Source organism: Apium graveolens, chromosome 5 (genome assembly GCF_009905375.1).
Source record: "Apium graveolens cultivar Ventura chromosome 5, ASM990537v1, whole genome shotgun sequence".
Lineage (NCBI taxonomy): Eukaryota > Viridiplantae > Streptophyta > Magnoliopsida > Apiales > Apiaceae > Apium > Apium graveolens.
In genome coordinates, this window is record NC_133651.1 from 307,863,706 (window position 1) to 307,935,794 (window position 72,089).

The following is a 72,089-nucleotide window of genomic DNA, read 5'->3' on the forward strand; positions in this document are numbered from 1 at the left end:
CACATACATTCATCATATGCGCATATATATGTAAAGTGCAATAAATAAACATGGTTGGTTATGGCTTCATCCTATGTGATTTTTATCAAGCTAATGACAAAGATCTAGGTCAATCTAAGGTGGAAAATAAATACAGGCTAACTATTACATGTCTTCTTTCTTATATTTCTTCCTTGGATGGTCTCCATGTGGGATTACCCTTGATCTTCAAATCTTCATGTCTTCATGTACATTACAAGAATGAAATATGAAAACTAATCTAATGAACTTACAAGAAGAACTCGAGTTACATTCGAGATTTAATAATTACAAGATTAAACGACATGCAAGCCGTATTTGAAAAACCAAAACCATTAACCTAAGGTCATAAGCCATAACCATCCACTATGCTCAATTAATACAAAATAACATGTTAAAACACATAATCTGATCTTAACATATCATACCCATCATGATCTAATCATAAAAACCAAGTATTGAAAAAATCAGAAAATTCAAAATTAAATATGATAACATTAAATCGCATATTACAGGGCCTAAACAACATCAAACGCCTTACAAATCAGTCGATGATAGCTTTATCTATCAGTTACGTTCAGATGATTGATTCCATATGAAATAGCGTATTCGTTCGCAAAAATCGGACACCAGACACAGATTTCAGCAAATCCACTGCATCCGATTCAGAATCGTATCAAATACGATTCTTATAATAAGAACAAATATAAAACATGTATATATCAGTATATATACAGATTATATAATCATCATATGATTATACAACTCTCATGAATATCATATAATCAAAACATATATACATATGCATATATAAACATAACAACATGTAAAATATACAAAATTGCATACATTACAATCATGGAATATTGTATACATATTATAATCATAAAACCAGTAAATACATAAACGAATTAAACACTTTTTTAAAGTAGCTCTGATGTCATTGTTGAGTTTCGAGCACATAAACGCAACGGAAACAGTAATTAAAACGTAAAAAATCCGAATTTTCGAAACCCACCGCAGGATGCATGCGAAAAATACATATTTAATTCGTAGATCAGATTCTTTATCTTAAGAAGTTTTAAAAATTGGTTGAATAATGGAGATCCATAGATTGTTCAATCACCACGCATCCCGCTCTCGCGATCTACGCTTTATCGGTATCCACACGAATGCTTGAACTCAAGGATTGAATGTGTACTAGTACAAACTTGTTTCTTCTTGCTCTCTCCATCTTCTCCCTTGGTGGCTAGGGTTTTAGTAAAAGTCTTTTGAACACCAAAAATCAGCTACACAAGAGATATTATATAGAGAGTAGAAAAATGAATTATAACTCTTAACTAATTAGGAGTTATTATCAATTTGAAATTTCTATTTGTATTATAATTAAGTCTCACTTAATTATGTAACAAATAAATTTCATAATTAATATTAGTAAATTCAAATATCAATATTTATCTAATTAATTAAGTCATACTTAATTATAAATAATTTGAATTACTTTAATATAATTTAAATCCAATTTAAATTAAATAATCCTTCAAGCATTCTTAGTGTGTGACCCTATAGGTTATTATTACGCTGACAACGAATTTTAAATCTAATTTAAAATCGTAAACAATGAGCGGCATCTAGTAATACATCATTGCTACCCAAGTAATAATAATTGAATCAGTGATCGATTAAACCTTTTGTGAATAATGTACAATGTAATATAATCCCTTTAACCAAATATTATAGATTAAACTAGAGGCATGTAATGTGTCATCCTCATCATAGTTTAATCCAAGTTTCCATGATCAATGAGTAGACTATCATATCAAATCAACATTTGAGCGTGGTCACGCATTTCATAGTCTAGCTCACACAAGAGGCCAATAATATCACTCCTAAAATAGGAGGGTTAAATCTCATCTAGATCATTCGTATTTCTCATACGATTCATAATATACCCAATGTCCACTTTTATCATTACCTGGTCAAGGATAACTTTTAATGGAATCAATGTATATTAATTCTCGTATAGAAATATAATGACTTCAGGTCTAAGGACCATTACATCATTATCACTGTGAGAATTACTTATGACACAACAGACATGTAGAATCTCACATTAGGTCTGTCCAGCACCATGTATATATACATCTGCCTGTTTTTTTTACTTTAGTATCATCATACATATGATCAATGAGATGTGATCATCAGTTAACAAACACACCAGTCTTAATGCATTATTATTGTCCCTTAATAATAATACTCGACTATGGACCTTTAAGAATATTGATATTATTCTCATAATCTCATTTCTAAGTCACGTACTTAGAGATATAGAATTGCATATCATATTCCAAGGACATTTATTAATCTAACATTTATATCGCAGTAAATTAAGAATTAATAAATTATAAATGAAATAATCGATATAACATAAACATTAATAATCCTAATGTCTTAAACTAAAACATCATAGTGTTGTCTCTAGGGCACAAACATTAACAGAAATACCTTCATTGATAAAGCTTTGCTCGATTTAGGAGCTAGTGTGAATCTTCTTCCTTTATCTATCTATCAAGCCTTGGGCTTAGGTGAACTTAAAAAGACCAGTATTACTTGTTAATTAGCTGATCTTTCTGTTAAAACTCCTAAGGGTATAGTTGAAGATGTGTTGATTAAGATCGGTGATTTATCTTCCCCATTGATTTGGTTGTTCTAGAAACCGAACCAGTCAAAAATCTCAAAAATAAAATTCCATCATTTTAGGAAGGCCTTTTCTTGCCACCTCTAATGCTTTGATTAACTATAGAAATGGTTTGATGAAACTCACATTTGGAAACATGTCAATAAATCTGAATATCTTTAATGTAGAAAATCATCCTAATAAGCTTTTTGAACAACCTATAGGAGTTAATTTGATAAATAAGGTCGTGTCTTGGTCGAATCTTGAGGATAGTGCAATTGAGTCTCTTCTTGAGGAAAATGTTTCGCGTGAGTATGAAAGCAATAGAGAACTTCATGAGTTATATAAGAATTTCACTTGTGATGAGATATTTGAGGAATTAAATGCCATTTGTTCTCATCATGAAACCCAACTTGAGGCTAGTTATTTTGATCATAAGACCGTTGTGAAGACTTCTGTTGGTGAGCCACCCACACTCGATCCTATTCTTTCATTTTCCACTCTTGAACAATCCTTGGTAGTTAATAATAAAACTCATCATGTTTTTATTTCTAGTAGAAAAGTTCATAAACAAGAATTTCAAGTCATTAATTTGCTTAAACAACATAAAGAAACGTCTAATTGGTCCATGAATAATGTTAGTACTATGAGTTTTATTTTGATGCATGATCTTATCTCTCTAGTGGATAATATTATTCTTATGAGTGAGTTTCACATGTATGTTGATTGTGTTTCGAAAGTAGTTTCTCCACGCTCTGGTATTGGTTAACAACGGCTTTTTGTGTGTGTCTCCAATAATAAAGTGTAGGTATGGGGGAGTAATTATGTATGTGTGAGTGAATGTGTGTGAATGTGTGTGTGTGTTATAGGTAATTGTGATTCTTCGTCATGCACTTATTAGGTATTCTCGTCCTTTTACTTTGTCATTTTTCTCTCATTTGCATTCATTGAGGACAATGCATGATTTAGGTATGGGGGAGGGGTTTAGTAGTACTTACATATATATAAAAAATCCAAAAAAATTGAAAAATGAAAAAAATACAAAAAAAATCAGAGATATTTTAGCTAAGTTCTCCAGTCCACTCTTGAACTTTAATAGTAGTTGGTGTTAGCAGTTTTTCAAAACTTATATATATAATGCCTTGAGATGATTTGAACGTAGTTGAGTAAGGTTGTCTTCATGAAACTTGTGTCGAACGAATTTTTTCTTAAGAGTCCAAGATGGCACATTTGCACAAGGTCTTTGTAGGAAAGATTGTTTAGGGAAGTTTTCGATATCTGAGACAGAGCCCACATGTTGAAACAATGTTGAATCAAATTTTTGCGAAAAAAGCAAAAAAAAAAAAAAAAAAGAGGTGCTTGAATAAACTACTTCAATACCCAATATTCCTCACAAATAAAAAAAAATTGAGATGATGAGCACAAGTAGTATAATTGACTAGTCTTGTTTTGTGGCCTTTGTTACTCGAGTAATTAAGTCCGTAGGGGTATTTTAAAACCTAATTCCCTAAGACCATCTGGTTTGGGAGTCATTGGCCTAAAGCTCGTTATATGGGTAGCATAGAAAGCCTAATAAAACAGACATTGCACAATCAATTATAAAAAAAGAAAAAGAAAAAAAATTTAAATTTTGGCTAGATACTTGTTTTGATAGAGATTGGGTCCGTTCAATATTGGTTGAAAAAAAGGAAATGTACTTACTCAATTGATTCTTCAGAGACCTATTTTCACGACACACCTTGGGATTTTTTGTAAACGTTCAGAGTCGATATAAGTGGATTGTTGATACCTATATCTTGGCTATAATTAAAAGAGTCTTAAAGGCATGTATTTTCCTAAAAATTATTGTGTTGACACCGATGAATGTTATTGTTAATAGAGTTTGGACACTTGCTAGAGTATTTCACAGATTTTATGGGTATATCTTCTATAAACCCTTAGGCGACAACACTCCTCTTATAGAGATCGTCTATGAGTTTAACGGGTTGGTAAACCTAAAATTTCCCGTCACGCCTACGAAAAGGAGCATAAGACACCTTGGGATTTTTTGTAAACGTTCAGAGTCGATATAAGTGGATTGTTGATATCTATATCTTGGCTATAATTAGAAGAGTCTTAAAGGCATGTATTTTCCTAAATATTCGTGTGTTGACACCGATGAATGTTATTGTTGATGGAGTTTGGACACTTGCTAGAGTATTTCACAGATTTTATAGGTATATCTTCTGTAAACCCTTAGGAGACAATAATCCTCTTGTAGAGATAGTCTATGAGTTTAACGGGTTGGTAAACCTAAAATTTCCCGTCACGCCTACGAAAAGGAGCATAGGACTTTTCTTAGTTAACATTTTTCTTTTAGATTTTTCTCGAGGATGAGCAAAAGATAGGTATGGGAGCATTTGATAGATCCATATTATTGCATATTATTAATACCTATTTTATGTCCGTTTTCGTAATTTTATTAATAAATAAATTATTTTACTTTGTTTTGTAGGAAAATAAATAAAATCAGAATTTGAGTTGGAAAAGGAGCAAATAAGGAAGGAAGTGGACTATTCTAGAAGTCAAGGGAATTGGAAGATAAATAGAATACTTACTGGAGAAGAAGAAGGATTTACTTTAAGAATCCTACTTGTATTCCAAGACCCAAACCCTCATATTTTCCCTATATATATGGGTCTCCCCTCTTATATTTTACACATCCAACACCCAACACACTCAAGACACCCAATTAGTTATTTGTTTTGTTCATCTTTTTATCATGTGTAGCTAAATTTGTTCCCTAGGATGAAAATGAAGTTAATTTAATTGCTTTGATATCTTCTCGTTCCTATTATTTGATTCTCATGATTTTTCTTGGTGCTTAATTGTTTAATTGACAGAGTGATTTTGATGTATTATTGTTACCGGAATTATATTTTATAGCATATGCTTGCTCCATGAAGTTTTGATGGGTTATTGTTAGATAACAAGTATCATAGTATATGCTTGTCTCGTTAATTAAAATTTATTAGTAAAGAAAATAGAATTGATTTTAGGGCGAGTTGATATTAATTGTGATTGATTAATGGATTCGGATTCCTAGGTTTTTCATATTATTTGATCTATTTGCTAATTAGGTTAATTCAAACTCCTCTCAAATCTTATTGTCTAGTTCGCTTGATTTAAATTGTTAGGGATTTGAAAATTCATAGTCTCTATGGATCGACCTGTATTTGCTACAATTAACCGTTGTGCACTTGCAGTTATTTTACACATCACACACACACACTTCACGTACACATACCAATCCAAACACATATACGAGTAACACTTAGCAGATTACATGTGGATACATCAGTCATACACGAACAAAATCCGAAAATGTTTTAAGAAAACATTTATCTTGATAAAATAGTGTTAAGTATTGAAAACATTAGTTATATTCCTTCTGATAAAATATTTGTTAAGCGAAAATAAGTGTACAAGATTTTTAACTTTTGAAAATTAATATTTAAATATAACTCAATTTAATTGGAGTCAATTACTATTTAAATAAATATTTAATCGATAAAATTAGTCAATTTACCCTCTTTAACCGATTAATTAAATCAAATAAGAATTATCTAAGTAAAATTTAACATCAATTAATTCAAGTTAGTTTGAGTAGATAAAGTTATTTTTTGAACATATTTTAATACTTAAACGAGATAGATTAATAAAATATAGAAGTGCACCTCTCTTTTTTTCGAAATCAATATATAATTTATTTTTAAAAAAATTGAGCAGCACTTCCTCTATTTTATTAGCTCTCAATCGATCTCAAATCGACACAAACAACAAACACCAACAACAACATTCATATTCCATTATTCAAGTCATGATAATAACTTTCATACTCCCTCCGTTCCACTCGATTATTTACATACTTTTTCCTAATGCTTGACACGCATTTTAAGGTTGCTATAAAGTATAGTTCTATTATTTATTTTTATAATTTTCTTTTTTTGTATAAAAATTTAAACATTATATTTTTATTTAAAAGAAAAAAATATTTAAAATTATTTAGGGAACCATGTTTTACAGGAGTATTAAAATGCATGCCGATCCTCCGTCCCCAAATATAAAGAATCCAGTGAGACGGAGGGAATACTTTCTTTTTCTATATATATAATCTTTATTATATAAAAATATACTCAATTCAAGTACATTCATGTATTCATCTCAATAACACGATAACGATTCATTTAATAAAAAACTACGATTCATTTAATAAAAAACTCGAGTAACTTGTTCAAAATATTAACTCAAAAATCTAAAAAACCGAAGTTCACAACATACACATCTATACTATTATATTAAAGACGAAACATTAAAAATTTGATTGTTGGTCCTTGGTCACTCAATTCAGAGCCGTCAGATCAAACTAATGAGAACCGTTAGATATAATCTTATAAAATTATTAAACAAGAAGTATAAGGTCTGAATCCTACCTGCAATATATTAAAATTATAATTTATAATATATAATTATAAAATAAACGTGGTGCATTGTAAAATTATTATACCAGGGGTATAAGGTTCGAATTCCAAAAACAATATATTATAATTATATTTTACAATATATAATGATAAAAACAATTGTACATCGTTATAAACTAGTCATTATTTAAACCCGAAACATACAATCGAGTATACACTTCACACTTACTCATTAGCCTCAATCCAACACGCATCATTGCATATATCGAATATAAGCAATATATAGAGCATAATTCATCTTATAAGTTATAGGAAAAAAATCAAACCCACAACACGTAGTGAAAATAACTGATTTAACGAAGCATTTTTTACACTATTCGGACTCAAAACCCGAAGGTACCCAAATCAGGTCTCCAATCGCGGGTTCCACCAATACACCTTGTTAAAATCATAAACCCAAGATAAATAATCAAAATCAAAATTGAATCAGAATTTCAGAAAAACAAGCCTGACCCGAAGTGGGTCTCATGGAATCGGATGATACATACAACCACACGCACACACAAGTAAGAATCAAAGACCACGAGGATAAAAGGGATTCAAATTGATTCTACGATCGAAGAAATCGAACAAAAACGATGCTAACGATGTTTGCCAAGAGTGAAATTGAATGAGGAGAGAGAGAGAATTAGGGATGTGAGAGATCTTCCTATTAAAACATATTTTTCTTAGTTTATTTTTATTGCAAAATTCATATAATTCGTTGTTATAAAATAAATAATCGGGGGAAACAGCAGTTAAGGAGAGATGAAATTTTATTTTTAAAATGTAGGGAATTAAATTATCTTTTTCCCCATATTTTTAACATACCTTTTGGCGTATAGATTATTTTTTACGAATTTTGTAAGTTACTTCTCAAAAATCAAAATAACGATTTTAGAATCATTTAAAAATACTATATCACTAAAATAAATTCAATTATTATTTTTATAAAGTCTCTTGGGATATTTTTAGAGATGATACAACAAATCTCATGATTTTATATTATCCCAAATATTTTTATAGGAATTTTTAAAAGCTTATATACCTATATTTTTACGAAATAAAATATTTAAATCATTAAAAAATGCATCGATCACATAGTCCAACACGTTCAAGCCACATATCACGTAATCACACATCTCACAATCGAAGCTTCATACTTCCACTTAATTTCCATATTAAATCTTAAATATTCTCATTTTTCCATTTTCGTTATATATACAAAAATCTGATATTATTTATCGTTCACACATTCACTTTATTCACTTAATCGTATCAATACATACAGGTCATTTAATCATGAACTCACATGATTACCCGTAAAAATTATAAATAACTCATTTCTCTTTTAATTCTCATTATTCATCATTTTTCAATTCTTTGCTCAATAACTCTAAATCAAATAATAAATTATAGCACATCATACAAAAATATAATATATATATATATATTTCTTTTCTAATTTTAAACAAAACAACATATTCACATAGAGCCGACAATTTCGTACACGATACGATAACACGAAACGAAAATGACATGAAAATAACGGGTTTGAGTTGACATTTTTGGTACACGAACACGAAAGTATAGAGAAGAATTTAGTGTCGATTTTGGGTTTACTCTTCGGTACACTACACGAAATGACAATATAAGAAATAAATAAATATATTTATATATATATATTTATCATAATTATATAAATACATATATCTTATGATAATATTTTATATATGATTTTTATAAAAATTAGATACAAAATAGATTCAAATTTAAATTACACAAGACTTGACTGTACTTGAGTTTGTATGACTTATTGACTTAAGACTCAACTACTAAAAACAAAATATTTTAAAATAAATTATATTTATCTTTATTTTTATTATTAAATTTAAATTACACGACACACGACACTAAACATACACGAAATAAAAGTACACGAACACGAAACGAAATGAATCCTTAACGATTTGGGTTTGGGTTAGGCATGCATGACACGCAACACGAAAGCCCACAACATGACACAAACGAATTGCCAGCTCTACATCCACATATAATATTCGAGAATACAAGTGGCAAAATTTCCGGATATTACATCAACACCCGGTCTGAAAAAGCGTATCTCGTATTCCCAATTTCAGAATGTAATTTAGCTTGAAAAAAAATAAAAAAATTAGGTCAAATGCTAGTTTGAGATAGCATGTTTCAAATATGAATCTCAAAAAATGTATCTTGATGATATTTTTAACCACGTATCTTAAATTTGGTATTTAGATCACTTCATACCCCCACTTTACAACGCTAAAAACAGAATATAAAATTAAAAGAAGTATTAAAATTAAGAAAAACTAGCTTACGGCCCGTGCGATGCACAGGTCTTTCTGAATATTTTTATTTTATATAATTTTATTAAAATTATATATAAATAATTAAATACTAAATACTAATTTTATTCATTGTGTATAATTTTAAGTTAAGTTCAAATAATATAAATAGTATATGATTGATGAGATCTTATTCATAAATAATTATGTAAATGTTTGTTATTTTTCAGATTCAAAATTGAAAATTTATATGTATCTTTATAAATAATAATTTAAATATTTGTTGTTAACAGGATTCGAACATGAGAACCTATATGTATCTCTACAAATAATAATATAAATGTTTGTTGTTGACGGGATTCGAACCTGAGAACTTGTGGAGTGTATTTTTTTAATATTTGGATCTAACGGCTCTGATTATATGATGAAGAAGATTCGACGGTTGTCATGAAAAGGGATAACCAAAATGAGGGTTAACCAAACTACAAATTATACCTCATTCTGGTTATTATAGTATAGTATAGATATATAGTATAGATACAGATTACTTTCAAAAAACAAGAGATAAGACTACTTGAATTATCTTATCGAGATGAGTATCTGATTTACTGGATATTGGGATTGAATGGTTATTTTATATACGTAAAGTATAGTTTGTAGGAGTTATAGGTTATAACTGATAACACGAACCCTTAAGATTAGTTAACACCATCTCACTACCATTCTTGTACATGTAATAATATAACCACAAACTCGATTATATCAACTCCTAGTCGTAGCAACTCTTGTTTTCATGCGGGCTTCGGAAAGTGTTTCTTCAGTTCATCCCCTGGCACGGAAGGAGGTTAGCCACCGTGATCCCGCCCTGCTTTCGTTATTCAATTTTTAATTGTAATGTTTAATGAATGTTTGTGTACATTGACTCATTCATGCATTAAGACCACATTTTGTTGGTAGTTAAAGATTGTCTTATTGTGCACGGTTGAAGAGTTTTCTTACAAGTGGTTGATCATTTACATATGTTGTTTTTCGATTAGAGTAGTGTTAAATGTACAAAATTTGGTTTTTCTAAAAAAAAATTACAAATAAATGACGTGACAAACGGGGTGCGATGCTTTAATTGGTGTTATGAATGTGAATACAGGGGTCTATTCCAATCAAAACTAACATGTCATTTTGTGAAAATATTATAATTTGTGATTCTAGCATTTTCCTTTCGATTATTATGTCATTTGGTGTCACATGACAAATTAGAAAACTAAAGCATGCATGAAGTCGTGTTGGTCAGAATAAAATTGTTCCCGAGTTGACTGGTTTTTTGTTAGTAAGTCTTGTATCAAACTTATTGAACGTTGATAAGTGACAGGAGGATCCGGTCCCGATCCACTAATACCGACGATGAACCATACCAAAAAGGAGAAGCTGGAGAAAGAGCTTACATGCATCAAGAAGGGAGATACTGTTAATCTATCTGACCTCATCTTTACCAAAGACATGGATTACCTAATTAAATGCAATGACGGCCAACGAGTACGCCTCTATACTTAATCACTACTGGATGTCATTTTACTTTTAGAAATTGTTGTGCTATTTGTCTTGCTGAAAGATAGTAATGTGGTACATGTCATTACTAAAGTTAATATCAAATAGGCCTCACAATTACTTCCTATGAGCCCGTATTCAGCTACCAAAGCTTGAGCGGAAATGCTTGTGATGGCTTATGGCAGGTCGTATTCAGCTACTAAAAATTGATTCCAAAGTTCATTCTTTTAGCTATGAGAGGAAAACAACTGATTTTAAAAGCCGGTTCTACAATTACAAACCAAATCAGAAACAGATTGAATATAATTCAAAACCAGAGTTTGTATTAAATTTTGTGTTTTGAATCTGAATATCTTTTCTTCGAGTAGGTACTTTTATGTAAAAAGTGTGAAACGTGTTCATGCCATTACAGCGGTATGAAGCTTCCTCAAGAAATTACGGTGACACTGATTTCTTCGTTCCCTAAAACTGTCTGTCAACTTCTCTATCATGGTTTTAGCTGAAGCCTTCTTCATTTTCTACGTAATTATTTTTGTACAATCCCGTCAAACATATAAGAAATTATGATGACATAAAGTTTCTCCTTTCCCTGGAGATGTCTGTCTTCTTGTCTATCATGGTTTTAACCGAAAGTTTATCCAATTTTTAAGTAATTATTTTCTTTGTCCTTGGTTAATGAAACATATACCAAGTAATCAGATACGAATCACCTTCCAGGCTGGCCTAACCTGCACATGATCATTACAATTATCTCACTAAGTACTCTCCTTCTGTTACTCAAAACTCTGTCATCAAACACTTCGTTACTTACTCAGTTTCACCAAATAAATTACTTAAAATTACAAATATTCAATCTTGCAAAATATTAGCTGATTGCACGTTTATATATATATATACATTGTAGGTAAAGTTCGAGCAATTACAAGGCAAAGTGGTGGTTATATATTTCATTGATAGGAAATTTTTATTACACTTCGATATGAAGAACATAACAGACCTCAAGAACATATACAATGAGCTACAGCCGGACAATGGTTTCGAGGTTGTTTTTGTCGATGTTAGTGATTTTGGCATTAATGGCGAAATATCACCTACTCTGTTTCGTCGAAGAAAATCCCAGAAGCAGTTTGAAGATGTACTTTCTTCCATGCCATGGACTGCCATCCCGTTATGAGATATAACATCGAGGAAATATCTGAAACAAAGATTTGGTCTCCAAGAATATAATTGCGGATTCTCCTGTGTCATTGATCCAGCAGGCGTGATCTTGCAGTTTGATGCTTATTCTATATTAAAAAAAAAATTGGACCTCTGGGTTATCCTTTCACTGATGAAAGGATAAATCAATTAAAATTCGAAGATGATGAAGCTGCTAAACATCCATCCTTGAAAGCACTACTGGCCTCCCCTTAACGTGATTTTCTCATCTCAAATAAAAGGGCAGAAGGTATGAGTTATACAATGGATGCCATGTTATAGTTATAATCATGACACTGTAACTGATGCATAATTTTTATTTGTTCATCCTACTCTTTGATGATAAGCATTTATTGTACACACGCTATAAAAATCATTTATGTTAATTTCCTTTTGTGGCATGTACCTATTCACACTCTCGAAAATAAGGTTATAGCCTTGTATTTTTATGAAGAGGGCTTTACTGATGAGAACATCACAATAGAACTTAAGAAGGTTTACGAAGAGTTGGCAAAATCTGATGAAAAATTTGAAGTTGTGCTCATTTACCTTTATGATGGGCCAAACACTTTTAATTTTAAAAATGAAGATATGTTCTGGAAAAAGTTTAAAGATTAATGCAGATGGTAATGGTCATGCCACATCAGCAGAGCACAAAGTGGCAGAGCATCAAGCTGCATTGGTTAAGCTGAAGCCACAACACAGGCTCTGAAAGTGTTTGTCCTAAATCTAATTATGTATGATGAGTTAGGAAGAATTTTCTTGTATTCCTATTTGATTTCATTGAAATTAATAAAAGACTTGTTTTGGTTTTATTATGGGCTTTATCTATTTAAAGTGTTTTAAATAAGATGCTCCATAGTTTAGAGTAAAGCTTCTAGAATTATAATGAGATTATAATAGTGAGATCTAAAAGATGATAACTCTAGACTTAAACAGTTCTCGATCATAGGATAACTAATCGGATGTTAGTGGATCCGCAAAGATTGTTACATACTATGCTTGTTCCCTTCAAGAGGATGTCTGTTCTCATAGGCATTTGTGTGGTGACACTATAGCTAGTATGTAGTTGCTTATTAGGGAATAAGTTCATTGAACATGACTCGATAAGTTGAACAACTAATGGAGATTACTCACGTGTCAATAGTTATTCATTGAGTGATAGTTGTACAACTGTCCTTAGACTTGAGATCGTTAAAGTTATCTTGTATATAATGAACTGTGCTTTGGTTTAGTCCTTAGTCTCAAGGACATCCATTAGGTCTATTCTGGGCATAGGGATTTGTGTATAGAGATAGTTAACGTCAATAGAGGATCTACCCCTTCCAGTATAGGAAGAGAATATCCTATGTTATTCTTAGTATGCGAGTTCTGGAATCTCTGACCAGAGTGTATGAAATTAGAAAGGAGTTTCTAATTTGCATTAATATGGACTTTGCATTATGAATAATAAATCATATGATTAAATTTGATAGGCCTGACACGAGATTCATGCCTTGTATTTAATCGGGATATTGTAAGGGTAAAAGAAATTCATTGTACGGTAACTAGTCACTAACAGGTTCTTGATATTCTAAGTAGTGAATTCATATTATCCGGATAGTCGCGATATGTTGAGAAGCATCACTCACGATGTAGAATAAATATAATTAATCTAGTTAATTATATTTAGTGAATTTTAGTATTCATATAAATAATTAAGAAAAGTTTATTATTATTTATTTCTACTACCGGCATAATATTGAACCTACAGGGTCACACCATAAAAGAGTATTTTCTTTGATGAAATAATGAGAGAGAGAATTATTTTCTAAATAGTTTAGAAAAAGAAATAATGATTAAAATAGTTTTAATTATTATTAAAGCATTTTATTAAGATAAAATGTTGAGCTAATAAATATATATATTTATTGATATATTATGAAAACCCTAGGAGAGCCCTATAAATAGAATGAGATTGCTCATTCTAAACACACACTTGGTTTTGTGAAAACCCTAAGAAGAACTAGCCTCCATCTTCTTCTTCTTTCTCTCTCTCTCTCCCAAAACTCCATTTTTATAAAAGCTTGGTTTTATAAAAAGTTTCATCGAAGAGGATCATTCTTGGTGGATACCGGTAGAGTGTTTCACATACTGAGGAGCAACTGCTAGTAACCATATTATAAAGCTTCGATTTTCAAGGTATGGTTATGATTCCTCCGTTTTCCTGATTTATACATTTTTCTATATATGCGATACATGGTTTTTACGGAATAATTGTTATATCACGCTTCCGCTCATCCATAAATTCGTTCAATGGCATCAGAGCTAGGTTTTGCATATAGAGATTCATATAAAAAAATCAGATTTTTTATGCATGTATGGATTTGTTATGAATTTTGCAAGTTTATTTAGATTTAATTATGATATAATTCGAAATATTTTTTGCATTGGATTTTGGCCACTGATTTGGGTTCTACAAGTTTTGTAGATCATCAAAGTATTGTTATTCATAATTTTGTGATATGTAGATTATTTGTTATGATTTTTTTAATTGTTTTAATTAAAATTCATAAAATAATTATGCATGTAAATAAATATGGATTTAATATTTGCTTCCATCCATTGGCTGACCTTGTAATTGTAATGCTGATAATAATAGTTATTATTAATACTACAATAAATGAATTCGTCAGTTTTTATTTTGGGACATAAATGCAATAACAGTTACAAAAGGGGCTCAATAATGATAATAATAATTGTTATTATTAATACTACAATAAATGAATTCAACAGTTTTTGTTTTGGGTAATAAAAGGAACAACAGTTTCAAATATTTTTTTATATAAAAGTTTTGAACTGTTTGTATTCCCGAAAGTGTTTTAAAGCATGTTTTAATTATTTTAATTGCTTTTAAATGCTATAATAAATTCATACATCATTATATCAATGTGTGACATGATATTACTTGCATGCTTACTTGTTTATTTATTTTTATATACGAGATATATGCCTATGTTTACCATGCGATGATAGATTTAGGTGAACTTAAATCAAAATAAGGCGTGCTCTAGAAAATCTAGAATAGGAATCGTTTCTTGCCTTAACAATAATATTATGAATACAATCATGAGATTCTTGTGGTTATGAAACATGTAATTAAATATGAATTTTTAATATCGAGAGAAAGGATGATTCTGTTAAAAGCAGATTTCGATCTGTAAGAAAGGGGTATTAAGTGACGACTCTTAACAATGCTCCCCCGATCTAGGAATCATCTGATTATCGATTATTGATTTGAAATATTTAATTTAAAAGGAACAATCTATTTATAATATGATTATGATTGTAATATAGTATAAACCCTCTAAAATTAAATAATATCAAGTAGTAATTGACCAATGACACAACGAGCTTGTGTCGGTCATAGCCTTCCAACATGGTAGAAAGTAGTTCTTATTTTTAAATCATTGTCATTTCGTGCTATAGCCGAGGGCTTTGATTTCGAAATAAGAAATACTTGTCTATTACATAAGAGATGTGTACATTGAATTAGAATCTAAAGGTCGTTATGTGCTACAGCCGTGGGCCGTTGGAGACTGATTCAATTGTACGAAATGTTGGGTTAGACTTGACTTAGAATTTTGAGTCTGTCGTGCTACAGTCGTGACTTAATTATTCAAGAGGCTAAAGTTTTATTAGGGAATAACATAAGATGTAATTGACAAGAGTTGTCGCCTATTGAACATCACATGATATTTCGTGCTACAGCCGAGATTGTGTGATGGAATGTAGGATCCCTATTCCCACTAGCATTATGAATGCTTAATTTTTCACTTAAGGGAGTTGTATAAATTAGATAAACTAGTGGGAGCCACTTATGAATAAAGACCCGATTCATATAGTGTTTTTGAAATGAAATTGAATATTTGCTAAGTGTTGTTATGTGTTCATCATTTACAAATTTACTATATACGTTATGTCTTCTGCACTATCACTGTGGAGCATACTAGATGCTCACAAGTTGACTGGTCCTAATTTTGCTGACTGGCTTCGAAACTTGAGAATTGTTCTCAGGGTTGAGAAGCTGGAATATGTGCTTGACTCACATAAGCCTACTGAACCTGCTAACGATGCACATAATGATGAACATGTTGTGTATCATAAGTGGATAGATGATGCAAATGTTGCTCAATGTATCATGCTAGCTCCCAAGAACATTGAGCTACAGAAGCAGCATGAGCATATGGATGCTCACACTATCCTTATGCATCTACAAGAGTTGTATGATATGGAAGGGAGGACAGCTCGATATGAGATATCGAAGGAGCTGTTCAGTTGTAGGATGTCTGAGGGATCATCTGTGAATGACCATGTACTTAAGATGATCAATTTGATTGAACATCTTGGACAACTTGGTTTTGCCATGGATGGGGAGCTGAGCCAAGACTTGGTCTTGCAATCACTTCCGGGTTCGTTTTTGCAGTTTGTTGTGAACTTTCACATGAATAAGCTGGATGTCAGCCTGGCTGAACTCCACAACATGTTGAAGACTGCAAAATCGAATTTTCCCATTAAGAAGATCTATGTTCTTCTAATTGGTGAAGGTTCCAATCCTAAGAAAAGGAAGAAGAACCCTTCCAAGAAAAAGAAAGTAGGTGAGAAAAAGCCGGTTCCACCAAAAGCTGAAGATACCAAGAACAAAGCTGTTTGCTTCAACTGTAACAAGGTGGGGCACTGGAAAAGGAACTGCAAGGTTTACCTTGCAGAATTGAAGAAGAAGAAGGGTAGTGAGACTACCGCTTCAGTTTCAGGTATGTTCATGATTGAAGTGAATATGTCATTAAATCAAATTTCTACTTGGGTATTAGATACCGCCTGCGGTTCTCACATTTGCAATTCATTGCAGGGACTAAGGAGAAGTAGGACTCTTGAGGAAGAGGAGGTGATTCTACGGATGGGAAATGGAGCAAGAGTTGTTGCTGAAGCTGTAGGATCATTTCATTTACATATGCCTACGGGCAAGACTATTGTTTTAAATAATTGTTATTTTGTTCCCTCGATTGTGAGGAATATTATTTGTATTTCCATGTTAGACTTGGCTGGATTTTTGTTTGTTATTCAGAATAATAAATGTTCAATTCTTAGAGATAACGTTCCTTATGGAAGTGGTATTTTAAATAATGGTCTGTATGTATGTGACGTAGAGCATAATTTACTACAAATTGAACATACTAATAAAAGAAAAAGGGATGGAAAATCTCACCTTTTGTGGCACTGCAGACTTGGTCATATTAGTGAAAATAGACTGCGGACATTGCATAAGGAAGGGTTACTTGACCCCTTTGATTTTGAATCATATCCTACATGTGAATCGTGTCTATTGGGAAAAATGGCCTAATCTCCATCTAGTGGACATGGAGAGAGGGCTGCAGATTTGCTAGGATTGGTACACACAGATATATGTGAACCAATGTCTACGCAAGCCATGGGTGGATTTTCATACTTCATTACTTTCATAGATGATCGATCTAGATTCGGATATGTGTATTTGATGAAACACAAGTCTGAAGCCTTTGAAAAGTTCAAAGAATAAGCATGAAGTGGAGAAACAAACCAAACATAGTATTATAACTCTTCGATCAGATCGAGGTGGTGAATACTTGAATGGAGAGTTTCTAGATTATCTCAAAGAAAATGGTATAGTCTCCCAGTGGACTCCTCCATATACTCCACAGTTGAATGGGGTATCTGAAAGGAGAAATTGAACTTTGTTAGACATGGTTCGGTCCATGATGAGCTATGCGGATCTTCCAGTATTCCTGTGGGGTTATGTATTGGATACCTCAGCATATTTACTGAATAAGGTGCCTTCCAAATCTGTTCCTCAAACTCCATATGAGATATGGAAAGAAAGGAAACCAAGTCTTAAACACGTTAAGATTTGGGGATGTCCAGCTTATGTCAAGAAAGTTGACCCTGATAAGCTGGAATCTCGATTCGTAAAATGTAGTTTTGTGGGATATCCTAAAGAGACTTTAAGGTATTACATTTATACCGATCATAGGGTCTTTGTCTCCAGACATGCTACCTTCTTGGAAAAGCAGTTTATCCTTGAAGGAAACAGTGGGAGCAAAATTGAACTTGATGAAGTTCAAGAAGCACAAACTACTACGGTTCAAGTGGAAACACATGTTCAGACTGAACAACTTTCTGTGGAACAGCCCATTCGTAGGTCAGGGAGAGTGTCTCTCCAACCTGAGAGGTATTATGGCCTTGTCATTGAAAATGACAATGAGTTGTCAATCATTGATGATGACGACCCTATGACCTATAATGAAGCTATGAGTAGTGTTGACTCGGAGAAATGGCAAAGTGCCATGAAATCCGAAATGGAATCTATGTATACCAACCAAGTATGGACTTTGGTTGAAGCACCTGAGGGTGTGAAGCCTATTGAGTACAAATGGGTATACAAGAGAAAGATTGGAGGAGATGGCCAGGTGGAGACCTATAAGGCCAGGCACGTGGAAAAAGGATTCAAACAAAGGCAAGGGATTGACTTTGATGAAAACTTTTCTCCTGTAGCCCTGTTAAAATCAATTCGGATTTTGCTTGCGATTGCTGCTTACTACGACTATGAGATCTGGAAAATGGGCGTGAAAACGGCCTTCCTCAATGGGAAACTTGAAGAGGAAGTGTATATGACACAGCCAGAGGGTTTTCTTTCCAAGGGAAATGAACACCTAGTGTGTAAGCTGCTACGAACCATATATGGTTTAAAGCAAGCTTCTCGTAGATGGAACATCCATTTTGATGAGACAATCAAAGAGTTTGGTTTTATCAAAAACATAAATGAACCATGTGTCTAAAAGAAGGTTAGTGGGAGCGCGGTAACATTTCTTGTATTGTATGTGGATGACATACTTCTTATAGGAAATGATATACCGATGCTGCAATCAGTCAAAGTGTGGCTATCGAAGAACTTCACTATGAAGGACTTGGGAGAAGCATCCTACATTCTCGGTATGAAGATCTATAGAGATAGATCTAGAATAATGATAGGTCTTACCCAGGGTACATACATCCAGAAAGTGCTTAAAAGGTTTAGCATGGAAAACTCCAAAAGAGGTCTCATACAGATGAGCCATGGAGTATCCCTTTCCGAAAAGATGTCTCCTAAGACACCTGAGGAAAGAGAGCGTATGATTAAGATTCCTTATGCTTCAGCAATAGGATCTATCATGTACGCGATGTTATGTACTAGGCCTGATGTTGCTTATTCAATTAGTGTGACGAGCAGATATCAGTCTGATCCAGGTGAAGACCAATGGAAAACAGTGAGGTACATCCTTAAGTACTTGCGAAGGACTAAGGATATTTTTCTTGTTTTTGGTGGTGGATCTGAGTTGAAAATAGAGGGTTATACTGACTCTAGTTTTTAATCAGAAAGTTATGATAGCAAATCCATGTCAGGGTACGTGTTTACTCTGAATGGTTGTGTGATTAGTTGGAAGAGTTCGAAACAGTCTACAACGGTTGACTCCACAGCGGAAGCAGAATATATAGCTGCAAGTGAGGCTGCAAAAGAAGCCGTTTGGATGAGGAAATTTGTTTCTGAGTTGGGAGTTGTTCCTAGCATTGAGGAGCCTATTGTGTTGTATTGTAATAACAACGCAGCAATAGCACAAGCCAAGGAACCTAGGTCTCATAAAAATTCCAAACATGTTTGCGACGCTTTCATTTGATTAGGGAAATCATTGAAAGAGGAGATGTCAAGATTGAGAGAGTTGACACACATAACAACGTAGCAGACCCACTCATAAATTCATTGTCTCAAATTCACTTTGATCGTCATAAAGAGAAGATGGGTATTAAATACCAATGTGATTGGCTTTAGTTCAAGTGGGAGATTGAAAGTGTTTGTCCTAAATCCAATCATGTATGATGAGTTAGGAAGAATTTTCTTGTATTCCTATTTGATTTCATTAAAATTAATAAAAGACTTGTTTTGGTTTTATTATAGGCTTTATCTATTTAAAGTGTTTTAAATAAGATGCTCCATAGTTTAGAGTAAAGCTTCTAGAATTATAATGAGATTATAATAGTGAGATCTAGAAGATGATAACTCTATACTTAAACAGTTCCTGATCATAGGATAACTAATCGGATGTTAGTGGATCCGCAAAGATTGGTACATACTATGCTTGCTCCCTTCAGGAGGATATCTGTTCTCATAGACATTTGTGTGGTGACATTATAGCTAGTATGTAGGTGCTTATTAGGGAATAAGTTCACTGAACATGACTCGATAAGTTGAACAACTAATGGAGATTACTCACGTGTCAATAGTTATTCATTGAGTGATAGTTGTACAAGTGTCCTTAGACTTGAGATCATTAAAGTTATCTTGTATATAATGAACTGTGCTTTGGTTTAGTCCTTAGTCTCAAGGACATCCATTAGGTCTATTCTGGGCATAGGGATTTGTGTATAGAGATAGTTAACGTCAATAGAGGATCTACCCCTTCCAGTATAGGAAGAGAATATCCTATGTTATTCTTAGTATGCGAGTTCTGGAATCTCTGGCCAGAGTGTATGAAATTAGAAAGGAGTTTCTAATTTGCATTAATATGAAGTTTACATTATGAATGAGAAATCATATGATCAAATTTGATAGGCCTGACACGAGATCCATGCCTTGTATTTAATCGGGATATTGTAAGGGTAGAAGGAATGTATTATACGGTAATTAGTCACTGACAGGTTCTTGGTATTCTAAGCAGTGAATTCATATTATCCGGATAGTCGCGATATGTTGAGAAGCATCACTCACGATGTAGAATAAATATAATTAATCTAGTTAATTATATTTAGTGAATTTTAGTATTCATATAAATAATTAATAAAAGTTTATTATTATTTATTTCTACTACCGGCATAATATTGAACCTACAGGGTCACACCATAAAAGAATATTTTCTTTGATGAAATAATGAGAGAGAGAATTATTTTCTAAATAGTTTAGAAAAAGAAATAATGATTAAAATAGTTTTAATTATTATTAAAGCATTTTATTAAGATAAAATGTGGGGCTAATATATATATATATATTGATATATTATGAAAACCCTAGGAGAGCTCTATAAATAGAATGAGATGGCTCATTCTAAACACACACTTGGTTTTGTAAAAACCCTAAGAAGAGCTAGCCTCCATCTTCTTCTCTCTCTCCCAAAACTCCATTTTTATAAAAGTTTGGTTTTATAAAAAAATTCATCGAAGAGGATCATTCTTGGTGGATACCGGTAGAGTGCTTCACACACTGAGGAGCAACTGCTAGCAACCATATTATAAAGCTTCAATTTTCAAGGTATGGTTATGATTCCTCCGTTTTTCTGATTTATACATTTTTCTATATATGCGATTCATGATTTTTACGGAATAATTGTTGTATCACGCTTCCGCTTATTCGTAAATTCCTTCAGGCTCAATATAGGACATGCCATAGAGTCACAAGTTGTGCAGGAGTTAGTTAAGGCTATTTGGAATTGAGTCATTTCTTAGCTACTTAGCCAGCTGTCATTCTGTTAGGATCTTTTGTCTATAAATATGTAAACCATGACTTGGTTCAGATAAGTTTGTTGAAATGCATTTTATCAGTTTCTCTCTTTTCTTCCTGCTTAAGCAAACTCATATGAATTCATAGCTTTGCCTTATAATTCTATCATGGTATCAGATCCAAACATGACTGTTAACGATTCTAGATGTTGTTACGATCTTACTTGATCAAGCATTTACTGGTTCATTTTCGATTTCGCATCAATTACGACGGTTTTACGATCTAATTTCTAGGTTCAATTGTTCTTTTCATTATACTGTTAGTATTTCAGTGATTAAACAGTTGAGACTGTAATTGTATAGATCAGATATGTTTAGTTTGAAGACGTTGATTGATATTTGTCAAATAGACTTGTTTTTGCACAAATTGACGAGTATTAGATCACTTCTCTTCTATTAGTCATGTTGAAAAATACTCTTGTTGATGATTTTCATAATTCTACTTCAAGTAGTCGTGTAGATGATGTAATTGAAGAAGAAAAAGATACATAACAGGATGTTGTTCAAAATTTCAGTAACATAACTATTGATAGCAATGCACATCCGTTGTTCATACATAACACGGATCATCCAGGCTTGCAATTGTTGGCTAAGAAACTACTAGGTCTGGATAATTACGCTCCTTGGTGTAGATCTATGCAGATAACTTTGAATGCAAGAAACAAGTTTGTTTTGGTTAATGGAACATATCCAAAACCAGCTAAATCTTCTCCGTTATTTGCACAATGGGAGAGAGTCAATGATCTAGTTATAACTTGGATCTTAAATTTAGTAGCGGATGACATTTCAGATGGATTGAATTATGTCATTACAGCTCGTAAGGTTTGGAGTGAGTTGAGAGAACGTTTTTCTGGATTAAGTGGACATAGTGTTTTTCAGGTTTTGAAGGATATTCATAGCCTAGAACAAGGAAATAGGTCTGTTGAAGTCTATTTTCACAAATTTAAAGGCTTATGGGATGAGTATTATGTTCTAGAACCTAAGGTAGACTGTGTATGTGGTGCTCACAAGGTTCAAATTGAACCAGATCAGAAAAGAAAGTTGCTCCAATTTCTCATGGGATTACATGACAGCAACTCTACAATTCGTGGTCAAATCTTAATGATGACACCTATGCCCACTGTTTCTCAAGCTTATGCTTATGTTAAACAAGATGAGAGGACAAGGCAAGGATTTCAAAGTCCTGTTCAAAACTTGAGTCCATTTGCTAATGCCTTGGTAGCAAATTCTACTGCAGATGCTTCTGGTTCCAGTGTTGTTTTTAAGAAAACATCAATCAAACCAGTTCTTAAATGTTCACATTGTAATTACAATGGACATACTAAATAAAATTGTTTCAAAATTATTGGTTATCCAACCAATTGGAAGAAGACAAAGGAAGCTGGAAGTGTGCAGAATTCTTCTCAATTTCGTACTTTGCCTAAGAATTTTCAGGCCAATTCAGCTTTAACTGGTTCCATGCCTTCTAATAGTGATCAAATGCATAATATGCAGAGTCAGATCAATCAGATCATCCAGATGATGAGTTTCTTTATGGGAAATTCTATAGGAAAGAGCAGTCTCGAGGATCATTTAGTTGGCATGGTAACTTCAAGAGTGAGTCTGGTAGTTTCTCAAGTTTCCAATTATGTTTGGCTGATTGATTCCGGAGCAATAGACCATATTTGTTGCTCACTTGATTTACCGGTTGATGTCAAGTCTTTACCAATACATATTCATTTGGCTTTGCCAAATGGTACTTCACTGTTGGTTACTCAGATTGGTTCTTATAATGTGCATCCACAGTTTCAACTACATAATGTATTGTTTGTCCCTACATTTGGTTACAATTTGTTTTTGGTTTCCAAATGGTTGTCTGCTTCTAAAGGAGTAATTTCTTTTCATTCTGAATCTTGTGATTTCTTCGACTTGAATTCTATAGTGCCTTTGGCACTTGGGAAATTGATTGATGGTTTATATCATCTCAAATTTCAAGCTTTAAATGCTCCTACTGGTGAGACTTCTCAACTGGTGAATATAGTGATGTTTAAGTATAAGCTTAGTTCATTGTGGCATCTTCGTCTTGGACATGCCTCTACTGAGGTTCTTCATAAGATAGCAGATCTTCACGGTACTGTTTTGGACAAATGTAATCAAGCTTGTCCAGTTTATCCTTTGTCAAAGCAAACCAAGTTGCTGTTTAATCTCAGTACTGCTCGAGCTGATCGTATTTTTCAGTTAATTCATTTTGACTTATGGGGACCATATGCACATGAGACACATCAAGGTTGCAGATATTTTCTCACTGTGGTTGACGATCATTTCTCGCTTTGTTTGGGTTTTTCTTCTTCCCAATAAGCAGTATGTATTTACTTAAATTCAATATTTTCTCAATTCTGTTGAGACTCAATTTCACACTAAAGTACAGCAGATGCGGAGTGATCATGGCACTGAATTCTTTAATTCTGCACTAAATTCTCTGTTGGCTGATAGAGGAATTGCACATCAGGCTTCGTGTATAGGCACACCGGCTCAGAATGGACGAGTTGAACGGAAACATAGACAACTCTTGTCTATAGCTCGTGCCATTCGTTTTCAATCTGGCTTACCAATTATTTACTGGGGTCAATGCATACAAACAGCCTGTCATATCATAAATCGTTTACCAACCCCAGTTCTTGATCATAAAACACATTTTCTTTGTTTATATGGAAAAGAACCAGACTATACACAACTGCGTGTTTTTGGTTGCTTATGTTTTTCTTCCGTTCATGAGGGAGACAAATTTGGTCCTCGTGCTATTCGTTCTATTTTCTTGGGTTATCCCCTTGATCATAAAGGGTCCACACTCTTAAATCTCGACACTAAGGAAATTTTTATTTCTCGACATGTGGTTTTTCATGAATCCAAATTTCCTTTTCCCGATGCCAAATTGCAGGCTACTCCTAATGATCCTTATTGTGTTGCTCAATGGTTAGATTCTTCAGATTCACTACCTACTGATACTGGCATTTTCAATTTGGAGACTAATTCTACTGATACTGGCACTCTCAAAGTTGCAGAGACTGGTGAACATTTTTTTGAGGACACCACATGTTCTGATTTTTCAGATTGGCATGGTTTTCCACCTGATGTTGATACTTTGGTGCATTTACAACCAGTTACTGATTTCTTAGCAGAATCCACAGAACATTTTGTTCAAAAATCTACCAGAGATCGTAAACCTCCAGCTTGGTGGTCAGATTATCAAACTCATAATGTTCAGATTTTGAAACCTATCAAGTATCACATTTTGAGTTTTATTTCTACTGCTTCATTTTCGCCAGCTCATTCTGCGTTTATGACAACTTTGATTCAGACCAAGGAACCCAATTATATTGCTCAAGCAATTCAAGACCCTTGATGGATAGCAGCTATGAACAAAGAACTTGATGCATTTGAGTCTAATAATACTTGGGTTTTGGTGCCTTTACCTCCTGGAAAGCAAACTATAGGATGTCGTTGGGTTTTCAAAATCAAATATTTGGCCAATGGTGAGGTGGATAGATTTAAAGCCCGTCTTGTGGCAAAAGGGTATACTCAAGAAATCGGAGTGGATTTTCATGATACATTTGCACCAGTTGCCAAAGGTGTGACTGTAAAATCGGTTATGGCTATTGCTTCTTCTAAGAATTGGCCTCTTTATCAGCTTTATATCAACAATGCATTTTTACATGGTGATTTGAATGAAGAGGTTTACATGGACTTGCCACTGGGATATATTTTAGATTCCGATTCCATACATCTAGTATGCAAGTTAATCAAATCGATTTATGGATTGCGATAAGCCTTTAGACAGTGGAACAGAAAGCTCTCAGATTTTTTGTTAGCTCTTGGTTTTAAGCAGTCTCTTGCAGATTATGCTCTTTTCACTTGCCAACAAGATTCATACTTCACTGTGGCATTGATTTATGTTGATGACATCATGCTCACGGGTAATCACACTTTATTCATCACTACAGTGAAAGAAGCTCTTCATGACAAGTCCAGCATTAAGGACTTAGGTCAAGCCAAGTATTAAATTGGGTTGGAAATTTCACGTACTGATTCTGGTTTGTTACTTAGTCAACAAAAGTTTATCTTTGATTTGCTCTCGCACACAAATTTGCTTCATTCTAAACCATTTTCTATTCCATTGGATCAACACACTAAGCTATATGACAATGTCAAGTCTGGTGTTCTTCTTTCCAATCCATCACTCTATCGGAGTTTGGTGGGTAAGCTACTGTATTTGACGTTCACTAGACCTGATATTAGTTATTCTGTTCATTTGCTCAGCCAGTTTATGCAAGCTCCACGAGAAAAATATTTGGATGCGCTTTTCAGAGTTTTAAGGTACTTGAAATGTATTGTTGGTATGGGACTTTATTTTCCTGCAAATAATCATTTGCATCTAGTTGGATATTGTGACAGTGATTGGGGTGGTTGTACTATCACTGGTCGTTCTGTGACTGGTTTCTGCTTGTTATTGGATTCTGCATTGATTTTTTGGCAAGCCAAGAAGCAGACTGTCACTTTCTCAAAGCACTGCAGAGGCAGAATATAGAGCTTTAGCATCTGTTACTACTGAAATTATGTAGCTGAAGTACTTGTTAGCAGATTTGGGTGTTCTAGTTAAACATGACGTTGTTGTGTTTTGTGACAACCAAGCAGCAATTGATATTGCTAACCATCCAATTCAACATGCTCGTACTAAACATATTGAACTGGATTGCCATTTTATTCGTGAGAAGGTTCAGGATGGGGTTATTGTGCCTTCAAAAATTGCTTCCAAGTTGCAATTGGTTGATATTCTAACAAAGGCCTTAGGAGGAACTTCTCACTGGTTCATCTGCTCCAAGCTTGGTCTTCACAATCCGTGTGTGCCTCAAGCTTGTGGGGGGGGGGGGGTAATGTAGATGGTAATGGTCATGCCACATCAGCAGAGCACAAAGTGGCAGAGCATCAAGCTGCATTGGTTAAGCTGAAGCCACATATTCTAGATGAAGAAGTTACAAAGGGAAGATCTCGGGTCCAAGCTGTTAGCTGAAGAAGCCAAGGAACTGAAGTTGGAGATGCTATGGGATCCAGATGGTGCCTTTGCTAAAAAATATGGTTTCAGGTGAGTTAATTTGAAATTTTAGTATGTGTATTTAATTTCTCTCAAATCATTGTTTATAGTTCAATGCACACTCATTTCTTCAACCACAGTAGAAGTTCAATTCTAGTTGCAATGCACACACTAGAACTTCTTTAAACTCAAAAATCTTTCAATAATATATAAGTCCAATGTATGGCAGCTTTTGCCTGATTGTTACAAGTTACGCTTGTTAATTATCCTCGTATGTACACTCTTTTTATACATCTCTTCAACGAAGGTCTCAATCCTGAAGTAGCCTCTTATTCCGGTATCCAGATCTTCTTTCTCTTCTGTACTCATCAACAGGATTAAACATCATTCTCCCAACCTTTCGTGTTCGTTGACTTCTTCCTTTCTTCCATCCCTGTTCACTACTGGGTTGTGAAACAGGAAGATAATATAGCCATTGTAATGACACTAATGCTGCAATAAACTGTACAATGATTCCTAAAGACAAGTTAGAGTAATTGTCTGATGTTATCCCCAGAATCGATGCCAGCCCAACACCAAGAAACCCACTAACTATTGACGATAAACAGACTGCTGAAGCCATGAATGACATTAACGACCCTTCGCATCCAGGGGGGGCTAAACTTGCAATGAGCATTTGAAATGGCAAGAGCTTAAATTGTGCAATTGCTTCTGTGATGCCAGAAAAACAAAGGGTGAAGATTTCGTTGGAAATTCCAAACTTAAGGTTGAATTGGTTTACCAGTGCTAGGTCCAGAAACAGGGAAGTTGCATATAAACTCTGCACCATACCAATCAGTTTTCTCAAAGGAACATTTCTCCAGAAGCGGCCATAAAGAACGGTCACTGACAGAAGTATAATTTGACTAGTCACACGCGACATTCCAATTATCGAAGGGTTAAGGTTTAAGCATTGTGTTTGATAGCAAAAGATGGAACCTGACAAGATAGGAACTAGGGCGATTGAAGCTACAATCCAAATAAGAGGGCGAGAAATATTCTCCTCGCTAATTGCAACAACTAGATCAGAATATTGTTCCTTAAAAGTATGCAAAACTGACTTGCTCAAGAGAGTTTGATTTATTGGTTTTTCCAAACCAAGAGACTCTTCTTTAGTGGCCAAAGACATTGTCAGTTGCAAAGAGAGAAAACCTGCAAAGGCTAGACACATGGATCTTGGTGGTAGTCTTAACAATGAATATCCACCTAGTAAGTGTCCTAGAATACCTCCGCTGGCTAAGGCCATAAATGCATAAGATTGGAGACCAGCTATTTTGTTCTTAACGCCATATTCTGCAACAAGAGCATCCTTGGCAACCTCCGTAATTGATGCTCCAAGGTTACCAAAAAGAACGCATGCCATGAGTATCGGAAGGGCTTTACCAGCAACTGGGATCAATGCCAATGAACCCCAAGACAAGACCTGCAGAAGAACTGAATAGCATTGCATTCATCTTAACCACACTAAACAGTAAATGTGCACTTGCTGTTCATGACAGGTTTATTTGAAAGTGACAATAAAATACTGTACAAGCATATTATTGTGCAAATTATAAGTTTATCCTATTTTCATTGTCAGGGAATTCACTATTAAAGTTCCATTATTTAAACTCCATATTAATCATGTTTACATCAATATAATCATGTTGCTTACAAGTTGTCACTTTGCCTAGATTTGTGATAAACCAGATCAGAAGCATGAGACAAACTTTCCAATTTCCAAAGTAGAGTAAAGAGGAACATAAATAGAATCACTCAAAGGTTGTTGCTTGCTTTGAACCTCAATAGTACTTTTTATCAATCAAAGTTTTTGTTTGCTCGAATCTCAGCATTACTTTTTATCAATACAAGTAAAGTTCCAAAATTAACTCAGGATACGTGAAACTGAAATTTGCAGCTACCTTTCTTTCTCTACAGATTCAATAGCCTACTTCCGATGGAAGTATAATTAACCACCTTGACGCTAATATCCGTTAAATTTTCTCTTAATCATTTAAGACCATAGCAAACTGATTTGTTGTTTATAAATGAAATAGGCTCTACGGTAACTTAATTACGTTATTTCCAAACTATAATATCCACAATTTAGGATGTTACGAATCGAACAATGACTAATTCTACAACCATCACCAGAAAGCAGGAGCACACAAGCCACAATAAATCCAAAACCATTTTCAAGAAAAATTATACCGAGTTAAGCTTGCAAATTTGTCTAAAGAAAAAAATTACTACCTAAAATAACCGCACCAGAACAAACATAAAAACTATATCACTCGTGTGTCCGGATAAAATGTAGCTAGACCTTAAACCTTGAAGTGTTCCTAAATATGCAAAAACAATGAAACATAGATTAAAAGAAACTAATTACCTCCAATAGATATATAAGGTATTCGATGAGCTCCACCAATGTACAAAGCATCAGACAAGATCCCATAAAGAGGCTTTGCCACCATTGGAAAATTACTAGTGTTCTGCACAAGCTGCAATGTGGATGGATGAAGATTAAGATTATGAGCCATATGATAGTTAAGAGCCAACCAAGGAAAACACCTAAAACCCTGAACCCAATACCCAAATCCACACAACATCATCATTTGTTGACTAGTCACATCACAACACTCTTCTTTTTTAGTACCCTTACTTGAAAGGGTTTGGCTATAAGTGCTCACTTTTGGACTTGTGAGATTGGAAATCTTGAGTTTTGAGAACATGGGCTTTTCTTGATTATAACAATGAGGAGGCTTATAGTGGAAATAACACGATCTTGGTGAGTGGCTTTGAGTTCTTGAAATCATCATAGGACTAATGGCTATTTTTTCATTATAAATCAAAGGATTCATTTTCTAGTTAAATCTGAGTTAAACAACTAAACTAAACAAGTAGTGATTGGGGAAGTAGCAGCTCAAGGTTCGACTCTCGCTCACCCCGGCATGGCATAAACCTGATTATTAAAAAAAAGAGATTTGAGAGATGAAGACTTTCGACAGTTTGGTACTAGATGGGTAGTTGATATGTACTTGTGTTAGATGAGAAGAAACAGATACTATGAACAAGGAAAGATCCAGAAGAGTTATATGTACATGGGAAACACTCCTTATATGTATCTACTACTATATTCTATATGTACATTGAAGGACAATGAAAATTATGAAAGGGCAGTGGACCAGTTTTGTGTAATGAAAGATTCGAGCTTTTGTTTTGTCTTGGAGATCTGGAGGGACCTACCCCATGAGGAACGTCCGTGAAGAAGATAGGCGCGGCCGTACACGTGTTATGTGGGAGGAAATTTAGGACAAGAAGAAAGCAACGTTGTATGGAGTATTTTGTCCAAGTATTGGGGGCAAATTCTAGGTTTGGTTAGGTCGGCTGCAAGTAGATTCCTATGGAGTAATGGAATTTGAATTTTTTATATTGAGCAATAAAAGGAAAAAAAGTAAAAAATTTATACCTTTTTAAGTAAATATAGGGTGTTACTAAATTATATTTTGTAAAATACATTACCTTCTTATTTAATTTACAATTTTTTAATATTATGATATTGATACTTCAAATCACTGACAGCTGCAAACGATAATTTAGTCCGATTTACATTTGTTACTTAAAAAATTATAATCTAATTATAAAATGAATTGAAAAACAAATGATAGCTAAATACATCTCATGTCACTCGAAATGTCACAAAATTAAAAAGATCATAAATCGGTTTCACTCGATTACGCCTTTAAGAATTGAGTTATTGGTTTATTTTTCTAATCAAATTTTCAATATCAGAATACTCGTTTCAATTTAGATATCTTCGATGAGCCAACTGGTATGGTTAGGTAAAGGTGGTGAACATTGGTTAATAAAATTATTCAATAATTATTTGTCAGTCTATTAAAATATCACATGAATGAAGACATGAATAACTCAACCTTCGTTTGGAAGAAAATGGGAGTGGAAAGGAAAAACGGTGAAAAATTGTGATATTATGATTCCAAAGTGTTGGTTGAAGTTTTCAGTAAATTAAAACCAAGATAGAGAGTTACCATTGAAATTTGAAAGAAAATTTTAAAAAGGCTTTCATATACTATCACAATCACACACAACATAAGTAGCCCCGCTTACTCTACATGTTTAATAAAATGCTCAAACAAAAAGTTTAAAATTATTAGACAATAGAAAGTTTTTCTAGCTTTATTCGTGGCTTTTCCTTTGAAAGAATAGACCAATAACACAAAAAATTATCAAATATAATGATATTATTTTAGAGAGGAAATCTCGTTGGGAATTTTTTTTTCGTAATATCCGCCACTGATAAAAGACATACTCAGAGTGATAACAATTATCGTCTCATTAATTTTATAAGCCATTGTATGAAATTGTAGGAGAGACAATTAAAATTAGGATACAAAACTAGATTAAAGTGATTGAAAATAAATTTGATTTTATGCGCAATCCAACCCTTTAGACAATTAATGGGAAAATATTATTATTCTAAAAATCGGCCGATAATCGATTAATCAGTCGATTAATCAGAATTCGGACGGATCCCGTCTCGATTAATCGAAAGTCGGGTTAAGGTGTGTTTTTTTAAAAAAAAAATTGGTCAAAAGTCGACCGATTCAGTCAAAAATCGATCAGTTCGGGTCAAAAATCAGTCAGTTCGGTAAAAGGGTAATAATTAATATAAAAATATTTTTTAAAGAAAAATTGATATTCAAAATAATAGTTAATATTTAATAACAATATATTGACTATTATATGTCCCTAAATCCTAATTTCTAATAATTGAATAATTTTTTTTAATTAAATTATTTTTATTTCTACCGAATATTTACTCGATTGATTGATTCATTTCACAATCTCTGTAACTGATTTGTTGTATGACTATTTATATCTAATTTATATATAGTAGTTGATAATTTTCTAACCATTAAATAGTGGGTATTAATTATTATGTATAAAGTAACTATCAAAAAATATGTATAAACACTTAAATATTAAATATAAGTAATTATATGTAGTATTGTTTTTGTAAATCATATGAAAACTTAATGAAATTTAACAAGAATAATATATTATTATTTAATTAATTAAATTATTTCCGATTAATACTCCAATTAATCATCGATTATTCGATTAATCACTGAAAGGTACATTCACCGAATACTGTCGATTTCAAAATTTTAAAATATTGGAAAATATAGGGAATGTCCGTCCATACATTTGGAAAAGATTATAATAATGTACCTCACGGTTTAATTTAGAAGAGTTTGGAAAAGATTATAATAATGTACCTCGCAGTTTAATTTAGAAGAGTTTGGAGGATAAAGATATCTTATGAATATAGTTGAGGGTAATACAAAAGATATATTTTAAAGTAATGACATGTGTTATGACCTTGATTGAGTCGATATTTTTCGGTGAAAATTGGACTACACCAGATATTATCGTTAATTAGGGGTGAGCAAATTAAAACCGAAAAATTGAAACTGAGCCGAAAAATTGAAAAACCGCACCGAAAAAAACCGAAACCGACAAAAATCGGGAAAAACCGTAACCGAACCGAACCGATATAACGGTTAGGTTACGGTTTCGATTTCACCCGAAAAACCGAACCGAAAAATCGAATCGCTTAGAATATTTATTAATTTATTAGAATTATTATGTATGATATATTATTAAATATTCATAATAAACTATTTACTATACATAATTTTAGTAGTCGAAATAAACCGGTACCTTACTGTTTGTTGTATTGACTCTTCTCTTGCCATGTCCTTATTCATTTATATGTTTATTCCCTTACTGTCAACAACCTTTCCAGAATGTTGTTCAGTTTCATCATATATTATGTAATTAATTTAATTTCTTAATTTCAAGATTATAAAGTTGATGGACTAAATACAATGGTAAAATGACGGTAATTATTTCTTATAATTATAATAAAATTTTAGTTTTTAAAATTAAAAACCGAAAAGAACCGAAACCGACGTACGGTTAACCGAACCGAAAAAAACCGTTCCGCACGGTTTGGTTATATTTATTAGGTAGAAATTGAATCGAACCGACATATATGGTTTGGTAACGGTTTTCGGTAAAAACGAAACCGAACCGATCCGTGCACATCCTTATCGTTAATAGCAAATATCATCGTTTAGTTCATTTTTTCGTTACAATAATGAATGTGCTCACCGGAAGAATTTAAGGGAATATATCATGATGTATGTTATTTGGGATAATATATTAATAATCGATGCGACAAAGTATGCATGCAATGCGATATTAAAGTGCTGGAGAGTTCCTTAGAGTTAAGTGAATTGCATGTTAGTCGTTCTAATTCTAGTAATGAACTTGGCGAGGGGGAATATAAGAATTTTTTTATAGATCAACTTATTATATAGTTCAGAGTGTCGAATTTAAAAAAAAAACTTAAGGATTATACATTTGAAGTAGTAGAGATGCTGATGTTAAGGTGGATTTGTGAACGTATCATGTTGGATAGAATATCTGTTAATTTTTTTGATATCAATTATGAGTTGTGTATAGTTTAGATAAAGCGAGAAAAGGTTAATTGTGTTGATTTAGCCATTTTCGAAGAAGAAGGGTATATGCTCTAGTTCGTAAAGTGGAGTATTTAGTGATTTCAAAATCTACGAGGAAAATGATGTCAAGGCAAACTTTGGGATGGCCTGTTCACGCTGAAATTTCGGACTTAAAACCTTTGAACTGACATGATATTAGTGTTACGTGGTATAAAATATTGTTGATATCTTTCTTTGACGCCTTAGGTTTTAGAGCGATTGTTTACTTTACATGACATTTGATTTTTGTTTAGGGAGGAACACGGTTTCGAGTCCTTTCACCCCAATTGTTTAATTTAATATTTGTAGCTTGTATTCGTATTGAAAGTTGGTTATTAATAGTTGTCAATTGGTAGCGAAACATATCTTATAATTAAGGGGAAATGTTATTGACATCTTAAGATTTTACAGAGGACAGTCATTATTGGAATTGTATATTGCATTTCATATAAAATATTGTATCTTACATAATTGTAAGAGTATGAGTTAAAGAGATTGTCGAATTCGTGCAAACTATAACAAAAATACTAAAAAAGTCTGATTATCCTCAAGTCGTGCTTAAAGTTGTATTGGCTTTTGTCTTTTAGGATACAACAAATAAATGTGATCTTTAACATAATAAGATTCGTCTTTTACGAACGGAACCAATATAATTTCTATCTCACAAGAAAGACCCAAGAACTTTCTAAGAGGAATGCAACAAAAATGAAAGTAGAATAAATTTTTAGATCTATCCACAATGATGCAAGATTTTTTTTAATATTGGGAATAATTGTAACTTACCAAATAATTAGTTTTGTAACTTATGCACCCTAATGAGCAAATAATCAATGCAACAATTTTTTGAAGGTTACAAATTCAAATTAATAAATTACAAAATAAAATAAAAAATATAAACTATTTCAAATTTATTCAAATCACTCCTAACAATAATTACCCACAAGCCCGTGCTTTTTTGAAAGTAATTTATTCAATTTTTGAGTAAGTGTAAAGCTGCGTATCAAATATTTTTGATTATAGTTATTTTAATTTTCTTGTTACCAAATTCTTGAAATTATTTTTATATTATCCAACTCCCTGTATTTTATTTTTTTAATACTGGACATGATATTTTTATATTATTTTTGAATTTTTATTTATTGTGTGTCCATGATCAGATGCTAAGCACCAAAATCTATAAAATTGACGAGAAATGGACCAAAATATCAATTTTGGTGTAAACTAGTCCAAAATATAGTATTTATGAAAATAATAACCCAAATTGTAATTTCACCACGTTACATCGTGTGACGTTTGGAAAACCACCCGAAACGCTACATGCTGTAGCCTGTTTTTAAATGTTTTGTGTCTTTCGTTTTTTTTTCTTATTTTGTACTCCTTTTGGTGTTATTGTTTAAGAGTCCGAAAATATCACTTAATATTACATTTTCGATATTTTTTTTTATTTAAAATTTTAAAAATTTAAGATTATATTATAATTTAATATTTTTAATATTTAGGGCTCATCAATCATTTTTTGGGTTTTAGAAATATTAATTTTTTTTAATAAATATTACATCGATTTTTTTAAATCTAAATTTTATTATTAATCCAACCGTTGGATGGGTGTTAAAATTAGATAAAAGAATGGTGTGTTTTATTAACAGTCCCTGCCCTAGTAATACACTAATACGCCAGACGCAAGCCGTTCAACTCAAACTCACACAGATGTCTTCACTTCAATCTAAACCCCAAAAAAGGAGAAAACCTAGACGAGTTTCCCGAGTCGACTCAGAACAACTCGACCGCATCGACTCACTCCCCTGGCACTCTTCTCTCCCCGAGTTCACCTCCACCGACGACACCTTCTCTATCGTCGCCGGCACTAACGAACTCGACGGCGGTACTTTAATATATATGACGTCATTAATCGTTTTAATTTTGAAGATTTTTTTTATTTGAGTTTTCGAATTTGTGTTTGATTAGGTTTTTTATCGCTCGAGGAGATTGATGAGTCGGCGTATGGGTTGGAGATAGCGAAATTTGAAGAGGAGGTGAAATCGAAGAAGCGGAAAGCGAGTAAGAGTGGTAATGTAGGCGGTGATGGTGAGGAAGGCGGTGTGAATGTTGAGGATGGAGGTGAGAGTGGCGGTGAGGACGGAGAGGAGGAGAAGGAAGTGAAGTTTGCGAATAAGAAAACGAAGAAGAGGAGTAGGAAGAAGAAGAAAGTTGAGGAGAAATGGGAGGTTGCGAAAGTCGTGGCAGGTTAGGATTGTCGTTAATTGAATTTCCCTAAAATTAATGATTTGAGTTGTGTTAATTCTAATATTATGTAGTTTTATAATGCTGAGGTAATTACGGTAGTGTAGTGTATATTAGCGTTTGTAATGCTGAGGTAATTACGGTAGGCTATATTTGTTTTTTCTATTGTGTGCCTATGGGCAAATGATAAGCGCGGAAAGTTAGAAGTTTAGGCCATTTTGATTGGTGGAATTTTTGTTAATGCTGGAGGGTCCCCCACTATGATAAAAAAGGAACCAATCAAAATGCATTAAGCTTCTAGCTTTCCGCACTTATCATGTGCCCATGAGCACATAATAGAAAATTCGGGCTATCTTGGCTTTTGTAATGGTAAGTTACATACGGTAGTGTATATTAGCTTTTGTTATGCTGAGGTGATTACGGTAGTGTATATTAGCTTTTGCTTATGCAAATAATTTCGTTTTATGATGCTGAGATAATTTCGGTGTTTGCTAATGTAAGTGATTGGAGATGAAGTAGATTTTGATGTATCAGTGCGGATTGTTTTTACATATTTAAATTGCAGGCTGTCTTAACATAGTGTGTTTATGCTATTATAGTTCCCGATGTTCCCGAAGAGGATGCATTTGAGGATGGTGAATTTTATGCGTGGAATGAACTGAGACTTCATCCATTGATCATGAAATCAATATACAGGCTTAAGTTTAAGGAGCCTACGCCAATACAGAAAGCTTGCATCCCGGCAGCTGCACATCAAGGAAAGGTTAAAACCAATTTGTATGTTATGTCAGGCTGCTGAACGAGTGACGGTGAACTGAATATACTCATTGTTTTTATTCTCGTTGCAGGATGTTATAGGTGCAGCCGAAACAGGATCTGGAAAAACACTTGCGTTTGGTCTGCCTATATTGCAACGTCTTCTTGAAGAAAGAGAAAAAGCTGATAACGTTTCTATTGATAACAGCGATGCGGGTGCCAAGATTGCTGCAAGAGGTTTTTTGCGGGCTCTTATTATTACCCCCACAAGAGAGCTTGCACTTCAGGTACTTATATATGACATTTTTAATTTCTTCCTTTACTTGTTGGGAATTCCAAATGAAATTCCAGAATTTAATTTTCTCTCTCTTTTGTCTTTAGAGTCTGGGTTTCTTGCAGTGTTATTAGCTTGTATTTGTGTAGGTCCATGATCATCTGAAAGAAGTAGCAAAAGATACCAATATTAGGGTCGTCCCTATTGTTGGTGGGATGTCAACACAAAAACAGGAAAGACTTTTAAAAGCAAGGCCTGAGATTATTGTTGGGACTCCGGGAAGGCTTTGGGAGCTTATGTCTGGTGGACATATTCATCTTGTTGAGGTTGGAACATATTATTATCTGAATTTTATTTGGGGGATTTATTTTCTTGTTGTCGCTCTGTTTTTGCAATTAAACAGTCATTTCATTTAGATGTGGATTCATGTAGCATCTCTTACTAATTCTGCATTGACCAATATCGAATTCCTAAGAATAAATACACAACAGAGAGCATAGGAGACCCTTATTTGCAAATAAAGGCTGGAATTATCCTCACGCCCATGTCTTTTAGGGATTGGGACATTTAATAGATCTTAAGAAGTACCATATATGAAATGAATTTTCTCCAAGAGCTATTACCCTACTCTTGTTGCCCACTTACCCTACAACTAATTCTGCATTGAGCATTAATCGAAGTCCTAAGAATAAATAAACAACAGAGAGCTTAAGAGACCCTTATTTGCAAATAAATACTGGAATTATCCTCACACCCATGTTTTTTAGGGATTGGGCATTTAATAGACCTTAAGAAGTACCCTATATGAAATGGATTTTCTCCAAGAGCTATTGCCCTACTCTTGCTGCCCACTTGCCCTACAACCATACTTATTTCCCCTCTACGGAAGATAGAACTTCATGAAATTGTTCTTACCGTGTAGAAAGACCTGTTTCTTGTATAAAGAGCTGAACTTATGTGGGTAACAGGCCTCAAGAACACCCGATTTATTAACCATATTATGTGTATCTGAATGAATTCTTTCCTACGAACTTTTGTCATTCCTAGACATAACCAAATAACCATGTGATATCTTTTGCTTTTATTATTAATTTTTTTCGTCGTTGTGAATGAAAGAATTGCTGCGAGGAAGATATATATTTAGTCAGAAAGGGATAATTAAATGAAGACTGTATTGTGTTTTTGAATTGCAGTACTGCATTATTCTTAAAGCTTTCATTATATAGGATATTGGCAGTAAGGAATAATTATATTCTGATCCATTATTCTTCATATTTTATAGGTTTCTGTGCAGAAACCTAGCGTATTGTTTACATGGTACCATTGTCACTCGTTTCTTAAAATAATATGTACAAAAACTAAAGAAAAATAGGTAATAGTTGTCTACACTCGGACAGTTCTGAATATTTTGTTTCCATTGGCTATTGTTGTTGAAGCCTGAAATTGATTATTTTTAGACGTTAAAGCCTTTCAACAGCCTCCTCTTACTCTTTTACAAATCACAAATACATTTGAGGTGGTTGAAAGCCGCCATTGCATGTTAATTTAAATCATTACAGCTTATCTGGTTTCTTTATATATTTTTCCAGTGTTAGCACCACCATTTATGTCTTGTTCACAACGGTGAGATTTTCTGTTGCACTTAATATGTGATAAGTAAAAGATGCAAAGTATGTTAATTAGAGTATCCGGTGCATTTGCCTTTTGCAGCAGCTGTGTTTGACCCTAATCTAGCACTTTTTAAAGGTCATCTATGTCGGGGATGAAGGGTTATAGTGTAGGATAGAGAATCTGCAGACTTGTAACCAAATACTCATATTAAATCATAATTGAATCTATTGAATAATGAAGATCTCAAAAATTTGTGTAGAGGTGCTGTAACTTATCCCCAAGTAAGCTAACATATCGGCTGATTAGCTTCTTGATTGGTTGCATAAATAGGTTGACTACTCTGAATTGCTAATCACATTTGTGCAGATGCATTCTCTGTCTTTTTTCGTGCTGGATGAGGCTGATCGCATGATTGAAAATGGTCACTTTCATGAGTTGCAGTCCATAATAGACATGTTGCCAGGGGTTAAGGAATCTGTTGAAGGCCACTCTTCTCATACACAAAGTTGTGTTACTGTGTCAAGCTTCCAGAGAAAAAAAAGGCAGACACTTGTATTTTCTGCAACTATTGCCCTGTCTGCCGATTTTCGGAAGAAGCTAAAGCGTGGGTCAATGAAATCAAAACTCAGCGATGATCTGAATTCAATAGAGAATTTGTCTCAGCGAGCAGGAATGAGACCGACTGCTGCCATTTTTGATCTGACTAATACCTCAATTATGGCAGATAGACTTGAGGAGTCATTTATCGAGTATGATCATTTGCCTTCTGGTATATTAGTATTTAACAATAATACATTCTTCTGTATATTTGATTCAATTTTGGGCTCTATTGTGTGTTGCATTCTGTTATCAATGCATTTAACTGTTAGATTTGTTTGTCATACATTTTACAACATGTTTCATGTTGTATGTAGATTTTTAGATACTCATGTTGCTAGACAATGACAGCTTAGTGCTTATATGTACCCATGGAATGATAGATACAGTAGGCTGAGAGATGAGTCGGTCACAAATGACCTTAATGTTATTGATTCTCCTTCTCCATAGACTATCAAGATAAAATAGTTTTACTTTTGTTGTCTACATCTGTTCATAGTTTATTTTCTGTGTAAATTTTTTTTTGAGGTTCCACGGTTCCATTTATGCTTTAGAAGGTGAAAAAAAGATGATATATGTGGGTATAACATAGTTGAGCTAAATATCGATATTATCTTGCAGATGCCGCGAGGAAGACAAAGATGCCTATTTATATTACATTCTTGCTGTTCATGGACAGGGACAAACAATTGTTTTCTGCACATCAATTTCAGCTCTACGTCATATTTCTTCCCTACTGCTTATTCTTGGAATCAATGTTTACACCCTTCACGGCGATATGCAGCAGCGAGCTCGCTTGAAGGTTTGTACGCCACTGTTTGTTTCAATTTCCTATCATGTAGATAATGTTAATGTGGTGCCCTTTTATTGTTAGTGACTCAGTATCCTTGAGCTAGTTGGAACGTAGTTGATTTGGGAAAGATTTTGTAACAAAGCTTTATAATGATATAAGCACAATAGATAGACTTGGGTGGAGTAACTGCATGTGATGGAGATAAACGATGAATCACATCCCAAGAAGAGTCTTAAATCTTAATTTATCAACTCTAAAATGATATGTTAGGGGTTACATCAATACATCATTATATAGATAGTAGAATACCTAATGACTAAGGCCCGTAAACAATTGGGCTTATTATAAAAAACTACTTATTAAAATAATTTACTAGCCCCACATAAAATACATTGATACATACACTTTTATCTATATATTATTTGTATATAAATTAATAAATATCATACAAAAATTCTTCACTTCTGTCCCCATTGGTAATGGAAGTTGATGAAAAGGGAGGGAAAATGTAATGAACAAGAAAGAGAAAAAAATGAAAAGATCTTATATTCATTTTAAGAGGGTTCACTACTGATTAAGTAGTCTAGTTTAAAGTTAACAGATGAAGTGTATACTTTTTTTTTGGTTTTGTAGTAATAATTGTACTAATTGAATATGCTAGAATGATGTGCATTATGCGTACATTACATGTCAATTGCCATTTTCCTACATCAATACTGCACTTCCAGAACTACCACTTGAAATACTGCACATCATATTGCATACATTTAGTGTCATTTGGTTTAAAGTACTGCAGATTGAACTATGACGTTATTTTTGTCCAACATAGATTATTACTAATTACAGCAAAGTTCCTATATACACTATATGTGAGCCCAACCTATCACTGTCTACGTTCTTTCCCAATTTCTTAGAACCCTTAAGTGAATAATTTTCTTTAACTTAATACAGATTAGAGCTTAGTTTTAGCTGTATATTTTATTGGTTTTTCTGGGCTAGATGCATATAGCTAGTGTCTATCCAGTGCCAGTACGAAGAAGAGATGGATTGGGCTGTCAGACAAGTTGATGCAGCAACCAAGACCTTGGATCAGTTTTGAGAAAAAGGTACAGTTTGTGTTGATGACATGAAATCTATTGACGGAGGTTATCAAACTGTACAAGGACTCGAAACAGAGAGTAATTTTTGTCAAGAATGATACAAATATCCAAATGTATTATACAATATATTGTCACTACTCCTATCCTCATCGATTAGTAGGCCAAGAAAAGAGTTGTTATGCCAGTGGCAATGTCTTCTCGTGGGCCTGATCCTTCAGAACCTAAAAGGATGTTCTTGGTCAACTAACACTAGCATTCAAAATGCAGAGCTACTGGTGAGGGGAAAGAGGGATCCGAGAAATGCTCTTAAAGTTGGTGAAATCTTTAAAGGCCAAGGAAAACACTGTTTATCCACTGATGTTGAGCAATGCATGATGGTGGTGTTAATTTTTTCACTCTTCCACCATTCTCTTGCTGTCACTACGTCCGTAATAGTCATTGTCTTTAAATTCTTTGTGAAAAGCTTTTGGCCACTTGTTTGCCGTTCTTTGCTCATTTGCACATGCATATATAGGACTTCCTTTAAGAGCTGAACAGTTTGTACCCTGAAGTTGTATTGGACCTAAAATTAGTTTTGTAAGACCCTCCTTTTAACCTTATGCAATTTTGATAGCTTTGAACCCCGACAACGTTTCTCTTTTTCAACCAACATGTATGTATTCCACGGCTGATGTTGCCGTTTGTCTCTTCAGGAAGCTATTTGTAGGATTTAATGCTTTGATTATCTGAAGCATGATCAAGCCTGTTTGGATCTACTAACTCCGTTTCAAAATAAAGTTATCTAAAAATGGTCTGCGAACTACAAGATATTAGTTGTAATAATGGGATTTGGTTGATTCTATAATATGGACATAAACACTTTAATGATTCTGGTTGACATCATACGTCAATCTATTTTACACTTACAAATAAGTAGTCTAACTTTATTAGGACAAATACGAATCGTTTGATTGTCAATATTAGCTGATAATGTTTAAACTAGAGGAGAGATCAGAGAACATACTTGAGATAAATTAGAGACTAAGAAGTAATTAGGATATAGCAAGTGTACTAAGATAAATATATGAACTAGATTGTAAGTAAGGTTAACGCAGTTTGTTGTTTAGTATCATTTGCAAGATGAATAAAGATCTAAATTTAAGTTTGGCAATTAAACGCTCACATCAACTTACATGCTAATATATATACACTTGTACGCTTGCAAATAGTTCAAGTACTTACCTGTACTTAGTTAGATACTGCTTTTGCCATTATCGTGGCTAAATTTATCCTCATATTTTGGTGCCCTTTTCATGTTCTTCCTTGCTAAATCTAATAGCCATTTATCTTTTTTTTTTCTTCATATTTCTGGTTGTTGGGTATGTTTTAGGACATACATTTTATTGTACGGACAGAAGTCTAAGAAATTGTGTCAGTTTCTTGTCTAATTTACAAACTGACATATTCAACAAGGCCATGCCAAACTCCTATTTCCATGCTGAAACTATTTTAAAAACGTACAGTCTTCATTTCAGCCTAATGTTTAACATATATCTTTGGGTAAAAAGTATTTTTATCTCATACTCTATAATGTACTGCTGCACTTTTGCATAGATATTGAGGGCTACAGATAGACCTTGATGATGTTAGTTACAGCAAAGGGCCACATGTTTTTTTTTCTGATTACATAAATATTGAGTTTCACCTTTGTGCTTCTCCCCTGCCTGCAGGAGGTTATGTGCCTCTGTGCGTATAAAGCCTTCAACTGTATTAGGTGGGGTAATAAGTGAATACATCTATACATTTAAAATTTCAGAAAATTGACGTGTTAATCAAGGTGTACAGCACCCTACTTGGCTATTTGCCCAGAAAAAATATCGTAGTAACAAACTCCGTCACACTGAACTTTGTTGCCTTCCTCTACAAAGTCTCTGTAGTGATTTGGCGTCTGCTGTTGATCAGTTTCAGGGTGATCCCTCTACAAGTCGACATAGTGCCCTCTGAACTTTAGTTTTACACGAAGGTGCTGGGGGTGGGGGAGCCTTGTCACTAGGTTTTTAAATTCTCAAGTCTTTAGCTTCTTTCTGTTTCATTTAAAATTCATGCAACATCTGGTATCTCTGTACACATAATTACTTTTTGGTCTGAAATAGTCTGTTTACTGCAGGCTATAGACCGTTTTCGAGGAAATAAGGATGGTATACTTGTTGCTACTGATATTGCAGCAAGAGGCATTGATATACCTGGTGTCCGGACTGTGGTTCATTATCAACTTCCCCATTCAGCGGAAGTATGCTTTTATATGTAATTTCTAAATGTTTTAGTATTTTTTCAATTTTCATGTGCACGAGGGCCAACAATGCTTTTATTGGTAGGTCTATGTCCATAGAAGTGGAAGAACGGCCAGAGCCTCTGCTGATGGGTGCAGCATTGGCCTAATATCCCCAAACGATACTTCAAAATTTGCTGCTATGTGTAAATCATTTTCAAAGGTATTTTTGGTTGCAAATTATCAAGTTTCTTTTTAATCCTTTCACTAGCAACACATGTTTATAAATTTGATTTAGAGTTCATATATTTTGTTGTATCTCATGTACGGACATTTGAGCTTTATGAGTTGTTCCACTGGATTTTTTTACCACATTTTCAGATAAAATGTCTGTTGCAAGTTGCTTGATAGTCAATTTTTTCCTTTCTGGCTGTAAATCATTTCTGGTAGCGTAATATGCAAATATTTTAGCATAAAAGCATTAACGGTTATAAGATATCATTTATTTATCAAGTCTGCACAGATATTGGTGCTGCACTAAAAAGCAGCAAGCATGGGCCTGTAGCCACCAGTATTATCTACTTCATGCTTCGTATGTATCATTATACATGTTATTTCAATTTTATTTAATTACGAATAGGCTATATAAAATATAACTAGCAAGTTCGCTAAAGTAGGATATTATGAAATACCTGATACTTAGGATCAGAATTTGTAATAGTATGTAGTTTTTCACTTTCAGCATATCTCACTTCAACTTTGTGAAGGAGTTCTCTGGAAATCTTGATTATGTGTTCTAGCCTCCAAAGTGTGTCTTGTATGTTAAGTTAAGAGGGAAATAACTTACAAGGAATGCTTTTATCATGTCCGGGTAATAAAATGCCACTTAAAGTGTTGGATTTGGTCCAAATGACATTTTCGTAATTTAAAAAGAACTTGGATTTCATTTTTGCGCTGGCATGGCATTCAAATCTGTGTATGCTTGAGAAGTCGACATGATAATACAATCCTTGTCATGTATATTTATAATGAATAATATGTTCCCAACACAATCTAAGTTATTTTTTGTCAAAAAGCCAATAATATAGAAGTGAAAGGCACAAGCATCATCTATATAGCGGAACTAATGTTTGTCATGGCTAATTTTAGCCTTTAGTGTGCGTTAACAAAAATTGCTTATTATTTTCAGGAAAGTTTCAAGCGCTTTCCGGTAGAACTCTCATACATGCCAGAGGTTCTAAAACGCATGTCCCTTGCACGTCAAATTGACAAGGTTACGAGGAAGGAGTCCCAGGTATTTGCAGCCTCGCCAACTTACTTAAAAACACAGAGTTCATTAGGATAAAGAGAAATAGTTTCTTGGCACTGCTCATATACAAATACCAGCTGAACAAATGATCAAATGTAATTTAACTGTATATGCTTGTTTAATTCTATTATTGAACGAATATAAAACTTTACAGTATGGAATGTTAAGTTACTTCAGACTTTTTGTTGCCTTCCCAGGTTCCAGGCATATTTTTAAAGGCAATCCATTGCATTATACTGTCTTGTAGCTACAATTTATTTTCCTTGTACTTACCTTTGGATGCATCTAAAGCTATAAAATTTTTGATCCCAGGAAAAGGCGAGCAAAGGCTGGTTGCGACGGAATGCTGAATCAGTTGAAATGGTTGTAGAAGATGATGACAGCGAGGAAGAGAGAGTGAATATTTCCAAGCAAAAGAAATCAAGTTTAATTCATCTAAAGAAGCTTCAACAGGTATCTTTAAATATGGGATACTTATAAAAAAAACTGAAAATGCAGATCTTATTCTGCCTGTTTTCCTAAGTTTCACAGAACTTGTTGTATCTCTGAACTGTAGGAACTCAAATTGCTTCTTTCACGGCCATTGCAACCTAATACATTCTCACATCGATATCTAGCTGGGGTAATTTTATGCACCTGACCTCTTTTGTTGTAATTTACTTGCCATCATCTGGTGTAGATAGATCTGCATGTATATTTTGCATTTAAAATTTTTGCACATGTTTTTCCTGTGCATTCAATATCTTGTTCAATACATGATTAGTTGGTCCATACTGCATGCCACAGTTATAGTACCTTGCCCTGTTCTGTATGTTTAAATTTTCATAACATAAAATATTGCAGAAGTTGCAATTCTAATTGAATTGTTGTAAGCACACTGTTGCAGTGTTGGATAATTACAATTTTGAAGTGAGCTTCAGTAATATTGGTTTTAATTTGAAGAAAAAGTGTCAGCACAGGAGTCATTTTCTTACAAACAGTGGCAGAGAGATTGTTATGAATATAGGAATTTATGAAAATTTATGACATTGATTATGACTAAAATTGACTGAATTTGGTTATTCCAAGACGTGCAGATGTTGGCTGACTGGAAGCTTGAAAAAAATTGGCGGAGTATAGATCACTAAGTCTCCATATTTCGTAGTTTACAAAACCTAGGGAAAAGACGGTACATATAGTAATGATTTTACCAATCAATACATTTCTATTTGCTACTGTTTTGTGCTGGGATTCTCTGCTCAATATTTGCTTGCATAACTCAGTATAATTCCAACCTTTCTGTTGGAAGCTTGGAAAGAGTTGGCAGAGTATAGATCACTAAGTCCCCATAATTCGTAGTTCACAAAACCTAGGGAAAAGACATTACATAGTAATGATTTTACCAATCTATCTATTTATATTTGCTATTGTATTGTGCTGGGGGTCTCTGCTCAATATTTGCTCTTGCGTAACTCAGTATTATTTCAACCATTGTGTTGTAGTAGTAAAAACCTTTCTGAGTTGACCAACTTTGCTGTAAATGCTGCTATCTGATGGATATCTAAACTATGTAGAACTTTTATGAAAACAGTTTCCTGAAGTCTAGTTACTAAAAGTTTGTGACGCAATTTTTTTAACAGGCTGGTATATCCTCCCTTCTTCAAGACCAATTTGAGGAATTAGCTAGACACAAACAAGATGATACCAAGAACTCTGGAGATGGCAAAAGAAGCAAGTTGGTTGTCATAGGTCAGAATCGCGTGGAACCACTCCAAGCACTTAAAAGTTCTGGTCATGAGGTAATAAAAAAATACTCCCTCCATCTCATATTATGTGTCACATTTCCTTTTATAGAAGTCAAATTGACCAACTTTTGACCAACGATTAAACTTTACTCGTATATTATTTTAAAAAACTAAAAATTATATATTAAAGTAGATTAAATCTACTTTCCGGTGATGTAATTTTTTTATTTTGTTTAATTATAAATTATTAATAAACTTCGGTCAAACTTAAGTCAATTTGATCGGCACAAAGTCAAAGAAGACACATAATATGGGATGGAGTACCTGCTATCTTGAATATACATTTGCAAGGATTATCTAGCATGTACTTTGAAATTGTTTTCCCAATTGACGACTGGAAACCCCTTGTGCCATTGTATCTTAACGCCATCGGAAGATATAGTCTAAAGTGAGCTTAGCTGACAAGTAGAACTTGAAACATGTAATGCCTAAAACAAGTGATTAATGCGTGAATAAATGGATGTCTGATATGTTCCCTTTTCATATATTTTCTCAGGTGCACATGGATTTCAAAGGGGCAGCAGAAAATCGGAAAAGATTAGAAAATCAAAGAAAGAAAAGAAGAGAGGAGAAAAAACGTAATGTTCATTTACATTTTTCTCTGAATTGTAGTTTTTTTTTAAATTTCTTGTAAATCCTTAACTCGTTGGAGTGTTTATGCTCAGGTTTGCATGATCAGAAGAGAAAGCAGAAGAAAAGGCTAAAAGGAAAGGAGTAAAATATTAAATTGTGTTGGTCATATATTCAGGAATTTGTAATATGATCAATATAGTAACTTGTCCGCTGAAATTTTGTTAGTGAGCGATACTTAATTTATGTCTGTAATGATGAAGCATATTCTGGCGATGTTCATGGTCACATATAAAATGAAAGTGCAATTTTTGATAACATGGTCAATGTGGCAATGTCTTAATTTATAATTGTTCTAATTCTCTTAAATAATTATAAATTTTGTTTTTAATAGCATGTTAAGAATATTACTATATTACTTATTGAATCAATTTGTATTATTTAAAGCCATTTTAATATTGAAACTTTATAACTATCCTTTTTATTATGTTGCAAAACATTATACGTATCATGTTCTTTTTTTATCAAATGTTTTATTTGCATAATTTTTCTTTTCAAAATTGTTACGAGAATAAATATTAGGTGGCACAATCGTGCAAAAAAAAGGTCATTAATTTTTTTAACACCATGAAATGCTTAAATACATTAAGTTTGCGGGATGAATTCTTGAATCCATACTAAAAAAGGAATTTTTTTAAGTTTTTTTTGACAAGAAAATTCGATAACGTTTAAATTTTAGTGGAAGATAGTTTGTCTGGTACGAATCTTGATATTAAAAAGTTTTCTTTTAACAACAAAATAATATACAATTATAATTGTAAATAAAAAATAGTTGTCTAATACATTTTAGGTCTTTTATTTTAAGAAAAGTTCTTATTATATTATTACTTTCCAAAATAACATTTTTTTTAAAAATAATTTACAAAAGTTTCGCATTATTTTCAAAAATTAAAACTTAGCAATATAAAATGCAACTATTATCTTACTTTTGGTGAAATAGATTTCAAGATTGATCTGACCCGATCCGGCCTAAAAAATCCTGGTCATTTTGGGCTGATCCCTTTTTAATCTATGCAACTGCGACGGTTGCCAAAATCACTTTTTTAGTTGTAGACGGTAACCACAATTAACTAAATACAATTTTATACCAATAACTTATAACTAAGGTTAACAATAACAATTTTAAATTTTTGTGGTCCATTTTATCAAACGATTGCTAAGAGCAACAACATCTCTAACAAAAAAAAATCACAACTCCTCATAGTATACTTAGAGTAAATAATTGCAACTTCATCATTTCTCAGTCAATCGATACATATACATTTTATGTGTTGGGATGGGGATTCACATCAGAGGAAAGTTTTGAACAAAGAAAGGGAGAGGATCGAACATACAGACCTGACGCTTAGTCTTTTTTAGAAATTGTTTCTTAAAATCCTTACTTTTGTAAGGTCATATTATTATAAATAGAACTAAAAAAAATGTACATACAGAAATTTCCCTACATTTTAAAGATGTTTATTCATGTACTCAAAATTCTAAAAAAATTCAGTAAAATGAATGATTTGATCTCATGGCAAATATATATGTAGTGTACTAATTACAAATTTCATTATGGTTCTTGTAGAATCTAAATTCTTACTAATGATTTCAAAATCACAATCAGTACTCTGCAACAAGACCATTACATACAGGTACATAATTACATTCAGATGCGTAAAACATATTTCATTAAGGAATTGAGAAGGAATTTAGAGTGGTTGTGTTTGGGTTCATATGTAAATAGAAGTTACGTTGTAAATATGAGTAAATTTCTATGAACCACGTTTTTGTTATAGACCACTTATTTTCTGCTTGCATAAAAACATTACAAAATGTATTGTTTTGCGTATTATGTTCAACAAAGATCATTATTTTATTCAAAATATTGAATATATCGCATGTAAAATATTATAAATTGTTTTATTCTATTAAACATGTTTATTTTGCTGAACATATGTTTAAATTGCAAAACATACACATTATACTTATTAAATTTAATAGATTTTTAATAATTTTAATGAATTAGTGATATTCGTAGTTAATACTTCATAAAATAACATATTTTATATTTTTTGATTGTAGATCATAAGTGGGCTGCGAGGTCTCTAATGAAATATTGGTCTCCGTAAAATTTTATTCTACGTAATATTGATAAAACTGTTAATATATTCTATGTTCAATAACATTGAAATGTGATCAACATGTCAATGGTTAATGCATTATCAAGCATCACAACTCATGATAAAATGAAATAGAAGTAAAGAAAATCAAATTGTTGATTTTTTTTTACATTTGTACAAGTTGCAATTTGAAGTCCTGAGGGCTAACAATTAGAAAGAAAAAGGACTCTGTTATTCCCAATAGTGAACTAAAAGTGTAAAGCTAAAAATATAATGATTTCAAGTCAAAGGATCGTTACACGATTATCACTGTGAGTCTTTCTTATGACTTTATTAAACATGAAGAATCTCACTGTGGGTCTGTCCAGTACCATGTACTCTCACATGTACCTATGTATTGACTTTAGTATCCCCATACTTATAACCAATGAGATGTGGTTATCTTGTCAAACAACATACTAGTCTATCTATGTATTATTATTGTCATATATAATAATACTCGACTAGGGACCTTTAAGAATATAATATATTATATAATCTCAAGTTCAAGTCATGTACTTAAACTATACAATTTGTATCATGATTCTAAGGACATTTATTATGCTAACAAAATATCGCAGTAATTAAGGTCATAATAAATACATTTATTGAATGATCAACTGACATAAAGATTATAAAAGAATAATGTATTGCCTCTAGGGCACCTACACTAACAATCTCCCACTTGCACTAGAGCCAATCACCCATATATCTAATACCTATGGAACTAGTGTGACCATCGTGCTTCTGCTGCGACAAGCCTTTGGTCAGTGGGTCTGCAATGTTATCATTTGTGTGCACTTTACATATGTGTATATCACCCCTTTCATTAATCTCTCGAATAGGGTGAAATCTCCTGAGTATATGTTTAGCCCGGGAGTGTGATCTAGGTTCTTTAGCCTGTGCAATGGCTCCATTATTATCGCAGTATAGATCAATGGGATCTGCGATCGATGGAACCACTCCCAAATCAGAAATGAACTTTCGAATCCAAACGGCCTCCTTAGCTGCTTCACAAGCTGCAATGTACTCAGCCTCCATTGTAGAATCAGCTACTGTTTCTTGCTTTGAACTCTTCCAGCTTACAGCACCTCCGTTTAGACAAAACACAAAACCAGACTGTGATACAGTATCATCTCTGTCTGTTTGGAAACTTGCATCGGTGTAACCTTTTACAACGAGTTTCTTTTCTCCTCCATACACCAAGAATGAATCTTTAGTTCTTTTCAGGTACTTAAGAATATTCTTAACTGCCGTCCAGTGACCTTCACCCGGATTAGACTGGTATCTGCTCGTCATGCTCAAAGCATATGAGACATCTGGGCGAGTACATACCATTGCATACATGATAGATCCAATTGCTGAAGCATATGGAACTTTATTCATGTGGTCCTTCTCATCCAATGATTTCAGACACTGGTCCTTGGAGATCGTTATCCCTTGAGACACGGGGACATATCCCCTTTTTGCATTTTGCATTCCAAAACGATGCAAAACCTTATCAATGTATGTGCTCTGACTTAGACCGATCATCCTTCTAGATCTTTCTCTATAGATCCTCATTCCTAGAATGTAGGATGCCTCTCCTAAGTCTTTAATGGAGAAATTGCTCCCTAACCAAGTCTTAACAGCCTTTAGAGAAGGTATGTCATTCCCCATTAGTAGTATATCATCAACATATAGTACTATGAATGCCACATAGCTCCCACTAACCTTCTTGTAAACACACGGTTCATCTTCGTTTTGAACAAAGCCATACTCTGTGACTATTTCATCAAAACGGATATTCCATCTCCTAGAGGATTGCTTCAATCCATAAATGGATCGACGCAATTTACATACCTTGCCAGCATTCCTTGGATCGATAAAACCCTCAGGTTGTGTCATGTACACATCCTCTTCAAGGCTTCCATTAAGGAAGGCTGTTTTGACATCCATTTGCCATATTTCATAATCATGGAATGCTGCAATGGCAAGTAAAATCCTTATAGACTTGACCATAGCCACTGGTGAGAAAGTTTCATCATAGTCAATACCATGAATTTGTTTGAAACCTTTTGCAACCAGCCTAGCTTTATAGGTCTGAACATTTCCATCCATGCCCTTTTTCTTCTTAAAAACCCATTTGCACCCTATGGGTTTTACCCCTTCAGGTGGATCAACCAAAGTCCATACTTGGTTTTCGTACATGGAATCTATCTCGGATTTCATGGCTTCAAGCCATCTCTTAGAGTCTGGACTGTTCATAGCATCTTGGTATGTGAGAGGCTCATCTTCATCTATGAGCATCAAATCACCACACTGAGTCATGAGAAATCCATATCTCTCTGGCTCATGGCGAAATCTACCAGATCTACGAACAACCTGTGTTTGTTGAGCATTATCATTATTCTGCTCTTGTTCCACTTCAGGTTCAATGCTATTTTGCGGTTCTCGATCTTCATCGAGATCTATAGTTCACCCACTGTTTCTTTTGGAAACAAAATCTCTTTCCATGAAGACAACATCTCGAGCAATAAACACTTTCTGCTCAGAAGGACTATAAAAATAATACGCCTTTGTTTCATTAGGGTATCCTACAAAAATGCACTCTTCGGATTTAGGTCCAAGCTTGTCAGATTCTTGACGTTTCACAAACGCCTTACATCCCCAAACTTTCATAAAGTTCATGCCTGACCGTTTCTCCTTCCATATCTCATATGGAGTCTTTTGAACCTTCTTAGTAGGAACACGGTTAAGTGTGAAAGCCGCTGTTTCTAGAGCGTAACCCCAGAAACTAATTGGAAGATCTGCATGACTCATCATCGATCGCACCATGTCCAACAAGGTGCGATTTCTCCTCTCTGAAACTCCATTCCATTGAGGTGTTCTTGGCGGAGTGAGTTGTGATACAATACCACACTCTTTCAAATACTCTCTAAATTCGGTGCTTAAGTATTCACCCCCACGATCGGATCGTAAGATCTTAATACTTGCATCTCCGCCAATTTGCTTCTCTACTTCAACCTTGTATTCTTTAATTTTTTTAAAAGAATCGGATTTGTTCTTCATAAGATATACATATCCATATCTACTGAAATCATCAGTAAATGTTATGAAGTAGTAGTAGCCTCCTCTAGCCATTACACGCATTGAGCCACATACATCACTATGTATTAGCTCCAGACGTTTAGTGGCCCTTTGACCCTTACCAGTGAAAGGGGCTTTAGTCATCTTACCAAGCAAACAAGATTCGCATTCTTGGTATGATTCAAAATCAAACTTATCCAAGTATCCATCCTTATGTAATTTGGATATGCGTTTCTCATTTATGTGGCCTAAACGACAATGCCAGAGGTATGTTTGATTTGAGTCATTCATTTTAAGTCGTTTATTTTCTATATTACAGACAGGGTTATCTAAATCAAGAACATATAAACCATTAAATAAACGCGCAACACCATAGGTTAAATCATTCAAAGCAAAAGAGCAACTGTTGTTCTTTATTGTAAACGAAAAACCTTTCTTGTCCAAACAAGAAACATAAATAATGTTTCTGCGAATCGCAGGCACGTAATAACAGTCTTCTAGTTCTAAAACAAGCCCAGAGGGCATAGATAAATAATAAGTCCCTACAGCAAAAGCAGCAACTTTTGCTCCATTGCCTACTCTTAGGTCCACTTCTCCCTTAGCCAAAGTTCTACTTCTCTGCAGGCCCTGCACATTTATACAAATGTGAGAAGCACATCCAATATCAAATACCCAAGATGTAGAAATAGACAAATTGACTTCTATAACATAAATACCTGATCCAGAAATCTGAACTGCTTTCTTTTTCTTCAGATCCTCCAAGTAAATTGGACAGTTTCTCTTCCAGTGACCATCTTTCTTACAGTAGTGACATTCACCCTTGGCCACACCACCTTTAGGTTTTAAAGCCTGTTTGGGACCTGACTTTGGCTTGGGTGTAGAATCAGATCCAATATTCTTCTTACCCTTCCATTTGCCCTTCCCTTTGGCCTTACCTTTATTTCCCACCATCAGTATGGGAGCAGGTTCAGCTGTCTTCATGTTGTTCTCATATGTTCTCAACATATGCAACAATTCAGTAGGTGTTTTGTCAAATTCATTCATATTGTAGTTCACAACAAACTGAGTGAATTTGTTGTTCAAAGAATTCATGATTAGGTCAATACCAGTTTCCAGACCAATCGGGAAACCCAAAGTTTCAAGGTACTCAATGTAACCAATCATCTTCTAAACATGTGGGCCAACTGGTTCACTCGCCCCTTGTTTGCAATTAAAAAGTGACTTACTCGTGTTGAACCTTTCTTGACGAGTTTGGCTTGCAAACATGCTTTGCAAGTGCTCATTGATAGTATATGCATCCATATGCACATGCTGTCTTTAAAGCTTAGCACTCATAGTTGCCAACATAAGACATGCAACATCATTTGCATCATTCTCATCCCTTGTGCGTGCTGCTTGTTCATCAGCAGTAGCACCCTCAGGAAGGGGGCCTGAAGGAGGAATATCAATGACATGAAGCTTGCGCTCCTGCTTGATGACAATCCTCAAATTCCTCTGCCAGTCTAGGAAGTTGTTTCCTCCTATCAGCTTGTCCTTCTCAAGGACTGAACGTACGGATAGTGTGTTTGTGTTGTTTGCCATTACTCAGTATCTACAATAATAAAAGTGCAAAATAAATATTAGATTGTCTGAGTTAAAATTTTATGTTCATATGATTATGATATATTCATAAAATATATCCCACTATTTTTTTATCAAATTAATAGCCCTAACTATTAATTCGGAAAGTATATCCCATAAATCTCTCTTGTGAGCCAAGATCCATATTTCGTCATGTTCTAAGTCAACCACTGGTATCCTTAAAACATGATTATTTAGGTAGACAACAATTGTCAATTATATCATATATAATTCTTGGATAATTTGGTGAACAACAATTGATCTTATCTATCTAATAGATTTTTAACCAAACTCTATGCTTCTAAGTTCATAATAGTTGAATATAACCGTTTATATTCACCTTATTATGATGACTCGGTTAAGTTAGACCCAATGATACAACGTCCGAATATAACCGTTTATATTCGTCGCATTTCACCATGATAGATAGGAGTCCCCTGCCACTGACAGCCCTTCCCCTTATCGATCTAGGATTTAATGAGTGTTCATTCATTGGAAAGCATCTGATTAAAACTTAATATTTTTACTTAGGGATTTTTAATTTAGAACGATCATGATCCCATCATAAAGAGATTCCCAATTTTTCCTTGAATAAAATACTTCAAATCAATACTCGTCAATGGTTTGATTTCCAGGTAGTGGAGGAGTCACATCGGTCTCGCTTAAAACCCACAGCCTTACAAGTTCTATGAACCCGTTGTTGACAAAATCGCCCCATGTAAGAAATAAAGAAAATTCGTATTTTATTCCGTGTTTCATAAACACAAGAATCTCATGATCGTTTGTTAATTTTAAATCTTGAGTCGTTACAGATTTTATCTTATTTAAAGGCATGGCATGGGTGATGTATCTAATACATACATGCATCATTAATCTAATTAAAACATACATTTTCTACTCTACACATACTATTTATACATCATATGAAAAGTGCGTAAAGTAAACGTGCAATAGTTATGGCCCAATCCTATGTGATCTTTTCAGGCTAATGAAAAGATCAAGGTCAGTCTATGGTATAAAAATAACTATTACATATGTATTCTCTATTGCTTCCATTGTCTCCTTGGCCTCCATAGGATGCCTCCTCTTTCCCTTGTCCTTCTTGGATGTTACATTAAGAATTATACTAATGAACTTACAAAAGAACTCGAGTTACATTCGAGATAAAACAACTACAAATAGAAAACGACATGCAAGTCGTATTTATTACAAACCAAAAGAATAAACCATTACAACTAAGGTCTTAAGGCCATAACTATGCACCATGCTCAAGTAACCATTAAAGAACATGATAGATCATATAAAGATGACATACTATTTATCACTTATCATGATCCAATCAAGAATAATAAATAAGTAAAGCATATGTCATAAGCACAAATTAAAAACGAAACCCTAAGGACGCGGATCGACCTCCGCAGTGAGGTCGCTGGGGGGGTTCGGGGGGTGCAGCGAGCCCCCCGATGGCGGAAATTTTTGCAAAATTAAGTATCAGAATACTAGCAAAACATGTATCAGAATACTATTCCAGAAGCATGTATCAGTATACACACGATCCATATCCCAGTTACCAAAAAATGTATCAGTATACATATTTTAAGAGATCGCATACATATGAGTTATGGCAGATCTTAAACATACTAGTATCATCATATAGATCATTAACAGATTCATCATATCATTCATATAACATAACTGTTATCATGGCAGACTCATATAACATAACTGTTATCATTGCAGACTCATCACACATGCATACTTGTAAAAATACAGTAAACACGTAACCAAATCAGCCCCTTATACACGTAGCTCAGATGCCATTGTTGGGTTTCGAAGGCATAAAACGCAGCGGATAAACGTAAATAAAACAAAAAAAATTTCAAAACCCAAAAACAGGATCCATGTATAATTATGGGCAGATTATGGAGATAACGAATCATACCTTTCAAGAGCTTAACTTTCACGAACTCAACGGAGATCCTAGCTATCACGCTTTGTGTCTACCTCTCGGAGAAACATCTCTATGGTATCCACACGAGCACCTTCAAGAACGTCTCACGAACTTGACTACGGAATGGATGTACTAGCCTCCTTCTTGACGATCTGAATTGCCTCTGCCTCTCTTTGCTGCTAGGGTTTTCTCAAAAACGTACAAGCCTCTTTAACCTATCATTATGTATTTATAATGGCTGATTAAAAAGGCCCATAACAGCAAAGCCCAACCCTAGTAGGTATTGGATTAAATAATAAAAACGAATTTCTATTATTTAATTAATAACTAAGTCATACTTAATTATTATGGGCAAAAAACATTCCTTTTAATTCGAATTTATATTATCTCAATTAAGTCTTACTTAATTATAATAAAATTCAAATAATCATCAATTAATTTAAATCCATAATTTAAATTAACTATTCCATTAAGTGCTCTATTTGTGCGACCCTATAGGCTATTATTTAATTGGCAATAATTTTATTCTCTAATAAAATTATAAACAATGAGCGGTATCTAGTAATACATCATTGTTACCCAATTAAACAATAATTAAATCGTGATTAGATAAAACCTTTCGTGATTAATGTTTTTCATGTAATATAATCCCTTTAACCATACATATTATAGATTAAACTCGAGGCATGTATTTAGTCATCCTCTTCAACATTTAATCCGGGTTTACTTGATCCATGAGTAGATTATCGAGACAAATCATTATTTGAGCATGACCATGCTTTTATAATCTCACTCAATCAAGAGGCCAATAATATCTCTCCTAATTATAGGAGGGTTAAATCCTTTATCTATCATTCATATTTCTCATACGACTCATGATATACCCGATGTCCACTTTTATCATCACCCGATCAAAAGTAACTTTTAATGTAGTCAAAGTATATTAATCCTCGTATAGAAATATAATGATTTCAAGTCAAAGGATCGTTACATCATTATCACTGTGAGTCTTTCTTATGAATTTATTAAACATGAAGAATCTCATTGTGGGTCTGTCCAGTACCATGTACTCTCACATGTACCTATGTATTGACTTTAGTATCCCCATACTTATAACCAATGAGATGTGGTTATCTTGTCAAACAACATACTAGTCTATCTATGTATTATTATTGTCCTATATAATAATACTCGACTAGGGACTTTTAAGAATATGATATATTATATAATCTCAAGTTCAAGTCATGTACTTAAACTATACAATTTGTATCATGATTCTAAGGACATTTATTAAGCTAACAAAATATCACAGTAATTAAGGTCATAATAAATACATTTATTGAATGATCAACTGACATAAAGATTATAAAAGAATAATGTATTGCCTCTAGGGCACCTACACTAACATTATCAGTTTCAACACAACCGAACAAGCCCACAATAATTTATTATTCTAAAAAAATTTGCATATTTGAGTGTAGTTTTAAAATTAAACTGTTAAAACTCCGGATGTATGTAAGTTTTTTTCGACATTTAACAAGTCGAGTTTAAGTTTAACTATCCCGAGCAGAGCTTAAGCCGCCTATGCTAATAACTTGGCTCGAGCTAGTTAGCTTAATCGACACATTCTCATGTGGTTCTTAATGAACCAATCCCTTATCGGGCTGAATTCTAGTTGTTCACTATCCACCTTTTCATGGCCAACTCTATTTCTAATAATTCAATTTCAATATATTGGCATGGGATTGATAGCGGGTAAATCTAGGAGGGACAAAAATAAAAATAAATAAATACGTATTGGTCACTCACAATAAAAGTTTTCAAATCATGTTGGAATATAATGAATATTTATTTTGTGTGTTTTGGGGAGAAAACTCATATCAAACTGGAGTACAAATCTCTTTACACCTAATATAGAAAATTGATATTTTTAAGTCATGGGATTCGGTTGAATTATTTTTACCCGAGCACTAAATTCAATCAAAACTTAAGCTAACCCAATGTTTGAACATGGACCAAAATCGAAGAAAAAAAAATCAATGTACTATGTTTAAAGACATATTAGAATTTTCGAAGTTTAGCTTTTTATTTAAAAGCAAAAATAAATTTGAAATAAATCCTTTTGGTTTTAATAAAAATACAAATTCAAAAATTTGATTTCAATTATATCTAACCGAATCAATGATAAATTTACCATATATTTAAATTTATTATGTTAAATATAGATTACCTTCGAACTCGAGCAAAGTCGTGATGCAAATAATTTTGCATGAAAAAATTGGTGTCGCGGAATATTCGCTAATTATATTGAATGTAATATTTGATAAAACAAAATTTAGAGTTTTGTTTTATGTAAGTAATGTACTTAATATTGGTAAAATTGTTAATATTTATACGTGTAACTCATTAACAATTATTGTTAATGCATCAAGGAATTATTAAATGGTGGAACAAGCATCCTTAGATTATCTTCTTTTTTCCTTTCTTGATCATCCCTGCCTCTGATCCTCCAATCCCAGTTTTCTCATGAGCAGGATCCACACCATTATCCTTAAACAAACGAAGGGAAACTTGTAAGATATTCTTGGTTTTACCTTGATGGAAGGTAAAACCAACATTATTGATTGTTTGTTCCTTCGGAATTTGTGCAGAAGTAGACTATTTGTTGACTTTCAAACTAACATTATTGATTGCATGTTCGGAGCTGAAGTCATTAAAAATGGGAGTAGCACTAGTAGAAGGTACTTATAGCCTATAGGCTTTAGATAGTACGGGGGTGCTCCTGTTTTAAGTCTCTTCCATATTGTCTATGTCCTGTTGTCGGCTGATATCACTGCAATCCTCACAAGTTTGTTTTTGTATGGAAACTTCAAAATAATTATATATTTTTAATTTAAAGGTAAAATTATATATGTATCAGAACTTACAAACTACAAGTATGTTAAAATCTCTATGAACATATATACGCCTTGACATTATCTTCTTTGAAATTTTCTTGGACAAAGTAAAACTAACTTCGATTGGGACACCAGCTGCACAAATATTTTCTGCAATGATATTTCAACTTGAAAGTGTTTCTTAACTAATATATTTTCAGGACATGTCAATCATCTAACTATGTTTATACAGTCTTCATCCGCACCTGCACCAGCTCCGACTACAGCTGTAGCTCCTGTTCCAGCTGGGATCTCTAATCCCGTTCTTTCTTAAAAAATGAAATTCGTTTAAACTATATCTATATTTTTATGGACATAGTAAAACTACGAGTTCGATTGGGACACCAGCTGCACAAGTATTTTCTGCCATGATATTTCAACTTGAAAGTGCTTCAATGACATTCGACCTGCACTATTCATATCAAAAAAAATATTTAATTTAAATTACTATCTTATATGCAATCTTTATATATTTTCAAAATTATAAACAAAAGAGTGTCAAAAGAATATGGCATAATTGGGGATATATAGTAAAAAAAATCTTCAAGGAAATTATGTTTTCACAATTACAGAGCATATGCAAAGTCTAAGTAGGGATTCACAATATAACTTGTAGTAATATGGGAAGGAGAACCTTGTTGAAGCAAGTGGCCTGGTCATGAAATGATTAATTTCACAAGCTCTGTTAGAGATGTGTCCAAACCTGATAGACATTAAAAAGACCCAACTGTCAACTAAAAATGGACAAAACCTGAATACGTACATGTACGAGCAACAAAAATAAATATATATTTAATGTATTGTTGAAAAGATTGGAATGAATGAATTATATATGAAGGAATATTACCTACAATTATAGCACATAAACATCCGTATTTTTTGGAGCATTTACTTCATTGTTTACTGCAAATGATTCATAAACATATAAATAAATACCTATTGATCACTCTGAATAAAAATTTGAAAATTTGAAATATAGATTTACTTTTTATTTAAAAGTAAAAGTGAATTTGAAATAAATCCTTTTGGGTTTAATAAATATACAAATTCAAAAATTTGATTTCAATTATATCTAACCGAAGAAACGATAAGTTCACCATATATTTATTGTCCAAATTAATTAATTTAATTAATGCTTACCTTTGAACTCGAGCAAAGTCTTAAAAAATTTGATTTCAATTATATCTAACCGTAGAAATGATAAATTCACTATATATTTATTGTCCAAATTAATTAATTTAATTAATGCTTACCTTCGAACTCGAGCAAAGTCATGATGTAAATCATTTTGCATGGAAAAATTGGTATCGCAGAATATTGAAAATCTGTTAAAATTTGCAAATCAGTAAAAAACTAATAAATCTGGGAAAGATAAAAAAAAAACATAATCGATTGATGAAGAAAGACTTACATTTGTACATAATTTAATACTTCGACATATATATTGATTTTTTGGTTTTGTTCGATTTAGAGGCAGTGGAAATTTTTGAGATATATAAAGAAGGAGATGGCTAGACGTGTACGAAGGGAGAGAGAGTAAAGTACGAAAAGTGAGGGTTCTTTAATGGAAGTTTTTTTATGAAGGGGATTGAAAGTATGTCTGTAATATGATAAACTTCGGGAAGTAGAAGTCTACAAGATTAAATAAATTGAAAGTTTATTTTTGTAAACCTGACTGTTTCAATCAAAAAGAGAAGCGATGATACATATCGTGCTTCGACATAATACACACAAACATCTACCAAACCAAGATCTTGATTGTATACACTAGTAAGTTTTATAGATAATTGCACGAAAAATTAAGAGATTTAGCAAGAGAAAATGATGGTTTGATGATGTAGATGAACGAGAGATGGTTTGATGATATATATGAGCGAGATAGAGCGGCGGCTGAGTGTAAAACCCTAAAATGAAAAGGCGATGCATTATATATATATGAGTGTCATATTATATCAATGGATCAGATTGATAGATCATTTGTATATCCGACGACTGTTATTTAATCAGAGTTAAACTCGATCGATTAGGGTTAAAAGAACCAATCGGGTCGGAATTAATGTATGTTTGTGTGGGTATCACTTCAAATAAATGGCTCCGACCATTCTATGTTTTTTAATATATTAGATAAACTTATTGTACTTTAAAAGTATATTCCTAATTACAATCAATGTAATATTTGATAAAACAAAATTAAAGTTTCGTTCTATGTAAGTAATGTACTTAATATTGGTAAAATTGTTAATATTTATACGTTAAATAACTATGTAACTTATCAACAAATTTTTAATACGTTAATGAATTATCACATCAAGACTCAGAATTTATGATAAAATGAAATAGAAGTAATGAAAACCAAATTGTTAATGTATGCCAAACTTTAAAATAAATCAATTTATGTTAAAATAAACTTTAAAATTTACAAGCCGGCTCGGTCACCAGGACAGTTTGAAGATGCGGTGACCAATGGCACTTACAAGGGACCCATTTTTTTAAGGTTTTATAAACATAGTTCAAAAAAAGATAAATTCATAAATATGGAAAAAAATTCTTTTCATTAAAAATTAAATCATCCTTTCTCTACTTTTAACGATGAAATGCTTTTATTTTTTTTCAAAATTATCTCCACCTACATATCAAAAACTTCAATGTTTTAAAAAACATTTTATTTATGACGATATGGTTAGCCAACTGCTGGCAGCGTTTTAAAGATCAATATACTTTTCCTCGATAGACCAACCATTCATAAACCAGACATCCTTGTTGAGGTACAGGGCAACTGTAAGACCCTTAGGATGGATTGGAATTCTGGGTTCTGATTATCTAGGCAGCCAAGTGAAATTGGGACCAAGCGTCACCAGGAGGCAACACGGACTAGTCGGCGACACTGATTAGGCGCCAGGCATAGGCATGGACTAGTCGCCAGGCGGGGACTCAGATTGAGTGCTATGGAGACTCTGGTTAGATTTTGTTGGCTGATTTATGTGTGGGCAGCAGAGAGCTGGGAGCTTAGCTTGGAGTCCAAAAATGACTAAGGGGCAAGTCAAAACGTGGGCACATGTGTGGCACATGGGGGCTGATTTACATATGTGATATATATATATGTGTGTATATTTGTTGGGATATGCACTAGTGATTTGCTGGAATAACTACCTTGCAATTGGGGATCAAGGACTTGGTGGGAAATTTGAATTTGAAGGCATTTGAAATGCTCGAACTGCTTGTAACTGCTTGCAGCTGGGGCTGTTGGGGCTGTTGGGGCTGTTGGGGCTGCTGTGGCTGTTGGGATTGCTGGGGCTGTTGGGATTGCGGGGGCCGCGACCAGGCTCTCTTATATATATAGATAAGCATTTTCTAAATGTAATCTAAGTAGAATTTTGTATAAGTTCATATTGTATTCTGTACTTGTACTATATGTTAGACAATAGGCAAAGTCTATAAACATATCTTGGGGTTGTATCCTTATATGGTTGATCAATAAAAGGTTGGGCATTCAGGCTCATAAATCTGTTGTGTCTTTGTATTTTCTTGGTAATTAGACACACTTGCACACACAATTGGATCTTGATTGTGCATGGGTTTCATAGTTACATTCACTGTATTTGGATTGTTGGGGGTTGCTGGGCGACAACGTCTCGAGAAGGCTGGTTACTTGGGCGTTGGGGCGATCGAATAGGCCACACGGATCAGAAAATTCAGGGTTGAAAATCCGACCTCGTGACAAGTGGTATCAGAGCTGCTTTGATAGATTCATGGATTCAAATCATGGATGATGGAAATTCTACGGGAGAAAGGTTGGCTAGGCTTGAAGATTTTCTGGGGGTGCCTTTGTCAACTGATGAGATTCCTATAGCGAATCAGGTTCAGGTTTTAAGGGAGGGCTTGGATGAATTCAAGACCACGGTTAATGATCTTGTGAGGGTTATGATGCCCAAATTTAGGCATTAACGTGATGAACTAATGCTGGTGAAGCGGCTACTGTCGCTGGTTCGTCGAGTGAAAGGGAGGGCCACTCAAAGTTGAAAATTCCGGAGCCAAAACCTTATGATGGGGCGAAGGTCTCCAAGGATCTGGAAAATTTCTTATAGAACAAGGAGTAGTATTTTAATGCTGCCCATATTGATGTTGCTGAGCAAGTTTCAATCATAAGTATGTACTTGGTTGGCGATGGAAAATAATGGTAGCGGACTCGTACTGATGGTGATGCGAGTATGGACAAGCCAGAGATAACCACATTTGAGGCATTGAATAGGGAACTTAAGGAGCAATTTCTGCCACTTAATGCTTCTTCGCTTGCTAGGGAGAGTTTAAGAAATCTCAAACAAATGGGAGCTATTTGAGATTATGTTAAAGAATTGAGTTCTTTGTTGTTGGACATGAAGAACATGTCGGATGAGGATAAGTTGTTCAATTTCTTGGCTGGACTGAAACCTTGGGCGCAGGAAGAATTGAGGGGACAATCTGTAAGGGACTTATCGACTGCTATCACCGCTGCTGATGGTTTGGTTGACTACAAGCTGGCTGATTCTCAGGACGCTGAAAGGGGTAAAAACAGTGGCAAGAATCATAAGTTTGAGGACAAAAACAAGAATAATGACATGAGGAATGGAAATGGTGATGACAAGGATAATAGGCAGTCTCAAGGTGTTGGCGACAAGGGGTATTTCAGATATGTGGTGGCCCCATTTTTCAAGACAATGTCACAAGAAAGAAAGACTGAATGCTCTTCGTGTTGATGAAGAGAATGACGAAAATAATGAGGGAAATGATGGGTTTCAAGTGAGGGTGAAATTCTATGCTTTTGGTTGCACTAAGGACTGAAAAATCCGTGGGGTTGGACTTATGTATGTCAAGGCCTTAGTGAATATGAAGGAAATCATGGCTATAGTAGATACGGGTGCCACAAACAGTTTCATGGGAATAGATTGTGTTGCGGAGCTTGAGTTAAAGCTGGAACCAAGTTCAAATTAGATTAAGATGGCTAACGCTGAGGTGCAGAAAATTGGGGGTACTTCAAATGTTGGCTTGACTCTTGGTGATTAGCAAGATAACTTTACGTTTCATATTGTTGCCTTAGATGATTTTGATTTTATCCTAGGTATGGACTTCTTAAGATGACTAGTAGTGCTATTACATTGCGTGATGGTGGGATTATGATCATGGATGAGGCCTGTCCATGTTTTGTGAAAGCTGTTCTTATGTAGATCGATAAGGGTAAAAAGAAAATGAAGAAGTTAGGGGCTATTCATATTTTGGTCAGCGACATGGTTTATGAAATTGGATCACAGGTTGGCCACTCATCTCTACAATGAAGCGAACTTGGAATTTTTCTGGTTGGGTGTAAGTCAATGTTTCCAAGGGTTGGAGGCGTTGCTAGAACTTAAGTCAGAATTGAATTTGATGTGTGGGTGACTGGGCGTCTACACACGGTCATCAAGTTTTGGTGATGAAAGGGGGGAAATTATGGAGGTTAATTTAATCAACTTATGGTAGCTGGTTGGGTTTGGAAGTGGAAAGAATCGCAAACGGATTTTCAGTCTTGGTTCATGGGCGTTGATTTTGCTACTTGGAGAAACGGACTTCTCAGAATTATTGAAGATTTGATGAAGACTTGATGAAGACATCAAACTTAGGAGGTGTGGGAGAGTTTGTAAGACCCTTAGGCTAGATTGGAATTCTGGGTTCTGATTTGCTAGGCAGCCAAGTGAAATTGGGACCAAGCGTCACCAGGCGATGACAAGGACTAGTCACCAGGAGGCAACACGGACTAGTCACCAAGAGGCGATACTAATTAGGCGCTAGGCGGTGACACAGACTAGTCCCCGGGAGGAGACTCAGATTGGGTGCTATGGCGACTTGAATTAGATTTGGTTGGCTGATTTATGCGTGGGCAACAATGAGCTGAGAGCTTAGCCTAGAGTCCAAAAATGACTAAGGGCTAGTCAAAACGTGGGCAAATATGTGGCACATGGGGGCTGATTTATATATGTGATCTATATGTGTATATATGCTGGGATATGCAATAGTGGGTTGCCGGAATAATTACCTTGCAGTTGGGCCTCAAGGATTTGGTGGGAAATTTGAATTTGAAGGCATCTGAAATGCTGAAACTGCTTATAACTGCTAGCAGTTGGGGCTGCTGGGGCTGTTGTGGTTGTTGGAGCGGCTGGGGGCTGCCATCAGGCTCTCTTATATATAGATAGGCATTTTTTGACTCTAATCAAAGTAGAATTCTATACAAGTTCATATTATATTCAGCACTTGTACTATATTCTAGTAAGTAGACAATGTCTGTAAGCATATCTTGGGGTTGTATCCCTATATTGTCGGTCAATAAAAGGTTGGGCAGTAAGGCTCGTAAATATGTTGTGTCTTTACATTTGCTTGGTAATTAGACACACTTGCACACACGATTAGATCTTGGTTGTGCATTGGTTTCATAGTTTCATTCGCTGTATTTGGATTGTTGGAGTTGCTGGGCGACAACCTCTCGAGAAGGCTGACTACTTGGGCATTGGGGAGATCGAGTAGGCCGCACGAATCAAAAAATTCAGGGTTTAAAATTTGACCTCGTGACAACAACCATGCCAAATGGTGGAACATGCATCCTTCGATTATCCCTGCCTGTAATCCTCCCATCCAACACTATTATCTGCAACTATCGCCCTATCTTCCGACTTCCGTAAGATCTTAAAGCGTGCGTTAGTAAAATCAAAACTCAGCGATAGCCTGAATTCAATAGAGAATTTATTTCATGGAGCAGGAATGAGACTAACTGGTGCCATTTTCGATCTGACTAATACCTCAATTATAGCAGATAGACTCTAGGAGTCATTTATCGAGTACGATATTTTACCTTTTTGTACCTTAGTATCTAACAATAATATATTCTTCTGTGTATTTGATTCGATGTCAGGCTCAATTCTATGTTGCATTATGTGATCAGTGCATTTAACTGTGAGATTTGTTTATTATATATCAATATAGTCATGACCCTTTTTCCATCGATAACCCTTGACTGCTAACCTCGCCTTGCATCTTTTATGACCATCATATTTTTTTATCTTAAACACCCACTTATTCTGTAAAGCCTTCTTCCCTGCTGGTAAGTCTTTAAAAGACCGAGTCTCATTCTTCTTAAGATAACTCATCTCTTTATCCAAGTCTGATTTCCACTCAACTGAATCATCCACCTGTACAGCTTCTGAATAATACTGAGGCTCTCCGTCCTCGGTCAATAACATATAATATGCTGAAGGAAAATATCTTTGTGGTGGCGTCACAATTCTGTTAGATATTCTTACCTCAGTCTGTTGGGTAACTGGAACCCTGTCATCAACATTCTCTGAACTACCACTATTTTCTTCCGGATCTATTTCTTTAATATCTTCAAGCACTACTTTCTTTTTCTCAGGTTGTTCCTTTGTAAACTTAGAATTGACTATAAGTTTGTACTTATACACCACATTCTCATTAAAAGTAACATCTCTACTTCTAACGACCTTCTTCTTCAGTTCATTCCAGAAATGGTATCCCATATAATCTGACCAATAACCAATAAAGATACACTTCTTTACTTTCGAATAAGCTTGTCCCTGTCAGAATCTTTAACACGCACATAGGAAACGCAACCAAAAACTTGCTAGTGTGAAAGATTTACCTTCTTTTCCTTCCACTATTCATGCACTCTGCAACACCATTCGGCTGTGGTGTCTATGGAATAGTATTAATCATTCTAATCCTAAATTATGCGTAATAGTTTTTAAATTCATTACTACTGTATTCACCACCATTTTGAACTTCAGCCTTCCACTTCTTGAAAGTAGAAAACACATTTGATTTATTTTTCAAGAAATAAACCCATACTTTTCTAGTGGAATTATTAATGAAAGTGACATAGTACCGAGATCTGACCAACAACGCAACTGTTGTTGGACCCTATATGTCTGTATGAACTAGCCCTAACTTCTTAGCCTTGGGGGTCTCCCTCATTTTGAAAAACTAACACATTTTTTCTTTCCAAGAACACATGGCTTATGAAACCCAATTTAGATATTCTTCAACTCTGGAATCTTCCTCTTCGAAGTTAACAACTTCATGCCTTTTTCACTCATATGACCAAGCCTCTGATGCCATAAAGTTGAAGACCCAATCTCATCAACAACTGCATTTGCTTCATAGTTGGATTGTTCAACAACGTACAAAGTCCCATTTTTCTCTCCGGGAGCAATAAATAAATTGACCTCTATAACCTTCCATTGTATGTCTTAGAAAATAACTCGAAACCCTTGCTTATCTAACTGACCCACAGATAGCAACATCGTCTTCAGTCCAGGAATGTACCATACATCTTTCAACGTCTAGCTAGTTCCCAAAGAGGTTTTGAGATTAATAACTCCCATGCCCGCAATATCTAAAGTATGGTCATTAGCAAGACGAACTTTATCAAAATCTCGAACTCTAAAATTTAACATCAAATTTTTGCAAGGGGTAGCATGGAATGATGCCCCTGAATCCATAACCCATAATTTAACGAAACATGTAATACAATAAATCAAAGCATCCTCATCCACCACTTCTTCAACTATGTTTGCTGAATTATTCTCTTTACTCTATCCTTTAGGGCCACGGGAGCTGTGCACTGATTCCTGAAGTGACCCTTCTTCCGAAAATTTCAACAAACAATATATTTGCGATCTTTGGTTTGTCCCCTCCTCTATAAATTTGATCTGCTACGCCCCATATTCTGCCCCTTTAAGAACCTTCTTTCTTTACTCTCAACACTCAACAAGAACCTGACAACTCTCCTAAGTTTCTCCTAAGAATATCATCTCCAAGAATCGAATTTCAAACTCCATTAAAAGTCATCTTACTTCTCCCGGATGAATTACTTATAATAATGACAAAACCTAACCAACTATCTCATAATGAGGATGATAACAACAAGGCTTGTACTTCATCATCGAATTTAATATCCACCGATGTCAATCTTGTTAGGATAGAATTAAATTTATTCTTATGATCAACAACACAATCACCTTCATTCATCTTGTAACAACTAACAAGCGATTCAAATACCCCTTATTTGAAGCAGACGACTTCTCATATATATTTGAAAAAGCCTTGATCAAATCATAAGTTATCATTTTCTTGATGATACTGTAAGAAACGTTCTTCACCAAAGTTAATTTGACAACCCCCAGAGCCTGCCTATCCAATAGATTTTATTCTTCATCCTTCATTAAAGCTGGTTCCTTCTCATACAACAGTTCGTGTACTCATAATCCTTCATTGAAGCTGGTTTCTTCATTGGGTACCTTGTATTAAAAGTATTCCTAATAGTGTACACACAACGGGTTCTATAGGAATATCGGTGGTACAAGATTCGAACAAATTGATTCTAGGAAAAAGACCAAGGTATTTGTAGTTATTGGTTTGCGGGAATAATTTGGGGATGTGGGTATGTGTCAACATAAGTACTACATCAAGAAAATTAGAGATTATTCTCTTATTTACGGAGAAGCCAATTACATCCAAAAACAAATCTGTGCAGGTTCGGCCTAGAATGTACAGTCTCATATTATTTGGAATTATATCTCTTGTTCGCGTACCAACAAGTGGTGTTATAGAGTTTGAGGTAATGAAGGTTTTTAATAATTTCGATAGGCTTTTAATGGGCCTTGATGATGCGGTGTACAAGAAAGTTTTTAGTAAAAATGATACTAGTAAAGCATGGGATAAAAAGTTAACATAAGTACATATCAAAATCTATTTTAAAGTAACTAGTGTAAAATATTATCCATTTACAGAAGAACACATTTTCCATAAGGTAAAAGCAGGGCAAAATAAGTACCTTTATAAGAGCATTCCTTCTCATTGATGGCCTTCAATTTGTTAATTTATCAATTTACCTAATGAAGTCTACTATAATATAATATTTTTTTTTATCTATTTTGCTATTTTTTTAATGCAATATTATAAATTAAAATAATTAATTTGTCCAACGAATCAGCAAATGATGGACTTATTAATGCTGCGGATCTTTCTTGGTCCATTAATTAAATTGATGTCCATGAATTTATCAACTCCATCAATTTTTGATGGAGTAGCTAACAGATTTATGGAGTCCAATTTATTGATGATCCAACAGAGAAATATTGCATTATATATTAAACTCCGTCTATCCGTTGATCTATCTAGAGAATTACTAAATTTACACTTAAATACAATTAGAAAATCATTTAGGGATAAATGATTGTCAAAATATTATTTTCTAAATTTTATAAATTCTCAAAAATAATTATTGAAATTATAAAGCTATAAAAATAATTTTAAAGATAATTTAAATATTTATGAAAATAAATTTTCAATAAAAGCATTTTTGAAGATAAAAACAAAATGATACGACTCAGTAACTAATAATAAAAAATAATCCTCAATCACAACTGAGTCACACACAATTAATATTACATACAATATATAGCTGACTGAATATCCGCTCAATCCCTAATATTACTAAACGAACTCAATTTACCGATATAAATAAAATGACCGGCTTTCAAATAAACTTTTGAAAATAATACATTTAAGTAAATATTTTCAGAAATTAACAAGGATCTATACAACACTTAACAATTAACACATTATCATCTAATACCACGAACTAGCTCGTCAATAATAAATTTTTCGAATTCGGAACTCGTCAAACATGAATAAAATATCCACCATTTTACTCCTTTCAAATCAGAAAATCACATAAACATATTCAAATAATAATAATAATAATAAAGTGCGCTCGTCTTGAAACCGCCCATCACAATTCCTAACCTTGAAGCAGACATGGATCATATCCATTTAACCAATACGACTATGATCATCCTGTTAAATTCTCAAATAAATCTATTCAAAATTTTAATCAGAAAGAAGAGTTTGGTCTTCAAAATTTTATTCGCGACAAATGCAATTTGGTATATGAATCGGGACACATTTCAATTTCACATCCAAATTCCTAGTGTGTTCTTCTACTCATAATTTGCGCATCAATTTGTTCATGGACAATGGAATGGGGATCAGGTGCAAAGCACAAACTACAAAGATTGGTTAAGCAATTTTGGGAATAGGATCCAAACGTCTACAAACTGTTTTCCATTCAGTATTTATAAAGGCACATCTTCGTAGTCTGATCAATTTTACATTCACATGGCACTGGAAATTGTGCGAGATTTGTACTTATTCATCATTATTTATTTCAAAGTGGATATTAGGTAAGTCCCGTGTGAATAATACCATCGGCCAAGGTTTGTTTGGTATCATTTTAATTTAAGTGATCATATTTTAGTTTGTTTCAAATTGGTATTGATTTTTGCATATATGTTATATTGTTCATCTCACTTTTTATGTATTTTTACACGCACTGCGTACATCTTACCCTCTCCAAACCCTGCATTAAACGGGATATACCGGGTATGTTTGGTTTGGTAAATAATAATAATAATAATTCTAAGAAATACGGGATATCACAACGATAACACATATTTTGCATTAGATTTTGATGTAAACAAGGCCAATTATCAAATGAAAGAGTAAGTTTCTCGTAACTTTGTCAATGCTCAAATTTTTTAATTACTATTTTTTAAAACTATTTTTAAACAATTTTAAATTTTATTTAATATCATGTTAAGAATAGTACATATAATTTATAACTTATATTTAGGGTTCAATTTAAAACCATTTTAACATTCAAATTTTAAAACTATTATTTTTTATATTGTTGTGGAAATATTTCATGTATTTTTTTTGTCTATAAGTGATATTTGGCATAACTTTTTTTTAAACTGTGATGAGGATAAAATTAATGGTGTCATATTGGTTCAAAAAAAATGTTAAAACTTTTAAAACTAGAATTGCTTAAATATATCTGGCAAAAAAAAAAAAAAAAAAAAAAAAAGAATTGCTTAAATATATTATATTCTGGGGGGCTAAACCGTTATAGCATCTTTCTTTACTGAGGGAGTTTTCTTTGCTTATCCATATTAACCATTAATGAACAAGACAATTGCATACATGTATATTGAAATGCCTTTTTCATTAAGGAATTGGTTCAATTGTAAGTAGAACTTACATAGTTAATATTGGGAAACTGGTAATATTTTCCATGTTTAATGACTTGTAATGTGATTAACATAGGCATTATCAATCATCACAACTCTTGATAAAACCAAATATAAGTAAAGAAAACCAAATTGTTAGAAAAAAAGTTGGCATATGTACAAGTTGCAACCTGAAGACCCGAGAATTGAACAATTACAAAGAATTTGCAGAGTAAACTGGGAGGTGGTACTCATCAATGAGCTTGATGGTAGTAGTAGACTAATATTCTCAAATTAGTTCCTATAAAATAGTTTTACTTGTGTTGTCTACATTTGTTTATGGTTTAGTTTCTCTGTAATTTTTTTGAGGTTCCATGGTTTCAACTATGCTTTAGAAGGTGAAAAAAAGATGATATATGTGAGTATAACATAGTTTTGCTAAATATCGATATTATTTTGCAGATGCCGCGAGGAAGACAAAGATGCCTATTTATATTACAATCTTTCTGTTCATGGACAGGGACAAACAACTGTTTTCTGCACATCAATTTCAGCTCTACCTCATATTTCTTCCCTACTGCTTATTCTTGGAATCAATGTTTATACCCTCCATGGAGATATGCAGGAGCGACCTCGCTTGAAGGTTTGTATGCCACTGTTTGTTTCAATAGCCCATGTAGAGAATGTTAATATGGTGCCCTTTTATTGACAGTATTCTTGAGGTAGTTGGAACGTAGTTAATGTAGGATATATTTGTAACAAAGCTTTATTATGATAAAAACACTGAAAAGATAGACTTGGGCCACATATGTCTTTTTTCTGAATACATAATATTTAGTTTCGCTTTGTGCTTCTGCTTAGGCTCCAGGAGGCTATGCCCATTGTTAGAATTCAAACCCAGCTTGTTAAGGTCATAAACTACTGCTGAGTTTGTTTCTGTGGGTTGTCAACATGCAGCAAGCGTTGAAATTTGTAAACTACATGCAAGGTTGTGGTCAAACACTTATCTCAAAGATGCAGACACCTATCTAAAGATGCAGATGAGTTGAAGTCCAAAGTTTACACACGACTCTTAATGTTTTACCATTAAATAAGGAATGGGAAATTAAAGCTGGGCATAAGATTTTCTAGAGAGGTTAGAATCAAAATAGAAGAGGCATTTTACAAAAGTTGGTGCATACACATGGGAAATGAATTATACAACTACAGTTACTAGTTTGTAGGCTGGCAAAAGTCTTAGTGTGTATTAAATATAAGATGTAAGCCATGATGTAAGATGCTATGTTGTGGCTTATAAATAGAACCTGTAGATGAGTTAATAATATATATATATATATAGAAGTCAATCAGGAGAGAAAAAGAGAGCTGTAGCTCTAGAGAGATAGGAATCAAAAGGCTGAAGCCTAGTAAAAG

The 72,089-nt window shown here is 33.7% G+C and overlaps 4 protein-coding genes across 5 annotated transcripts; 3 read left to right on the forward strand and 1 right to left on the reverse strand.

Annotated features, from left to right (window-relative positions):
• The first annotated feature begins 21,431 nt into the window (after positions 1–21,431).
• On the forward strand, positions 21,432–27,616 carry LOC141659360 (uncharacterized). The gene is made up of 3 exons (XM_074466181.1): positions 21,432–21,609; positions 21,725–26,976; positions 27,482–27,616. Exon 2 carries the CDS (start codon positions 24,268–24,270, stop codon positions 25,237–25,239), a length of 972 nt encoding a protein of 323 aa, XP_074322282.1. The 5' UTR covers positions 21,432–21,609; positions 21,725–24,267; the 3' UTR covers positions 25,240–26,976; positions 27,482–27,616.
• On the forward strand, positions 22,494–23,186 carry LOC141661198 (uncharacterized). Its single transcript, XM_074468182.1, has one exon. It carries the CDS (start codon positions 22,494–22,496, stop codon positions 23,184–23,186), a length of 693 nt encoding a protein of 230 aa, XP_074324283.1.
• Positions 26,994–30,172, reverse strand: LOC141659359 (putative folate-biopterin transporter 9, chloroplastic). 2 transcript variants are annotated; one of them, XM_074466179.1, is made up of 2 exons: positions 29,333–30,172; positions 26,994–28,398 (listed from the first exon to the last, which is right to left on the reverse strand). In XM_074466179.1, the coding sequence occupies exons 1-2, from the start codon at positions 29,802–29,804 to the stop codon at positions 27,236–27,238; spliced, it is 1,635 nt and encodes a 544-aa protein (XP_074322280.1). In that variant the 5' UTR covers positions 29,805–30,172; the 3' UTR covers positions 26,994–27,235. The 2 variants fall into 2 exon arrangements, with proteins under 2 accessions (XP_074322280.1, XP_074322281.1); XM_074466180.1 differs by having other exon boundaries at positions 26,994–28,387; positions 29,333–30,168.
• A 5,017-nt stretch (positions 30,173–35,189) lies between these two features.
• Positions 35,190–47,133, forward strand: LOC141659361 (DEAD-box ATP-dependent RNA helicase 13). Its single transcript, XM_074466182.1, has 15 exons — positions 35,190–35,412; positions 35,496–35,774; positions 36,371–36,534; positions 36,620–36,814; positions 36,951–37,127; positions 38,779–39,161; positions 39,631–39,811; positions 43,049–43,171; positions 43,257–43,373; positions 44,340–44,444; positions 44,772–44,912; positions 45,016–45,081; positions 46,079–46,237; positions 46,740–46,821; positions 46,909–47,133. The coding sequence occupies exons 1-15, from the start codon at positions 35,238–35,240 to the stop codon at positions 46,959–46,961; spliced, it is 2,400 nt and encodes a 799-aa protein (XP_074322283.1). The 5' UTR covers positions 35,190–35,237; the 3' UTR covers positions 46,962–47,133.
• Positions 47,134–72,089: the final 24,956 nt, after the last annotated feature.

Bases quoted from the DNA above. Each gene is read 5' to 3' on its own strand.
- LOC141661198 (XM_074468182.1), top strand. From the start codon at position 22,494: ATGCAGATAACTTTGAATGCAAGAAACAAGTTTGTTTTGGTTAATGGA.
- LOC141659360 (XM_074466181.1), top strand. From the start codon at position 24,268: ATGCGGAGTGATCATGGCACTGAATTCTTTAATTCTGCACTAAATTCT.
- LOC141659359 (XM_074466179.1), bottom strand. From the start codon at position 29,804: ATGAATCCTTTGATTTATAATGAAAAAATAGCCATTAGTCCTATGATG. The intron at 28,399-29,332 runs GTAATTAGTTTC...AATGCTATTCAG, and splicing joins ACCTTATATATCTATTGGAG to TTCTTCTGCAGGTCTTGTCT.
- LOC141659361 (XM_074466182.1), top strand. From the start codon at position 35,238: ATGTCTTCACTTCAATCTAAACCCCAAAAAAGGAGAAAACCTAGACGA. The intron at 36,815-36,950 runs GTACTTATATAT...GTATTTGTGTAG, and splicing joins CAAGAGAGCTTGCACTTCAG to GTCCATGATCATCTGAAAGA. The intron at 44,445-44,771 runs GTATTTGCAGCC...TTTTGATCCCAG, and splicing joins TTACGAGGAAGGAGTCCCAG to GAAAAGGCGAGCAAAGGCTG.